Consider the following 68,317-nt stretch of genomic DNA (forward strand, 5'->3'; position numbering starts at 1 on the left):
GGCTGGTAAATGGTGTGCCTCACACCGGGAGTCACATACAACTTTATTGTTCTGCCTTTTTACGTGGAAAAGATAAAAGTGGGCTGCAAGCCCTTTCCCTGCTGGCGCTGCTCGAGCAAATGCAAAGGGATTTCAGCAGCTCTGCTGGGGTTGCAGCGAGCCTCAAGTGGCAGGTCCAGCTGGGAGGGAAGGTACTGGAGGCAAGTCCAGGTGAGGTGAGGTGCTGCTCTCTCCTCCACAACCACTGCAGCCTGAGAAGCTCTCCCTGCAAAAGCCAGGGCCCATTCCCTGATGAGCAGGTAGCAAAGCATCAATAAGATGAATCCTTCTCTCCTGGCAAAATACAAGGGAGTGGCTTTGTCCCTGCAGCTGGTGGAGCCGGGGCACAGTCAATAAAACACACACTTAGAGGGCCCCAGGCAGGCTCTGAGCCCTGAGCTGCTCCAGGAACACGGTTCCTTTTCAAAAGCTTTGTGAAGGCCCTTTGCTTTGGTCACACCTTCAAGAAGTTGCCTGATTTCTCTACCTTTTGTTTCAAGTGAGCGGCGAAGTGGCTCCCACCAGTGTGAATGATGGGTGGGAGCTGCATATTTGAAAAGGAACTTTGTATATTTTAGTTAGAAAACATTGTTTGTTGGTTTGTTTCTCAAGAGCCCCACAGACCCGTCTCCACCCGATCCGTGTTTCTCTCCCCTGTAACTCCTTCGGGGATGCTCTCGCTTCCCCCGGCAGGAAGGCACCAGGAAGGTACCTCACAACAATTACAGCTGAACTATTTGCAGCACCGCCTGCTGGGGAGGCTGTCACCGGTGTGTCACTTCCCAGCGCTCACGGGCTGAGCTAAATCCATCAGCAACATTCCCCAGTGGTAACTGCTGACGAGGCCCCTGCGGAGACCAAGCCAATCATCTGCCAGAACTCAAAACCTCGGAGTCGTTTCAGGAAAGTAAAAATAATGTTTCAGGCCTCTACTCGAAACCCCCCAGAACCACCCAAAACAAAGCAGCTGCCAACAGAGAAGCACCTGGGTGACAGGATGGGCCAGGGCAGAGCTGCAAAGGAGGAGCAAGAATTGCAGGTGATGAGTTCACCAAAGGCGTGGCAGAGCAAAGCCAAACGGATCCGGTGCCTCTCCCAGGCTCTCTGGTGCTCCTTTCCCTCTCCTCACCTTTCCATCCCTGATGCTCTAAGCTGACCCTACCAGAAAATGTGCTGTTTTCTAGATATTTGGTTTCCAGTTACAACTCAGAATGTCTTTGACGTGTCACCTGCAAACAATCTTTCAGGGAGTTTTAAGTATCTGGAAAATCTAAATATTTTAACAGTGACTTAAAATTCATTTGGGCTGAACACAAAGATGACACATAGTGACATTTTAAAGACCTCAGGGTTAACACTACTAATTAACAGCATTAAACAGTCATCACTCAGTCAATTCTATGATCACAGAGCAAATGTTACAAATGTGAAGCTAATGGAGAACATAAATTCCACCTTTAAACAAAAACCCAAAACAGGGATCTGGTTTTAAATATTTTTGGCAGCAAAAGTATTTTTACTATGATTACAAGCAAACGAGCCCAAATCCTGAGAACTGGGACAGCCACCTTCCCTTGTCAGACAGCCAAACCTGTAGTCTTTTTATCTGCTGCCCCTTGATAAATGGCAAGGATTCCCTCTCCTCCCCCACCCTCTCCTAAGAGCAGTTGCTGACTGTGCAGCCTGGGAATACAGACAATAATCTACTTTCCAGACTCCACAGGGAACATTTTGAAGTCAGTAAAACCAAGGATTTTAAATCTTAATTTAATCCTTTACCACGTTAAAATATTATACCTTTTTTGTCTTAATTTTTTTGAGTTTATCAAGATGTAGTTTAGCAAACTAACATTTAAACGACCTGAAACCCAGTTTTCCTAAGAGCCAACTCTGTAAATACAATTTACTTCAATGATAGGGTTTGGACCTCGATGATCCTGGTGGGTCCCTTCCAACTCAGGATATCCTGATTCTATGAATTTTTAGGAGCTCGCTGACACAGAATCTCTTGAGGTACCTCTTGATCAACACAGGTGCATCCCAATACATTTTTATGTGTGATATGAAACTGTGACTCCCTGTCATTGCCTGGTATTAAATAAACCAACAAGCCTATGTGAGTCTCCAAGCAAGACAGCAGCAGCCCAGACACTACTGTGTTGTAGGCAGAGGAATTTTAAATCAGAAGATGTTTCCTACTAGGTACAAGTGGCCAAAGATTTAACACAGAGGGTGACTCTGTGACACAGCGACCAGCACCGACACCTCAGCCAAGGCGCTGGATGTTCAATCATGGAGCGGTTTGGGTTGGGCGGGACCTTTGGGTTGGGCGGGACCTTAACGCCCACCCACCCAGTCCCACCCCCTGCCATTCGGGTGAGGCGATCCCGGTGACCTGGCGGTGCTTCACGCAGGAATTCGGGGAGGTTCTGAAGCCCAACTCCCCCGCTCAGGGTCAGCTGCGACACCCCAGCAGGTGCTCAGGGGCTTTTTACAGTCGCAGCTGCACCTCGTGGTCACCCCTTGTGGCAATTTGATTTGCCCATAAACACGGAGTGATTAACTGCACGGAAACAGACACCATTCAAGGACAGAACAACTTTCAGGAGCAGAATAGATTAATTAAAGCTTCAAATAAAGACAATTTTTTTCCCTAGGCAGTTCAAATTTTCTGTTTTTGTAACAGGGAAAAACGATTTGTTGCCCCCTGGAGAAGATAAAGTTCTGTTTAATGTTAACAAATAAATAAACAAGGAGACCTTGCTTGAGTGTGCTGAGATGAACAAGGAGCCCACAGAACTTCACAAACTAAACCACTGTGCTGACCTATGAAACCAGAAGATGTGTGATGTGTTTAAACATAATTTGTGATTAAATCCCATCCAGTTCCAACCCCCTGCCATGGGCAGGGACACCTTCCACTATCCCAGGTTGCTCGAAGCTCCATCCAACCCGGCCTTCTAACCAACACTTCCAGGGATGGGGCAGCCATAGCTTCTCTGGGCAGCCTGTGCCAGGGCCTCACCACCCTCACAGGGAAGAATTTCTTCCTAATATCTAATCTAAACCTCCTTTCAGTTTGAAGCCATTGCTCCCTGTCCTGTCATTACATGCCCTTGTAAATAGTCTTTCCCCATCTTTGCTGTAAGTTCCCTTCAGGTGCTGGAAGAGTGAAATTTTTCCCCCGAGCCTTCTCGTTTCCAGGCTGGACAATCCCAGTTCCCTCAGCCTTTCCCCACAGGAGAGGTGCTCTATCCTTCCGATCAACTTGGTGGCATCCTCTGGAGCTGGCGTTCACCAGGTGGAGTCCAAGCTCAGACATCTCCTTGAGCACATTTTTTCACAAGCCGCCGCCAGTCCAATACGCCACTTCAGCCTTTAACTCAACACAAAAACTTTACCGCCCGGAAGTTTACCGACCAATTAACAACCCGACGACGGGCTAAACGCTTCGCTTCCGGCACGGCGCGTTTCCTGGCGTTGTTTAGAGCTGCTGCTCGGTGTCACTTGTGCGATGTCTGAGGCGAGACGCGCTCCTCGCAGCCTGGCTGGGAGCGAACTCTCTGTACCCCGGGGGGGGGGGGTCACCTCAGCGCTGACACTGCATCCACCGCACTGCCCTGAGCCGCTCCCCGGCCCCGGGCGTAACAGACCCGGAGGGACCGCTCCCAGGCCCCAGGGGTGGCCCAGCCCGATCGCAGAACCCGGAGGAGCCGCCGAGGCCTCCCGAGGCCCGGCGCCCCCTCAGGCCTTGCCGTCGCCATGGCAACGCCGCCCCTGAGGCCCCCGCGCCGGGCTGCCCGCCGCGCTGCCTGACCCACCGCACCCCCGCCATCCCCGCTCCCCGGGTTAACTCCCCACGCGCCGCCGACGAGGAAGCGCTTCTCGATCCCACTGGGAACACCGGGAGCAGCGGCGGGCACAGAGCGGGGGCTGCCCGCGGCGCCGCCTGACTGAAAAAAAAAGACAACAACAACCCTCCGGAGGTTCGGCGGAGGTTCCGGGGCGGGGTGTCCGCGGCGCTGCCTGCGCGGAGCGGCGCGAGGTCCCGGCGTGCCCGCGGCGGTGCCTGTGTGGAAGTGCGGCCGGGGCCGCCCAGGGCCGGGGCCGGCGCTGGCGGGGGGCCCGGGGGGCCCGGCCGGGGGGCGGCGGGACGGGCAGCACGACCAGGAGGAGGAAGAGGAGGAGGAGGAACAGCAGGAGCAGCAGCAGCGGGAGCGCGGCCCGGACGCGATGGACCAGTGCGTGACGGTGGAGAGGGAGCTGGAGAAGGTGCTGCAGAAGTTCTCGGGATACGGGCAGCTCTGCGAGCGCAGCCTGGAGGAGCTGATCCAGTACGCGGGAGGGCTGCGCAGGGAGATCCTGCAGACAGAGAGTACGTGGAGAGACCCCTCCCCCGCACCCCTCCTTCCCTCCCCTGCGCCTCCCCCGGGGGGGAACCCCCAAAATTTTGGGTGTTCTGGCCCCAAAACTTCGGGCTCTGTGGGGTGGGGACACTTCCAGGGAGAGCCCCTGCCCCGAGGGTTCTGTGCTGCGGAGGTTGAGTCAGGACCACCCCACGGAGATTTGGGGCTTTTCTGACATGGAAAAGTTAAAAAGTGGGAGTGGGGGAGGTTTGGGTTGGGTATTGGGAAAAGGCTCTTCACCCAGAGGGTGGTTGGGTGCTGGAACAGGCTCCCCAGGGAAGTGGTCACAGCACCAAGTCATCCAGAGTTCAAGAAGGATTGGGATGATACTCTCAGGCACACGGTGTGACTCCTGGGGATGGTCCTGTGCAGGGCTAAGGGTTGGGCTCGAGGATTCTTGGGGGTTCCTTCCAGCTCAGCATATTCTGTGTGATTCTGTGATGGGTCTCGGCCCTTCCAGGCCTTCCCTGCCTTGTCTGTGCTGCCCAAGAGGTTCATTTGTTCCCGGTCAGCAGGTCTGGCGTGACCCTAGTGAGGGTGTTCATAACCCTTGATGTTGGGTGACAAAGGGGTTGGTCACCCCGGGGGAAACACAGGGCCGGCCTGACCTGTTTGCTTTTTTTTTCCCCTCACTCGTATTTGTTTTATTTTCTCTTTTCTTTCTCTTTTCCTATGTCCCCTAAGTTGTGTTCCTTTGCTTGGGGGGGAGGGTTTGGCGGTGTTTAGGGTAAAGCCACAGCACACGGCAGGGAGTAAATACCGGCCCTGTCCTCGTGTCAGCTGGTGTTGGGCACTTGCTGGGGCTGTAAACACAGGACATGTAAAGGTTGTGAAATCCCAGAGGTGGAGGCAGTGCCGTGTTTTGTTGATGGAGTGGGAGGGAGTGGAGAGGCAGCTGAAGTGATTTACCCAGGACCACGCAGGAAGCCGAGGATTAAAAATAGGAACTTACAGGCTCCTGAGCCCAAACTTGAGAGCAAATGTGCTGCTGCTCTGCTTTTTGCTTTTGTTTGGTTCAAAGGAAACGTGTTTGCTGTGGTTCTTGTGCAAATACAGGTGCAAAGCTCAGTCAGGAGTGTGGATAATTCCAGGAACTCCAGTAGGAGTGTGCTGGAGCTGCTCTGTGTGTACACAGCAGTTTCTATGGACAGCAAACATGGAATTCTGATTCCAAGGCATTTGTTTGGGATGAAAAAAAGTTTGGTCTTTCTGACATTGTTTTGAACTGTGTTTCAAACTGTTGTTGGTGCTGTTTGAAACAGTCTGGGCTTGAGCATTGAGGACAGTCAATAAAATGTGTGTCTTCACAACCTGACCTGGCCTGGAATGCTCATGGTGTGACCCTCGCACTTGTGTTGGCCTTTGTTGGGCTGTAAAGGTTTGTCTGGGAGAATCCCATTGCAGGTCCAGAGCCTTTACTCACGTTGTGATAAAATTAAAAGGTTCCAGTGTGTGATTCCTTCTGGGTCCTTGTTGGGTTTTCCATCCAGGCTTGGATTAGCAGTTTTTGGGGCTGTCCAGTGAAGGCCCTGGAAATACTTTCAGCACTTACCAAGTGATGATGCTGTCCCAGAGAGCACATTGCAAACTGAGCTTTCTTTTAGTAGAATGAAGCCAATATGTTATTAGTGCACCCTTAAACATCTGGGGACTCTTCAATTTTGGCACCTGAGGGTGAGCTGGCTTCGTAGGTGGCAAAATTCTTCTTGGTATTTTTTTTTTCCTTTAACACGTTATTTATAACTTTCTAACAAGAACAGGTATTTGCAGCTTTTATACACTGTGTCCTGAGGATTTTTGAAAATTGGTAGTGTTGAAAACAGCCAGATATCTCAATGTGGAGCTCTAATTTAGGGGTATGGAGTGCAGAAATATGCTTTAGTACGCAATTTTAAAGGAAAAAAGGAAGAGAAATGAAAACCCTCACTGCTGAAGAAGAAGTTAATGCTGTAGGACAAGATCTGAGAGCAAAGATGCATGAAAAGACCTTAAATAGGCAGTGGATATAAAAAGGAAGTGGGTGGGGACAAAGAAACCATTAGAATCTGCTTTAACCTCTAAACTGTGGGGTTCCCTCCCCCCTCCAGCCCCTTAAAATGTCTTTTTTCATGTTAAAGCCTGAGGACAGACCAGCCCTATCTGTGCTCAGTCCTGTGAGTGGGAAGGCAAAGTTTGTTTTTCTTCTCCCTTCCCCTCATACATCTGTCTTTCTGGAGCCGCCAAGGCAGGGCTGCACGTTCCTGGATGGTATAAATGTGTCTGGCTGAGTAAACTTGGCTTTGGACTCTGCTTTGTGCCCAATGTCTGCTGGCCAGTGTATTTATTTCTTTTTTTAATTGTGACTGTACGTGCAGGGCTGTGGTGTCCTGTGAACCCCGAAATACCAGGAGGGCTGGTTCCAGGCTTTCTCCTGCTGATTTTTTACAAGCAGCTCATAGTTTGGTTGAGGCTGGAAGAGAGGGGTGCAGAGGGGAAACCTTTTACAGCTCTGATGACTTTTCCTGTGTAGACATTTTCATTGATTTACAGGAGTTAGTTTCTGCTGCAATAAGTGTCAGGGGCCAGTAATTCACTTATTTGCTTGGCGTAAAAGCAGTGAGTTGTTTGGGTTTTAGCTTAATGGCTCTTCTTGCAAAAAAACTCCAGAAGTGTATTTTAGCTTCTCTGTTCATTGCAGAATGAGCGTTTCCATTTTGCCTGTTGTGTAATCTCTGGCTGATCATTTTGTGGTGGCAAAAACCACGAGATAGTTAAAGATCCTTCATGTGATTTTACATGTCTGTCATAAAAATGAAACAGCAACTGAGAAATAGGGATTATTCTTAAAATAATTTGAGGAGGTGAACTCCATGTAATAGTTGAGTGAATTTTTCATTTTTAATTTGGGATGCACAGAGTCACAGAATTGACTGTTTCAATCCTTATTACTCCTCACTCATCCACTAGAAAAAAAATAGCCATTTGACGGGGAGGTGATCCTTGGCTTCATGGGACTGGAGGGAGTTAAAGCTTTTTTCTTTCTTAAAAGCTGTGGCTGTTGCAAAAACGCTGCTGAAGCTTCCTCAGCTGGGGATTGTGGGGCTGGACAGGAGCTGTTTGCTTGGTTAGAGGTGAGGTGAGATAGTTCAATGTGCAACAACAGAGGGGAAGGTATCTAGAAAAAGTGTCTGTGGAATCATTATCCATCCCTTGTGATCACAGTTTTTTCTGGATTTCCTTTGCTGTCTCCAGAAACTGTGCTCTTAATACGCTGCTGAAACAAAAAAATGTGTTAAAATATGAAATCAAAACCGAACAAACTTAAAAAGCGAACACATTTTCCATAAAATCCTCCTTCTAAAGAGATATTTAGATGACTTTGGTTTTTGCACATGAGGGCTTCGGGCCCAGAATACCGGGGAGGCATTTCTGGGCTTCTCTCCCACTAAAAGTAGCCTTCCTGCAGCTGAAGGCTGCTATGTCTGTGTTGCTAAAGGAAAAAACTCTTCATTTAGAATGAACTTTGTGGAAGGAGAGACCTTCAGAGGTAAAATTCTCTTTGTATTTTTGAATCAAAAGCAGAAAGAAAGGACTGGGGTAAAGCACTGAAAAATGATTTTTTTTTTTTCCCTGAGCAATGTTTGATGCAAAGCACAGAGGGTGTAAACTGTGAAGTGCTGTGATGGGGCTTGTAAACCTTCCCTGTTCATTATTTTGTTCACAGAATGGGTTGTCGGACATCAGCTAAAAATGTCACAGTTCCTAGAGAATAAATCTCATAACAATGTCCACTGGTCCTTCATGGGCTGCTTCTTATCTGTAGAGGGGAACTGGAGGCTGGTTGGCTGAACTTCCAGAGGTGTTTCCACGAGTCAGGAAGCAGCAGTTTGATACAGCTCAAGCACAGAGTCCAGTAGAAGTGGGTGGTTTGTGGGGTGGGAATTAACTGGACTCTCATCAATCCACATTTTGCTTTCACCTTGTTGTAGTTAAAGGTGATATTCTCATGTACCTTCAGGGTCTGTCTGAAAGAGAACTGATCCTGTAGTAGCTTCAGCAGCTTTCTGTTATTCTGTTATTCCCTGAGACATTTGTGGATTGGGTGTTTCTTTGAGATGTTTATTCGTATACTGTGACTGAGACACATGAGAACTTTGCATTAATTTTTTAAACTGTTGCCCTTGTTCACTGTTACTGTACACCCAGCTGGATTCCTAATTCCCCAGGTGAGTTTTCACAACAGGTGAATTCCTGTCTTTCTGCCTCCTTTTACACTGATCTTGCTTTGCAAATACTCCCTGGATTGCATTTCTTTCTTTTAATACCACTTTTTGTCTTTATATGTGGCATATTAAGAGATTGGATGTTACCATTTGTCTGTAGCAAAGTGAGTAATTTTCCTCTCTTTTGTCTAGATCAAGATGGAGACTTGTCAGGGACGATTTCACTTGTTATGACACAGTGTTGTAAAAGAATAAAAGACACAGTCCAAAAACTGGCCTCCGATCATAAGGACATTCACAGCAGTGTATCCCGAGTTGGAAAAGCCATTGATAAGGTATTTATTTTGTGGTTTGATTGTATTATAGCATTAGTTCTGTGGTGTATGCTCTGCTTTAGAAAATCTGGATTTGTGCTACAGTCAATCTTAACTAAATCATCCTGAGAACTACAGAAGCAGAGGTGATTCAGGGGGCTGTACAGTACTTGCTTTCAGAACTCACTGCAGACAGAGTATTCCTTCTGGGGCAGCTCAGATCTCCTAATTTCTGAGAGAACACTCCCTATTGATACTACAAGACTTAGTATGTTTTGTGTTTTATTGGTTTAGCAGGATGTTTGTTTCGGTATCTGTCTCGGTAAGAAATACTGTGGTTTATATATATAATGTTTATTTAATTGTCCGTAGCAGGTAACTCAGAAGTGGCATTTTGTTCTGGAAAGGAGGACAAGTGGCTGCCCTTTACCTGGAAGTGTTCAAGGCCAAGTTGGACTGGGCTTGGGCCAACCTGGTCTAGTGGGAGGTGTCCCTGCCCGTGGCAGGGAGTTGGAATGAGGTGATCTTTAAAGTTCCTTCCAACCCAAACCATTCTGTGATTCTGTAAGATAAGAGAATTTTTTAAGAAAGGCAGTTTGTGCATATTTCAGGGGTGTTGTTAGTTTTGGGGCTTAATTTTATAACACAGCCTTAATGTGAGTAGAGTAGATTCAACATCTTGTAGTCAGCGTGTCTGTGCCATAACAAATAGGGCAGCTTATCTTTGGAGCTTTGCATATGAGATGTTCTGAGATGAATTGCAGGTTCAAGAATAACTGGGATCTGAATATTTTTGTAGGTAGATATTTGAAATGATTCTTTGAAATGATACTACAGTGGTGCTATATGTATACTTTCAGGACATGCTTTTCTCTGTCTGTGTTCTTTTCTGTATTCAGGGAGTCTTGTGCTTTAGAGGCTCTCTGTATTCAGGGAGTCTTTTTTGGACATTCTTGTGATGGTTTCACATCAGAACATGCCTCTGTTGACAGGATCTAAACATTTGGTTTGAGGTACACCTTATAATCTTATTAAGGATGGTCCTGTAAATGAATCTTTTCACCTGGACAAAGACATTTGCAGCGTTACCCGATACTGATTTATCCTTTGGGAATCTCATTTAAGCTTTGTTAGTAATGATAATCTGTTAAAGCACAATGTTACAATAGTGTGATGAAGGAACAAAGTACTTAATGCTGTGTTATTGGGCAGATTGTCCATGAAACTGTTGTATTTTTTGTTTATATGTATGGCTGACCATCATGGAGAGCTCAAACTTTGTAGTAATAGCTTTAATCCACACGTCACTTATCCAAAGCTTAAGGATGCATCTGTCTCAAATCCTTGCTGCTGTACCTAAACCAATTAACTAGAGTAAAATTCCATCCTTATTACCAGCTTGAAGCCTGAAATAAATCTATGTAATCTTGTCCTAAGTTTTAAACTTTCCTATTCTGCTTTAGCAAGTGGACTTTGTACAAATACGCTCTAGAGTTTGGCCAGACCTTCTTCATTTAAATCCTCTGAGGTAGAACAGCCTCAGGTCATATATAGAGGGTGTGAATGTTCAGTGGAAATTGGTGATGGTATTTCTTACAAGCCAAAAAAACCCCAACACTTGCAAGCTTAAAGAAGTTTAGGCTTGAGTCTAATCTCCAAATTGCTGTTTTAGTTTTCATGGAAATAGAGTTTTTCCAGTATTATTTCTGTCCTGCTGTTTAAGTTTATTTACTATTTACATTTGAAAAGGGATAGATGTAAATAAAAATCATTTTTTAAGTTTCGAGTGTGTGGTTTTGTGAAACAATAGAAAGGATCTGAATAATTCTTTCCTGCTCTGAGCCTGTTGAGTGTCAGAAGGGCTGCTTAAAAAATAAGCTCAACTTGCTGTATTCAGTGTGCTTCTTCCTCTGGATTTTCAATCTCAGTGTCTGTGGTGTTTGCATCAAAAGATTGGAAGCAGTGGGAACTGCAGGAGTCCCCAGTTCTACTTGTAATGAAGGATGTAGTTTTATGAAGTTTAGAGCACAAGTTAGGATTGTCTCCTTAAATATGAACTTCGTTGAGCTTTTCTTTTTAGTGCAAGCAGTTTGGATATTGTTAGTTTTCTCCAACTGCTAATAAGGGAAGTACTTTAGAATGTGTATTGTCCTCTTTCTCCGATGAATATGTGAAATGTTTAAATCCAGGTGGAATTCAGCGTTTCCCTGAACAGTGACATTTGAAGGAAAGCTTCCATATGTAGTTAATGCAGTTTCCCTGTGCTGCTGGAAAATATGTTTGAAGCCTGCCAGCAAAGTCTTTGTTGGCACCTGAGTCCCATAACCTACTGGAATTGCCCTCCCCCATCCCTTCACCATAATATGCTTAAGCTTAAACCAATAGAAGTAATTAAGTGTAATTGATGTAGTGAATTGATTCTCAACACATTTCTGGACAAAATACTGCTGCTTCCAAAATAAAACACTCATTAGAATATAAAGAAGCACAGCCCTCGCCTTGATTCATGAGATTTGACTTTTGTTTCAAACTTATTTTATAGACAGATTAACATCTCCAGAACACTGCTTGTGGTCTCCCTAGCTGTGCATGCTCAGGCACAGATAAATATAACTCATTATTTTGTTGCCTGGTTTGAGATTGGGAAACATGGTAATACTGGTGCCAATTTTATGTGACACAGCCAAATGACAGCTGTTGTTGCGTGTGGAATCAACAAACTTCCTCCTTAGCAAGCCTGGATTGTGGAAGAACTTGCTGTATTGTCTGCTCATGGCAATTTCAGGTTCAATTTCTTTTTTCCCTGTATTGAGGCAGGGTTATACCTAGATATAAAGTTTAGTGTGGTCAGGTTTTAAGTTATTGTAGTAATTGCTTGTGAACTTGGATGGGCCCTAGATTTGTCTGTCTGCAGAGTTCACTCTGAGAACAGAAGCCCTTAAGCAAAATGAAGTTCAAATTTGGCATCAAATACATTGAAGTCTGAAATGCCAAAGCTTTGTGTGTTACTTTTTAGTTAGTAGTTCCTGGAAACTTTATCTAATAAGCTAAACCTTTTTTCATAGTAGCTCTACATGGATCACATGTTTCTGATCCATGAAAGGTTGCCCCCTCTTCCAGAGAGCATTTTCTCCTTTGAAAGCAATTGTTTGCATCCAGTTTTTTTGTATTGTATGAGCATTTGCTCTGCTTCCAGAACTAACTGCTGTTCAGCAAGTTATCAGGTACCTCACTCATCAGCGTCTCTGTAAATCATTCTGGAATGATTTGAATTCATCTCAAAGCTTTTTGATGGGCTGGTAAATGTTTTCCCTCTAGCAGCAATCTGAGTAGTGGTTAAATGCCTTCATTTAGGAATAAGAGGAGTAAATGGCAGCTCCTTTCATTTTTTTCCTCCAGAATTTTAAGCCTGTTAAAAGGCCAACATTTTAAGTAGTGCTTTGGGAAGGCAAACTTTCACCTAAGTTAATGTTTGTTTCATGTAAAAACTTGTATATGAACAAACTAAAAACCTTTACTGAACTTCATATAACTGTGAAGAATGAGCTAAATGAATGCAAAGTCTTGGCAAGTTGTGCTTTATTTTATGTGCAGACAGATTTAACAGAGAAGGTAAACAAATATTTTATTTGTATTTTGGATCAGAATTCGGAAGGGAGGAATGGACAAAGTAATCTCAACTGAGGAATAAAACTGTACTAAATCATCATCCTTCTTCATATTGTGTTGTTTCAAACAACATAGAGGGTTGTTATGTTGGTTAAAATGGTCCGTCTTGTGTTTGTGTGCATCTTGAAGTCCTCACATTCTAGCAGTTATTAGTTGTGTGTTGTTCCATTGGTGTTTCATTGGTGTATTTAGCACATAAGATTTCTACATTTTGGCCCTAGACTTATTAGTTAGGCTCTTAAAAAAAGGTTTGTTTCTCAGGAATATTAGCTGACACTTAGGTTATTTTGCGCTTTTCAGGTTTTAAGCTTTCCGGAGTTTTTAACTTACAGAATTTATTTTAACTTTTGAAATCTTATTAAACCCCACGTGCTGTCAGTTAGCATACTGTTAGCATTTAGAAAACAAAACTGAGGGGTGTGCAGTCACCAGCAGATCATCCGTGCGTGGCAGTTATGAAATACAGAAGCCAAAGGCAAGTGGTAATTTGTTCTGACATGTGACAGTCACTCACTGTAATATGTGCAGTCAGTTCCTGAAGCTCCTCAGGGCCCAGAGGTGGCAGAGCTGTGGAATCCCACATATAATACACACCTCAGGAACTGTTTAAAACAAAACACAAAAGTTATTGGAATGAGAACCTGATCAAGACTGGCTTGATCAGAGAGTGACTGAGGGGAAGTGAAAAAACTTGAGGTCCTCAGGTTGTACCATGTGACTTGAATCTGCATCACGTCCAGGTTGATACAACTCATTACCACCTTCTATGAGAATTAAAAGTCTAATTTATGATGGGGTTTTGAAAAGGTTCACAGCAAGATTTGTTGTTTCAAAAGAAAATGAGTATTTTGTGAGGGCACTGAGCTAATTAGCTCCACCACCTGTGCCCCCAAGCAGCGAGGAGGATGTGACAATGTTTGAGGCGTGGGTTCAGCTTTAATGTTTGGTAACTGCCCAGAAGAATAAGGTTTCTGCTTACAGGGTTATACAGCCTAAAGTCAATTACTTTTAGATTATTGATGATCTCCACCCTGGAAACTAAGTACCAAAATTAAACCTGTGTGTTCTGAATACTGCCCCTGATATTCCTTTAGTGTGTTGTTGATGGATTTTTTACCTTCTGGTGGTGTTTGGACACTGATACCAGGAATCAGCAATGGTGGTGAGCTTGTAAGGATTCAAATAGTTGGCACGAATAAGAACAGTATTATTAAATCTTTAAGATGCTTAAGTTTTTCAGGATACAGCTTAAAGATGAGCAGCATGGCAAGGAGCTTACAGGTTAAGATACCCAAGTGAAAATATTGTTAAATGTGAGACTTGAATCAGTGGTGATAATTCAAATGCTCATCTTGCTCCACCGTCTCAGAGAGATGGAAGAGATAATTTGCTGCACTTAACATTTTACTGAAAGTTTGCTGAGAGACCTGAAGGGAGTGGTGGCTTTGGAGCCCTGTGTGCAGGGATGAGAAGACTGCCCCTTTCTCAGGGTGGCACAGAGCAACATCAGAGATGTGAAGGTGCTGATGAAGGAAATACTTAAGTGGTGAGTAAAAGGAGGGTGCAGTGTGAGGCTGAGCTGTGCACAGGAAGGCAGCTCGTGCCAGCTGTGTGTTATCTGCTGTGACAGAACCCGGTGTTTGTGCGAGATCGGCGTTCCCGTGATGTGCAGGGCTGTGGATCCTCACTGAGCTGCAGCTGAACACTGCTGTTTTCACTGAACTCCTGATTTCCGGAGTTCCTTCTTGGGAGAGAGCCCTCGAGAGAGAGAGCCATAGAGAGCCATCAGGCAGCAAACAAGGAGCTACTTTTAGGCTTTTTATTTTGCAGCAGCTTTGTTTTAGGCAATGGAGGAGGATTTTTATTAAAGTTAACCTGCCTGCCCTCATCATAGACCATGTTAGCAGTTAAAATCCTGGTTTATATCTTGAATTGGAACAAATGTTTCTCTCCTGCTGCCAAGAGGCACAGTGCCAAGCAGTGCCAAGTGTTACCAAAGAGTCACCGTGACAATATCTTTAGTTATTCCTGGAATATGTCCATAGGCCACTGGCCTAAAAATACACAGCAGTAGGATCATCTGGGTTAGAGCTGTAAAAGATCTCTTGGACTTTCAAAGCTCATCCTGTTGCTGGGATGTTGAGGTCTTCAGAGATTTGAATTTCATTGTTGTTTGGGGGTGGGGAGAATGACATTTTCCTTTTTCAGCATTGTCTATCTCCTCTCTCCCCAGTTATGTAAAATAATCTTGAGTTAAAACTTTACTTCCAGTTTGGTGTGCTGCAGTGACAGTGATGCACTGATAACGCTTTCTTGATTCTGGTGTACACTATTCTGTTTTCTGTTCCCTGTACATTTTCACTTTTCACATACGGAAAAAGTTTTTTCTGCAGATACTTCATTCAGAAATTCACCATGGGCTTGAAAGCCATGTTTAGTTAGTTAACTAGGTTTCTGACTTTCTAGCTAGACTTGTAATTTACCAGTGTAATTCCTTACAGTGAATAGTATTCAGACTTGAAACAAGGAAGCCAAAGGATTTGTTCTTCCATACACAGGAGATAATGAAGCAGTTGACAGATACATTTCACTTTGGAGGTAATTGAGGGCCAACTGAGTAAAAGGCAGAAGGCATCAGGGTGGAGAGACAGGTGTCCTGCATAGTTAAGGAAAAATGATGTGGGGTGATTTGTTCCAGCCCATTAACTGATAATTTTGTGTGTTTCAGAACTTTGACTCGGACATCAGCAGTGTGGGCATAGATGGGTGCTGGCAGGCTGACAGCCAGAGGATCCTCAACGAGGTGATGGTGGAGCACTTCTTCCGGCAGGGAATGCTGGATGTAGCTGAGGAACTTTGTCAGGTAAGGATAAGTGTGGGTGTTGAAGGTTATCAACTGTGGAGAAGATGCTTTGTGTTACCTTCCTTATTTGAATGTTCTAGGTCAATATTTAAACTGTCAGAAAACCAACAGATCAATCCCACTGTGTTTTTCATGCTTTCACTAAAAACTGCCTTTTTTTTTTTTTCCAGGAATCTGGTCTATCAATAGATCAAAGTCAAAAAGAACCATTTGTGGAGTTAAATCGAATATTGGAAGCATTAAAAGTTAGAGTTCTGAGACCTGCACTAGAGTGAGTCTACTCATTTTTTTCCTTCCCCCCCATTTTTTTTAATGCTTTTAACAAAAGGGACACCTGTTAGTAAGATTTTTCTCCTGAACAAAACAATTCAGTTAATGCAAGTCTGTGGATAAAGATGACTGCTCAGACCAAAACCAAGTCTGGGAATTGGTAATGTCTGGGATCTGTCAGTCAGCCTTAGACCAGGATATTTTCTCGACCTCAGTAGACTTTACAGCCTTTAGACATGTAGGCTCATGCTAAAAGCAACAGTGAGGAGGGAAAGGTGATAAATGTCTCAAGGGCTGCTGCTTTATGATTTACAGTAGTGGATACATAACTGCATGCCATTTCAGAATAGCTTTTAACTTAAAAATAAGAAAGCCCCAGAAAAACCCTCAGCCTAATTTTTAAGTTTTCATAAGCCTGGGTTGGTCTCAGAAGTAAGCTAAAAAACAACCACAAAACACAAAAACCCAAACCAACCAACCAAAACTAAACCAACTCTGAAGCGACCTTTTAAAAACAGAAACCGTGAAACAAAAGCAAATTCAAAATTTCCATGTTTAATTCCTGAGCATAATTCACATACTTAGGATGTCTTTTTTGCATTATTCAGTTAAGTACATTTTTGTATTAACAAACATTTTCTTTTCCCTTTAACATGAACCAGCAGAGGTGTGTCAATTCAGTGCTTATTGGCATTTAGGTGCAGGGACACTCTGACACTCAAAGTTCATCAGCTAAATCCTGCATTATGCCTCTGAGTCATGCAAAGTTTGACCTAAATAGTTGGCCTTCGAATAGAGTTGCACAGGTGGAAAGGTGGGGTGGTTTATTGCAGTTGAATTGGCTAAATTGAAGGGAAGCAACACTGCTGTTACAACTGAAACAGGATTTACTGTCAGCTACACCATGTATTTCTTATAGTTCAAATAGTAACAGAGCTGTTGTGAAGGATAATCCCCGAGGAACAGTAATTTGCTGTTCTATCTGTTCCCTTGAAGTCCCTCAATTCATTTTAGCTCGAGTTTGCAGGGCTTTATGCCTTACCCATTGCTTCTTAGTTGTATCTTGTAGTTTCTGCAATGAGTTAAATATTTTTCAAACAAAGGAGAAGGCATGGTTGTCCTTCAAAGGAATTCTTATTCCAGCTGAATGGGCAGACAATAGGGTGTATTGTCAGCATAGTTTTTGTGCTGGTCTCCCTCCCCCACCCTGTCTTATTTCTGTGTATAATGTTTATTCTGTTTAAACTGGACAGTGCAAAAGCTGTCTGCTTCTCTTTGCTGCTTCTGGGCACAAAGGGGCCTTATTTGTAGTGATGTTTATGTGAAAACCATAGGGAGCATGATCCACATGTGACAAAATGTCATGGTCTGGTGTAGAAGATAACCCATGTCTTAAATGCCCAGTTACTCCACAGAACTGCTGATGCCAGTGAAGGGATTTCCCATATTATTTCCTAGCAGAGGTGAGTGTTCAGGAGGAGGGATGGAAACCAATCCTGGATGGATGATCTCCATATGATAGGAGCTTGGAGAGTGGCATTGTGCTCTTTGGGCTAAAACTGGCATCAGTAAATACATCTCCAGGAATGCATAAAGGAGCCCATGGCAGGGTCAGACTGCTGACAGTGGTGTTGAAGCAGAAAGGTGTCACACAAAGATGATTAATTACAGTCCCATGAACCAGGAAGGGGAGTATAACAGGGTTTGTTATCCATGCAAAATCGTGGAAGGTTGGGATTAAAACAACAACCAGTCTCTCGGGCTCTGCCAGTGCTCTGTGCCTGTGCTTGGTTTAACTCAGTGTTGAAAACAAAACAAACACAAGTGGCTCCTGGTCACTGCCATGGGAAGGGAGTTGTCAGATTAATGACTTTTCCAATAGACTTTCAAACCCTTGCTGAGGTGATAGAGAGAAATTAGTATTTGTGTCTCAGAAAAAAAACAGACCCCAACTGTACTTTTTTTTTTTTCAGATTTTCTTTTAATACAAATTCCAACACTTAAAAATATGTCACTTCAGATTTAAACAGAATATGACTGGCCATAACTTTTTTGTTTTCCCTTGTGGGCTGTGCAGCTTGACTTTTGTAGATGCCCAGTCTGGCCCTGCACCATTAAACTGTGTCATCTCTGCACCTCTTCAGGATCCCATTAGTTTCCAGTGACTTTTCTCACTGTAATTTGGTGATGGGGAGGAGAAATACATGTGTGTTTTTTTTTTTTCTGAATGGATTCTGGCCCTTTGGAGGTCAGGTTGGATCTCCATGTGAAGGTCTGGTGGGAATGACTTCCAGGTTCCAAGCTTTTGTTTGTAATTTTGTCTTCACCTCTGTCTGTAAACAGGAGGGTACACAGGTCACTCAGAAGTGAAAACACTTAGAGTATCATTTTGAGAGGAGGTAAGAAGACAGGTGATGTGATTACCAACAGTTTTGGACAGTGGTAGAGAGTGTGTAGGTTGGATGTTTTAAACCTCACTTGCTGGTTTTTTGTTTTTCTGTTGGAAGTAGGAACAGCGTGTCCCAGACCAAACACCTCAGGCCTTGCTTCTGTGGTTGCTTTCTTTTGATACAAATCTGTGCTGCCACTCAAAGAACTAAAAATGGAAAGGCTGCCTAAAAGCTCATTTGGAAAAATAGTCTCGGCCTCAGCAAGATGAAGTACTCTGTCATGTGGGTGTGAATATTGGCAGGGAGAGGACGGAGGCTCTTTTGATGCAGTAGAGAAGCTGCTTATTAGTCTGTGGTTGTTAACTTCAGGCTCTTGTTTTTGTAGCCTGGATTGAACTTTATTGCCACTATACCTGGTTGAAGCTGGGCACACTGATCATAAAAATACAGTTAAAAAAAAACCCCAAAAACTTAAAAAACCACCCCAAACCTCACTCACAACCCTTGGTTAGTGAGTGTGCTCTTCCCTCCTGGTGGAGATGACAGTGCTGACAGTCTTATGGGGCTGCTCATCTGAAACTGCTTGAAATTAGGGACAGTAGGGCTTGTTCTTAGTTCAAAGGCTTCATTTTTCACTGTCTCCTACTGAAAGATTCCTGGGTCTTTACAAAGCCTTGTCAGTGAAGTCAGACCACTGACACTTCCACCACAACAAATTGAAAGTGGATACTTGCTCATTAATGCTCTACCTCCTTGCTTTGAAAGCTTTACCAATACTGTAAGGATGCTTAATTTTCTTATTTTAGTATTGATTGAAGAAAACAGAAGCCTCACATACCCTTTTTGTTTTGTTTTTTTTTTTTTTTTTTTTTGAGGAACAGAGACTTCCTCAGTTCGTTACTGAAAAGTGAAAAGCTTTTTTCTTAATGGGGCCCCCACAGCGAAAATAGTAGAACTAATTAACACTAATGAGAAACAGATGTACTGTAGAACATTGAAATTTGAGGTTCTTAAGAGAGAGATTGGATTGATTTAGGCCTGACTAAATTGAATTAAGGAAAAAAAATCTGAAACAACACCCAAAGAACCTCCCAAAAAAACAAGAAAGAGATGGATGAATTCTAAATAATAAAAAAACTTCTTATGAAATGCTTTGAAAATTCCAATTCATTTTACTCAATGTGTGTTTAAGAATTCTTTCATGTTATTTAGGAACCAAACATTAGTGTTGTCATGGTGAATGAAACACAGCAAGTGAGAAATATTCTTATTGTCCAAGTTGAAAATAACACAGAAAGCAAAGTTTATCTAGGGTAAAGTATGATATTTAGGCTGACTTCCCTTCTATTGTAAGGTCTTGGTAGTGTCTATGAGGTCCCATAGATGCAATTCTTCTCTCCAGGGCACACATATAAACACAGTGGCTTGTAGAACATGTTTGTTGAATGAGGACATAGGAAAATGTTCTTGAAAGGCTTGGTCAAACTTCTTCAGTGTGCAGCTGAAGAACTGTCAGTAATTGTTAAAATTAAGATCAAGTGTTACTAATTTATATACAGTAGATTCTAGCTATTTCCACCTTTTGTTGTACCTAATTTAGTCCTGTCTTCCAGCCAGTGAGTGTTGAATTTTGCAGAGTTTAACCTCTACAGCAGCACCAGAAGTACCACAGTCCATATGTTGTGCACCCTGTGTAGCTCCTTTACTTGTAAAAGGTCCTGCCATTTTCTCTGCTCTGTAGAGACTCTCAAAAGTTCAGGGAACAGTCATACTTCCCTTGAAATAGAGGGTAGATAATTATGATAATTTCATAGGGTGTAGGCTGACACTTAATTACTCTTGTGTCACGTCCCATTGTGCCTCCTCGTTTCTTCCAGGTGGGCGGTATCCAACAGAGAAATGCTCATGGCACAGAACAGTTCGTTGGAATTTAAGCTGCACAGATTATATTTCATTAGTTTATTGATGGGGGGAACAGCAAATCAAAGAGAAGCACTTCAGTACGCGAAAAACTTCCAGCCATTCGCCCTAAATCATCAGAAAGGTACATTTTTGGTCACATTAAGGGGATTTAAAGCACTGGGATATGGCACCTTGTAGTAAAATATTAATCATGTTCCAAATGTGCCTTACTCCATTACTATCAGTTTGTTAAAGGCTTTTTAACCTGAATCCTTACGATTTGAATTGTCTTTTTTTCTCTTTTTTTAAGAGGACACACATAAATGTGAATGTTTGCACATTTGCTTAACATTAAGGGTTTTGACTCTTTAAATAAGTGTGTATATTACATCTGTGATAGGTCTGTGCCAGGGTAAAGTGTTAAAAATGCACAGAAATGTTCTTGGAATAGTCATCTGCTACTTTCTGCTGCGTGGGGTAATACAAAGAAGTGAAACTTTTGAAAAATGGGGAACATGTGAGTTAAATGAATGATCTCAATCTGAATCCAATAAAGCCTATTTTTTTAGGGTAGTGTGTGTGTGTCAGAAAGCTTACAAAAAACTAAACCTGTTTACAGCAGATTCCCAGGCAGCACACCCTGCCTGTGGTGGGGCAGACAACTCCCCAGTCAGTCCATAGTGGAATGGAGTGTCCTGTAGAGGTGAGGGGGTGTGTCATTGATTCTGCCTGTTTTCCTTGTGAAAGAACTGCAGACACGAGCTTTTATTTGTTGCATAAAGCATCTCCCTGCTCCTGGTCCCTCCCAGACATTCAGGTGTTGATGGGCAGCCTGGTGTACCTGCGGCAAGGCATCGAGAACTCCCCGTACGTTCACCTGTTGGATGCAAACCAGTGGGCTGACATCTGTGACATCTTCACAAGGGATGCCTGTGCTCTCCTGGGCCTCTCAGTGGAATCACCTCTCAGTGTTAGGTAATGCTGCTTTTCCTTTGCTTTTGGAGCCAGGTTTGTTATGGTTTGGTTTCTGTTTCTTATTGAGGACCAAAGAAATGGCCTTTGGGAAGTAGTCTCATCTAGCTTGCATTAAATAAAGAATATAATTACATTTAGCTCTAACCAGGTTTGCAAAGGTTAGAAATCAGAGGTTCCTGTGTGTTGAGCTTTACCATGCACCACTGCAGCTCAAGAATAAGTGTTCCTGAATGGAATTTGGCTTCTGAAGTTTAGACACAAGTGTGAAAGATGAGGATGGCAATCAGCCAGTTACTCTCAGCAAAATTGTGACAACTGTCCCTGCTGTTTAACTGAAAAAAAACCAAACCCTAGAACTGTGGCCATGATTCTGTCAGCATTTGATAATTTTGGTTTTTAATCCACACATTACTGGTCTTCTTAGAAGAATGCTTAAGAGTTACGTTGTAATTTCAGCTGCTAAAATTTCTGAATTGTTTGCTGGACCTCATTTGCAAAGAAAGAGGCACTTCTAAGCTCGGCAGCTAACCTGACAAACTGCAAATCTGTAGGAGGCAGTTGGAAATGTGAAGGAAACCCAACCTAATCTCATTTGAGCTCCAAAGATAAAACAGATTAGCTGCTATTTAGCCTTTGCATGTCAATATCCCCAATATACCCACCTGATGTTCTCATTTTTATTTCAGACATTAAATAGAAAATAAATGATATATATCTTTCAAGGCTAGATTTGGTACTTAGCAGAAGCTTCACTACCTCCTCTTTTGGGGGGGGATTTTTTTTTCCTGTTTCTATTTACTGTTGTTAGACTTCTGTGCTTAGTTTAGAACTCGTAAATTGTCAAGCCTTCTGTTTGCATCTCAGTCACAAAATACAACAGAAAGAACAAAAGGAGCACTTCAGATTGTCTTTCTACAATAGACTTACAAGTTTCATTTTGAGGTTTTTATAGATATCCAAAGCTTATATCTCTGTTTTATGGCTTTCATCTTTCTCCTGTTTCATTCAAATTAACAACAATCCTTTTCATTTTTGTTGCTCGTGCACTGATGCTGCAATGCAGTTTTCAGTGCAAATGACCAAGAGATTTTCAGTGAAGTGGAAAATCCCTGTTACTGATGTTTGGAGGGGTTGGACATTTGCTTTGCTCCTGATGTGGAATTGATTGCTCTGAAATGTATTTACTGTATAGGTGGTATCAATACTCTTGTCATAAATAAGACTGTTCTAAATGGGTGTGAACTTTGAGTGCTACAGATCCTTTAGGAATTAAACCAGCGTGAAGTGAAATCCCTGCTATAAAATACATTCTTTCTAGAACATGAGCAATGGGCACTTTTTTAAGGCTGATTGGTTTCTCCAATATTTATCTAATCCTATACAGGCTCATGGTCTGAGTCTATGTGTGGAGACAGTGGGATAACTCTTGTAGTATGGAGGTTGTGGTTCAGGGTCTTGAAGGACTACAGGACACCATTTGAATTTACTGTTTACTTGAATTGTTACACTTTTAAAGGGCTCTTGGGAGATGTTTTCTTACAGAACCATTAAAGCAGTAATGCTTGTCTTTCTAGAAATACTATCTGTCTGAACTTTTTCACAGGGTTAATACAAATTACAGTCAGGGCTGAAGTAACCAAAAAGCAAAGTGTAAGGATTGAAATGGCCAGTTGGCGAGGATATGATTTTTAAAAAAATTTTTTTTGTAGCTTAGGCAAGAGATCCACAGGTTTCAGGCATATCCTTCCCAAGTAAATCAGCCAGAATGTTCCTGCAGAAATACAGAAACAATTATCTGGAAGGACAGAGCGGAGACGAAGGGCATGACTTCCGCAGACAATAAAACTTACACAAATAGTAAAATAATCTGCCAAACAAACAGAGCAGGCTAATACCAATGTCAAATCATCTGCTGCTGGTGATTTCCAGGCCTGTACTAGTGTCAGTTAGACTTAAATCCATCAAATCATCTGTTAATTTTTTGGAAACTCAGCGTCATATTTTCTTTTGTAACATGCTGAAATATTTCCAAATGATGTGGTAAGTTCCAGTAATGGGCGACTCCCAGAGGAGGCTGCACTGTTGGGACACAGACTCTGGGCAGTTTTATACTGCTGTTCTTGTCACAGGGCATGCTTTCCCTCCTTCACTTACCTTCCTAGGGCTCTTCTACGTTTCTTTTCTTGATTTAAGGTGAAGGTGGAAAGACATGTTTCTTTACATGGTAATTAGGTATAATTAAAGGATTTTATGGGTTGTGTGTACGTGTGGGTTACATGGAAGCTCTTAGGCTGCACGTGCTCTTCCATAGCTGAGAGCAACCACTTGTGTGAGCTGAAGTGGTGTCTTTCTCCTGTACAGGTCAAAGTCAAAGTAGGTGCTAGAGAAAAATCAATTTATTACAATACTCAGAGGGGGGGATTAACTGTTGTTTTCTGTCCAAAATGTAGTAGCTGAGGGCCTCAGCCTAAAATACAGGATAACTGATAACCCGCCCCAGAGCCCTTGCTTGTCTCTATTTCTGAGCTCCTTCCAGGTATAACGAGATCTGAATGAAATAGTACAAAACTCTTGTGTCCTAGTTAACCTTTGAAGCAGAAATGTGAAAAATGCTCGTTTCCTAGCAGGTACTTTATGTTAACATTTCCCTTTTCTGCAGTTTTTCAGCAGGTTGTGTAGCATTACCAGCTCTAATTAATATCAAGGCAGTTATTGAACAAAGGCAGTGCACGGGCGTTTGGAACCAGAAGGACGAACTCCCGGTGAGTTGATGCTGAGCTGTCCCAGGACAGATTTCTGATGGCAAATGCTGTTTTCATGTTTCTTTTGTGCTGAATGTTATGGGATGTTATACATGGCCTCCACCTCCAGCAGCCTGGGGGTTTGCAGGGCCCTGGGGCTCACAGACACCCACACACACAAACACAAAGGACACTGACACGACCAGACCAGCTGCACAGGCTGCCACAGACACAGCTCTGCCTTCAGCAGCACCCACACACAAGGATTGCATAAAACGTAAGTACAGATAGCCAAGGTCCCTTCCTCCTCTTTGGCTGGTAAAGATTGAAATCCACTAGTGAAAGCAGAAATGCACCACTCCAGATTCAAAAGCAGGTATGTGTTCACGGGCACTCAAATATTGGCATCGCCCTTCTGGCCTGTTTTATACCTCTTTCTGGCCATTCCTTCCCTATCCCCTTGCCCTGCACTTTCTTCCTACAATTTGTATAGTTCTGCTGACCCCCTGTCCTCTGAGACCCTCAGGTTTGCATTGATATCTCTTGCAAAGTCCAGGTTTGGTTGCAGTTTATTGATGACCTCTTAGTTAGTGTGGCTGTCAAGGTTGTTTCTTGTTATTGTCTCTATTCTCTCTCTTTGTCAGGTTTGTACCTCTGGGTATTGTTTTATGCTCCCCCTTTCACTTGTTATCCCCTTTCACATTGAAAGGGTCTTTGATCAAATAACCTTAAAGAAACAGGCGCTCTCTCCTTCTACTTATTCTGTTTCTGTATAACTGGAAAGAAAATGGATCCCACAGGGAAACATTAACTTCCCCTACCTAGGCTTGAGCTTAGTCCAGGGCTTGCTTTGCACTGGCTCTTTATCAGGCAGACAGGAGATGAAAGAATTAGTGCTGCATCTGGGGACACAGGAGTTGGGATCCAGTGCATTATGCTTCCAGCACATCTCATTTATATCAGTTGAAATGAAGTTCAGTTGTTATGAAACCCCAGTTTCCCTTTATAGCTCTTACCAAGCGTGTGCAGCTCTCCAGTGACCTGCTCCTGATTTGGAAAGGAAACCTATTTAGTGCAAACTGGGCATGAACTGAGTTACCCTCTTCGACTGCAGCTGGAAGAGATTCATTTATAGTGTAAGGATGTGTGTTGAGTTTCTCCCAGCTGTGTTTTCTGTAATGCTGAGAATGTAACCTCCAAGTGTGACAAATTCCTGCCCTGCTGTCCAGATAGGAATGATTACCTAGGAAGAATTTGGAAAAAGATTGCTGTCTGATGTAGAGCAGTTAATAATACACGTGTGTCTCCTTGCATTTTCTGAACTGGAGGATGTGTTCTGCTGAGGCAGTAGGGGTGTGGAAAGCCTTATTTTCATTGTGCAAAGGCAGAGATTAAGTAGCATGAAAAGGTCACATTGTCAGGTTTGGTTGAAGGTTAAACCTTTTGGAACAGAGGACTGGTCAGAGCCAGCAGCTTTAGGTACACAGGCAGTTATTTTTGCAGTTCCCAGTTAATTGCTGAAGCCACAGACCTGTTTTTCTCTGTTACATGCCCCTTCCTGAAATAATTTTGTTCTTGGGGCAAGAGTTGTGCTGCACCAGTGTCTTCTGTGTTGGTACTGAAAATTAGTGATTCTAACCCACTTCATTAGTCACAAGACATGAAGGCGTTGGAAGAGTCTTTCAAGAAGCTGTAGAACATTAACGTAGTCAATCCAAGGATTTTTCTCTTTTTTTCTTTCTCCCTTAAATAAAGTCTGTCATCTAAACCACTTTGTATTTCCTAGCCAGTGATTTCCAGAAAGTCTTGCTGGGTCACAGCTCAGTTTTCCTGCCAGGGCATAGATTTGCACCGACATATGCACTTGTCCCTTGGCAGAATACTCTGCTTTGTTGCTTCTGCCCATGCCCAACATAAATCACCATTTTAAGATCACAGTTAAGTATTTTTGGCTGGGAAATTGTCAGGCATCCACACAATGGGTTTTGCTGCCTTCACAGCCAAATTGAGAAATCTGTTAAGTAAGGGCCATGACCTGAAGGGATAATTATCTGGAAATGCAGTTTCCCAAGATAAATTTTTCTGTTGATTTCTTTCACAGATTGAAGTGGACCTTGGTAAAAAGTGCTGGTATCATTCAATATTTGCCTGTCCCATCCTTCGTCAGCAAACAACAGATAATAATCCACCTATGAAATTAGTCTGTGGTCATATTATATCAAGAGACGCTTTGAATAAAATGTTTAATGGCAGCAAGTAAGTACCATTCTTTTATTTCAAGCAACATACAGACAAAGGCCAATCTTAAGACTAGAATACTGTGCTTTGGGAAAACTGAGTCCATAATTACATAATCAGTGGAAGGTTGTTAATCTTGGAGAATGGTTTAAAATCCAGATAAACCAGGTTGATGCACTGGAGAAAAGCATAATAAATCCTCTGGCGTTGTGAAAAGCAAGTTTATGTGAAGGAATTTAATGAGCAGAGTAATTTTTCAAGTTATAAGTCCCATTGTGTTGTCTTAAATTCAGAATGGAGGCCTTTACACACAGAGTTTTTCCTTGGGAGCAAGGTTAGTAATGCATGAAACATCCCTTAGAAATAAAATCAAACCTCTGGGGAAATACAGCTTAGTAATTGAGCAGGTAGGGGAATTATCACTGTGAAAATACTCCTCAGGTATGTGTGGTGTGCCTGCAGGCTTTTGGGAAGCAGAAAATGGGAGAGAGAAAGCTATACAGATTTTCTTGAGGAAGAACTGGTGGTTGTTTGGATGGAATAGATGCAGCTTCCGTGGAGGCTGTCAGCTTAATTTAGAGCTGTAAGTTGTTTTGGGAAATTCAGTGTGAAAATAAGTGAGGCCATGAATGAAAATGCCGACTGATGTTTGTGTTCTGTGCCCTGTTAGAGAAGCCTGAAGGGATGCCTTTCTGGGTGACTTTAGCCATTTTAAGCCAGTAAACTTGCTGCTCTGTCATTCCTGTGCCCCATCACTCATTCCTGATACTTTCATTGATCAGCTTTAGTGACAGCACAGCTCTGACAATATTAACTCAGGGTGAGGGTGGAAAAGGTAAAAGGCCCAAATGTGAGAGATGGGGGGGAAAATGGACCAGTGCTAGAAGAGACATTATAAGCAAGTAGGATTGTATCACTGGAGACCTCAGCAGGGAGGCCAGGCTGAGGTCTTCAGTCATAACCTGCAGGAGCTGATATAAATGGGTTGTAAAATCACAGCATTTTGAGAACCAGACAGTAAAATGCACTGGGTGCTGAGGGAAGCCACCAGCTGATCTAAAATTACTGCAGGGCCAGGCTGGATGGGGCTCTGAGCAACCTGGTCTAGTGGAATGTGTCCCTGCCCATGGCAAGGGGGGTGGAACTGGACAGTCTTTAAGTCCCTTCCAACCCAAACCGTTCCATGACTCTAAAATACAACAAGAGAATCCAGAAGTAGAAATAATAGCTACGAAGAAATTCCTCTTCATGATTAATCTAATAATTCAGAGGCATGTGGGTGGAAGGTGAGAAAGACTAGAAAGAAAAACATCATAAGGTCTCTCTCAGCTAAAAGTGACTTTCAGTGGAGTCAAGTAAAGTGTTGTGGCTTAAGAATGCATTTGTTTCATGCTACAGTGGTAAAACTTGATACCTTTAATGCTCAGTTGTCACACATTGCCCCGATTCTAACACGTTATTTTTGTCCCCAGATTAAAATGCCCCTATTGTCCAATGGAACAGAGCCCTGGAGATGCCAAACAGATATTTTTCTGAAGAAAAGTTTCATTATGCAGTTTGTAAGTGACACTCTGGATTTCAGGTGCATTTCAGGAGAATTAAAACACATTTGTTCCCTTTTATGCAGCAGACTGAGGACTCCTGTGTTTGTATAAGCTAATGCTACAGAAACTTTGCCAACATTTAGTATATACATACCAAGTGGAAATGCTACAGAAATATTATTACCATAGGGCTTTACTATACTCTTGGTCTCCATACCTGATCAAGTTACTACACCAGCAGTTGTCATTCAATGCAGGTTTTTGTACTTATAATTATATGGTGACTTTTTACTTTTTAAAGGCAGAAATTGATCACCCCCATTTGTTTAATATTCTTCCTGCTATTATTCTATCATTTTATTGATAACTGTCATCTTAGAGAATGTTTGTGGACAAAGTTTTATTTCCTGTAATGTGTACATAATTAAAGGTAAATACTTCAGAAAAAAAAGGTTTGATAAATTGAATAGTCGTTATAAAACTAATTTGTATTTTTTTTGCTGAAAATGCTGTGATATATTCTGAGTTTTTCTTTCAAACATTTTTTCAACTTTTACATAGAATTCAAAGTAAATGTGCATATATATAAAGTATATAAAATATAGCCCCAAGGGGCTACCTGTTAAAATCCATCACTAATTTATAAGGGTGATGTGTGGCTAAACTACTACTGGGGCAGAGAGGGAATAGGAAATCCTGTTCCTTTGGTTTCACGATGGAGAAGTGTTTGTGTAAGAGAAAATTCAATAAATTCTGAAGTGGAAATGCTTTTAGTCGATGACATTTGCTCTCTGGCCTTTGTAGTCATGTTCTTTGAACTTTGTATTCAGGATTAGGCTATAAATGTCATGTTGCTGTATAGTTTAATAGTCCTTATAGTGTGCTATTTATAAACAGTTATCAAAACCAAATAAATTGTAGAAGTATTCATTGTTAAATGGGGGGAAAGCATGTTCTGATGCAACCTACTGATCACAACTCTGCACTTGGCAGAACTGGGCCCTACATCATATATTAGGAGGTAGCAAGTTTTCTGTAGCTTGAGAACACTTTGCTTCTAGCCTTGTTTTTGTAGTAGAATATTACTGCCATTGCCACTTTTTCTGCTGAATTTGTCATATTGTTGACTAGGTAAATTTGTACTCATAACGGAGACGTAGATCATGGCAGTTAAATCTTTTTTAGTGTGCATATATTTGTATTTATTGCACTGTCCTATAGTAGGGCAAGCAGCCATAAGGCATGCAAAGCTACATGTAAAATTATATTTCTGTATTGTGTAGTTAAAAAAAAAACAAAACAACCAACCAACCCCAAGCTTCCGTGGTTGAACACTGACACACTGGTTGAATGCACTAGCACAAATGCACTACAGAGAAGACCGTCTTTGGGAAATCTACACCTTTTGAATTTGTCTGTCACCTGACTGGAGACACTGAGTCGGACTCTTATCGGATCAGTGACAATGGACAAACCTACAGAGACATTAAAAAGAGGAGCGAGTCAAGGCACACAAATTTTAAACTTCAGATGTGTTTGATAACGTGAAAAATACAGGTGTGTGATTTCTTTTTTTCTCTGCAAAATTTACATTGTATTCACACTGAGTTCAAAACAGCCGCGTTACCAAGTGGTAAAATCAACAATAAACGGGTGAGGATATTATTTTCCATGTAGGTTTCCTAGTCTTCCTGGAATTGCTTTTAATCTTTTCTGTTGACTGCAATTGCTTAATGCTTTGGATTTATAGAAATGGCATATGAAGTATATAAAAAATAAACAACAACAACAGAAAAACAACCAATAATAACAACCTCCTCCCCAAAATCGGCCTGAAATATGAGTGCTGCATCTTCCTCTGTTACATTGCTGGTATTTTGGCAGTGGTGTGAACACCAGTCAGCGTTGATAGCTTAGAGTCCAAGAATGGCACAGTTATTAAATGGAAATAGGGTACAAATTCACCTTAGGTATTAAATATCACCTGAACTAGTGCATGCTACAGATCCATAGCTAATTCAAAAGCTCAGCTGTTTTTACCACATGATTGCAATTCTCTTCCTATCTGCCTGTATGTTACAGAGTCAAAAATCCTTGCCTGCAGTTGTGTAGTTCCACCAAGAGATGGTGCTCACCGTTCAGTATTGGGAGCTTGTGTGCTCATCATAACGGGATGCTGTGCTGGGTGGGCATTTGGGAAACAGCTCTGCAGTTTGGTTGGCACAGGTTCCCAGTTTGCCCTGTGAGGTGATGGGGGTTCTGTCCTGCTACTGCCTGATACGATTCTGATAACTGGAGAAAGTGCTTGCAGAGGAAAAGTGAATAATACTCTGAGGTTTTTATTCTTTGTAAAATATGGTGGTGTGCATATATTGTCCCTAATAGGGTTTGGGAATATCCATAGTAAAAAAGTATTTATTTTTAGAGCCACAGTGGTACCTGAGGTCTGTCTCCATTACACTTTTGGACCAGATTGTGAAATCTTAACTAGTCTCTGCGTGCAGCAAGTGCCTTTTAGTGAGTGTGTTGTGGGAGGGAAGTAAAGAGACTCAGCAGATTTCTGTCTGTATCCAAATCACCATTCCACTCCTGTGACTCTGCTTGGCTTGCTGCTGGTGCTTCCTCCCTTCTTTGCAAACTGTGCCAGAACTTCTCTGCAGCAACAAGAGCACAGTTAGTTGTGCAGATGGGCCTTAAGCCAAGAAGTTTTTGACCATGGTTGTAGGAACATTTTAGTTTAGCTTATGGGCACTCTGAAAGTAATGGATATTTATAAACTTGATTTTCGTAGTGGCGGCTTGTTAGTTGTGTTAGTTCTATGCCTGTTAATAGGCTGAGTTTTAGTTTTTAGAAATGCCCTGAAATAGGAAATCTATTTTGTAATATGTTCTTGTGGGATTTCAAGTCTGAGTTGTGTTATAAAACATAATCAAACCTTAAAAATGGATAGTAGGAAATGAAAATAGTGCCTTTTTGATCTCCAAAGGTAGTGCTCATTTTTGTGGCACTATGGCTGTCATTAGCACAGAGCTCATGTCCTCAGCTCCTGTTAGTACTCTCGATGTTCAGCTGCTCTGTGAAGTATTTTTTAATTAAGTCTTTTCCTGCAGTGACCTCGTCACTGCACATTGCAGCTACATATGGCTGAACAAACGATCTTCCCTCCTGAAATCAATCTTCCTCTGTGGAAACACTGTATTGATTTCAGTCTCCTATTTGTAAGTCAGGTTAATTAACGTGTGGAGAAGCTGCTGTGAAAACTGTGTGTTACCATTAACAAGTCAGAGCTTTTGATCCCTGTTCCTGTTGCTTTGATTCTTTCTTCTTGACACTTTACAGGATGGCTACTGCTAAAATTCGAGGTTGAAGTTATTTATCACTCAGAGCCAACTTGCCCAGTTTAATGCAGTAAGTTTGGGTTAGGTTTTCTTTGCAAGGTTTGTTTGCCCACTGCAAGATACAATTTTTCTTTCTGTGCTTATCACTTCAGAGGTTGATTCGTCTCTTGAGTGGGGAGGGATATCACGCTCCTTAATCCATCCCAACTCATGCTGTTTTCTTTTTGCGGAGACTGCAGTGTAGGGAACGAGACTTCTGAGAACAAGAGAAAAAAAGTGTGTGGCAGCAATGATTTACAGTGAGTAAAGCTGTAATGTGGTGTTACATCACTATTCTGAATTTAATTCAAGTCCTAATATATAAAAAGGAAGAGTGGTTTACAAAAATGTGACTTAATCTTCCTTTATGACTTCAAATTTGCAATAAATTAGGAGTCCTATAGAGAAATAGGGAAAATGGAGTTGTTTACAGCCTCCTACAAGCCCTTACTGAGTCGTGCTGTGCCTGTATGTAGGAACTGCTATTTTGGCTCACACTCACTTGAAATTTTTTCAGGACCTGCTATGTCTGTGTATTCAAATGCAAAAACCCTGGAAGTGTTGTCCAGTTCCTATTCCACTGTAGAACTAACAGTTTTTCACTTTCCAGGGCATTATTTTGCAAGAGCACAATCCCAGTGCAGGCTGGGACAGAGACTCAGTGCTGAAGCTGGTGGGTGCTGTGACCTGGACTGCAGTGAGCAAACCTTACCTGAGTTCAGCTTTTGAAATGGAGATCCCCTTTTCTCCTGCATTTCCTCTTGTTTGCAGCCTCGGTGATGCTGCTGCTGTTGGTTTCTTCCTTCTTACTACGTGTCAAGTTATGGCTGTGACTTTTCCTTTACTTTGGCTAATGAAACAAAGGCGTGGGGAAGGTGCAAATAGTGTCTCAGTTCAAGTCTTAAGCATCATCCATGAGACATTTGGTTGTAGGGAGAGGAAATAAATATACAAACACAATCCCCCCCAGTCCCCTCCAGAACCAAGTGCAAATTCAGTATTTTCCAAGGTTTCTGATTTACACAGGAGGTTTCCAGGAATGTGGAGCACAAACAGATGTGATCGATCTCCCGTGACAAAAATTTACATGTATTCAATTTAGTCAACACAGCTCAGGATGAGAATCCACTGATGGATAGCTCATGCTGACCCTACATGTCAAACAGATTTGATGTCAGATGAATCAGAAGGAAGAAACCTATTTACAGGAAGGTCATGTTGCACTGTCTCTTTACTGTTCTTCCAGGATTTGTGTACTGGTTTTACTTGCCTAATTCGCTTTTCTGTCCTGAATCTGCAGAAACAGCAGCAGGGGTGTGGTTTCTGGGAGTGGCTTCCAAGCGTTTGTACAACATGCAAGTGCTTAATCTGAGGAGTCTGGGTGGAGCTCAGGTGCCTTCCCTGTGCCAGGTCATCTGTCAAATACAGACATGGACAGATGAAGTGACTTCAACTGACCAGTCCAGTTACTGGCTCTTCTGGGGTCATCTTGGCTGTATTATGTATCTGGAACTTATTTAACTCATCAAAATCCTTTATCACCCAGAAAATATTACTGGGCAAGTGAAGCACTGGAAGGGGTAGAAGCAGGGGTCTATAGACACATTCTGGATGCTCTGTGTTGTGGGGGCATCTGATGCCTCCCTCATCTTCATAAGTTTTCACTTGACTTTGGGGGCTGGGTGGCTCTTTAGGGAGGATGTGGAGAGGCTTAGGTTGGATGTTAGAAGAAGGTTCTACACCAGAGGGAGGTCAGGCACTGGAACAGGCTCTGCAGGGTGGTGGTCACAGCACCAAGCCTGCCAGAGTTCAAGAAGAATTGGGATGATACTCTCAGGCACATGCTGTGACTCTTGGGAATGGTCCTGTGCAGGGCTAAGGCTTGGACTGGAGGATCCTTGGGGGTCTCTTCCAACTCAGAATCACTGTGTGATTCTGTGGCCTTGGATAAAGAGACGATGCTTGGCATCTGTGGCAAAATGCAGGGGAAAAGAAAATTCCTGAAGAAATTCAGTTCTTGTTCAGAATTTGGGCTCATTTACAGTTATCAATTCCTGATGGTGCCTCAAGGATTTTTCCTCGATAACTTCCCTAGAGATCCTGACTGATGCTGCTTATGCCTGAGGTAGGATCAGGCACCCCAGCCTGCTGTCCCCCATCCCTCTGGGGGTCCATAGCAGCTCCCTCTTCTCAGAAGTCACGCACAAGCCTCATCCTTTGTCTGCAGGCCCCAGGTTGCATTTCTTGGCAGGGATTCTGCATCCTTCACTTGAGCACACTCAGTAGATCTGATGCTGATGGCAGAGCCAAGAATATTTTCGTACCCAGCGAGACACAGATGGTTCATGGCATAGATCCATGTGTATAATTTATCTCCAAACACAGGAGTTGCTGGCACACACCTGGGTTCTTCATTTGCTGGATTGTTCTCTTTGCAATTCTTCTTTGGTCAATTCTTCTTTGCAATTGCTTAGGAAGAGCCGTTTCGTGCAAGGAAGGTGGTCTGTGAGCTGAACTGCCCCATCCCCAGGGGTATGATTTATGTTTTCTTTGCTTTTACAACTTGTGGTTCTCTTCTCTAACCACAGGAGCTTCCGCCCTGCCAAGAAAACCCCTTGTATGTGTCACCGGAGGGGGCCGTTGCTGCTGCCTCTGGGTGACCACTGCCACATGGGGATGGGTGATGCTTCCTGGAGCTTTGCACATATGGGCTTTCCTGTTGATTATTCTTCAGTGTAAGGTGGGGGGTTTTCTGTGTGTGTGGGTGGGGTTTTTTCCTAATTTTTTTACTTTTTTTTTTCATTACTCCTTCACAAAGAAAGCCCCTTTTTCCTGGGTCTGTCAGAAAGGAGGTGCTGCTGACTTTGGTGCCATTGCTGTTGGGGCTGCTACTCAGAGCTGAGTTATGGAAAATGGTTTAGGAACTGGGTTTATTTATTTGGGTATCACACCACGTTGGTGAGTGAGGAAAGGTGCTGTTAGGCTGCCGAGAGGTGTGAGGCTCTCTGGTGCTGTGTGACCTGTGCCCTGTGGAGGGTTGGTTGGAGGATCAGTGTGAAGATGCACTGAGGGAGGCAGGAGCCATCTCAGAGCCTCCTGGGTTTGGCATTGGGCTGAAAAGAGACCAGCTGCGTTCTTGTGATTGTGAACTACAGGTCAAAAATCAATAGATTCAACTGTGCAGCTGCATACAGGGGGTTAATCACCACTGTAAGTGTTGAAATTCTTTTCCTAGATGTTGATTTCCTGTTCAAATGGAGACTTTCCAAATAACAACAAACAAATCCCCCTAAAACAAACAACAAAAACGCCAAACCCAAAGATACTGTGCTTCCAGTTCTTCCACATTCATCTGCAGTGTCAGGAGGGCTTTGGCTGCATCCATCTTGCTGCAGGACTGTGATCTTAGTGCAGCAATGCACAGTGGAGCATCACTGTTAATACCATCAGCTAATAATGCCCAAATACGTGTATTTTACATGGCTTAGGTTTTATTTTGATCTGTTTGTCCTACATTAAGATTCCATGCAGTAGTGAGAATTTTGTTGTACGTGTGTTCATCTTATTGGAGCAGTTTTTGATTTTAAATACCCATATCCCATTTTTCCCTACAGGATTGACCTCTGTAGGCTCTCTTAGAAATACAGCCAACTCAAAATATTTGATCTGTGGATACTGAAAGAATAATGGAAGTATAACATAGTTTACAGGGAGTACAGAAATACAGAAAAATGCTACTGCTCAGTTTTCTGTTCAGCGTTTATACATGTAATTTTGTTTTGTGTCACAGTCCACATTCAACTCCACTCAATAGAGAAAACACATTTTCAAGGAAATTCTTCCCAGGCATAATATGGGGCTTTTTGGTGGGGAAACAGCCCCGATGCCTGCAGTCAGATCATTGCACCTTCTTGCTATAAAACCATTTGAAAGAGCTGAAGTGGGAAGGGAAGGTCACTGTGGAAATGTGGAGGCAATTTGTTGGAAGATATGCAGACAGTGATTTTAACAGTGGTCCTTGTCTTGCCTTGCCTGTGTCCTGGTTCTCTAATGCCTCCCAAAACAGATCACTGGAACATCCATGGCCCTGAGGGACAGGGCTGTGGTTTCAGGCCAGAGGTGGATCTAGAGGGGGTTCTGGTGAGTCTTACGTTGACACAGCATGATGGTGATCATCAGGAGCTGGAGGATCAGGAGGCAGAGGCCTGTCAAGGGGGCCCAGATGAAGATGTGACAGAAGGAATTCAGCTCTTCCTGCATTGTTGTCTCTGTAGGAATAGAGAAGGGGAAAGATCCATCAGGTGCTCGGGGCTGGTGTTGGAGCCAGTTGTGGTGGAGCCAAGGGAGCTGCCAAGTGCCTTGCCTGGCATTCCACGAGGCTGGTGGTGAGGCAGAGGGCTTCCCCTGTGCCTGCTGGGATGTTCTTCCTTAGTGCTGCTGCTTCCAGCATTTTCCTGGGCACTCGAGGGAGGGCATGTAGCCAAATATTTTCTTGTGTCTCCTGAAGAGGGTAAAACCTGCTGGAGCTCGCAAGGCTCTTCCCCCTCTCCCCCTTTTCCAAGTATGCCCAGGTGTGAAACGTACTCCTGGTTTGTACCTCATCCTGGGCCTTTCCTACTTGGGATGAAACTATGTGGTGTTTAATGTTTCCAAATCTGCTGAAGTGCTGTGGATTTTCACTCTCCTCCCATCCCAAAATGCTTGCAAGATCCCCCTCAGTATCAGTGGATGCAACCCCAACTCCTCCCCTCTCCCTCCATTTATCCAGGCTACCTGGATCCAAGGTCTTGAGGCAGGGGTCCTTTTCAGTGATGCCACGCTGGGTGGTGGGTCCTGGTGTGCTTGGTGCCACTGTGGTGGTGACTGTGAATGAAAATGGATTAATGCAGCATGTGGGGAAACACAATAAAACAGGTCTCTCCTGACCTTCTGTTCTCCCGTCCCTGCCCAGGGCACAGCTGTTCCTGTGCACAGCATAGGGCTCAGCTCTGGAGGGACTTCATAGAGCACATTTTGGATGAGGACTCCCCAAGGGAGGGTTTCCTAAGAGCTAGTAAGGAACTATAGCCTCCTTATGTCTTGCTGTCTGCCACCATCCTCAGAAAGACTGAACACTGAGTTTTGGGACCAATGTGTGGTGAGGAAGGAGAGAGAGGTGGTGGACTTTGCTTTAGTCTTCTGATTTCAGAGGCATGGATGAAATTAAGAAGTGGGGATAGGGAGTTGGTGCTGGGTCTGCCTAATCATCTTTGCCTTTGGGCAGGAGCAATCCCATGGAGACAGCAAGCTGGGAGTCTCTGGCAGGACGAGTGTGTTGGTCACAAGCTGCCTTGGGCAAGCAAGCAGGGAAATGGGGTTTGTGGGAGAGACGGCTGGGTAAAAACGGCACAGGCAGGAGGTGCTGGGGATTTTGGCAGAGCTAAAAGAGGTTGAGTGGTGGAGGTTTTGCTGACCTGGGAAGAAGGCAGGCAGGCCATGGCTGAAGTACAACATTTGGTTGATGTTCGTGAGGCAGAAATAGTTCCCTTCATCCTCCTGTGTGAAAGACTTCACTACCAACCGATAGATAGTGTTGTCTTTGCTGGCCTCAAAGTGTGTGGATGTTCTCTGATTCCCCTTGAAGGTGTCCCCTCGGGACAGGAAAGAGATGAAGACAACGAAGTGAAGGGTCCCATTCTTGTCCTGGCGGACCCAGGATACTCCACTATCACTGTCAGTCTGACACTCCAGTTCCAGCCGCTGTCCCCCCTGGAGCTGGGTGATGGTGTCACGAAACCTGACCTTCATCTCATACATCTGGCCATGGATTCCAGGGCAGCCTGGAGGAGAGAAATCCTTGTGGAACCACTTGGGAAGAGCCAATGGTCCCTTTGGGAAAAAACTCCTGCTCTGTCCATGGGATGGAAATACAAATGCAAAGGAGGACCATGGTGTCTGGATGACTGGAAGGTTTTGTTGGACTCCTTGCTGGGATTGTGCATGGAGGGTGCTCAGCAATCAGCCATGTGGGCTTTACAGATGGTTGCTGCCCTTCCAGCTGCCTTCTCAGGGATATTATCCCTTCCCAGCTTGTCTGAAGTGACTCCCTAAACCCAGTTACTGCTAAGTCCCCTTTTTTCCTGACCTTCTTCTGCTCTCTCGAACCCCTGGTCCCACCAAGCTCCCTTCCCAGTGCTCATGGCTGCCCTGTGCCGGCTGAGGTGATGCCACCTTTCCCTCCGCAATTTCTGAGCACACCTCAAAGTCAGACTTTTTGGTTTGCTCTTTTTCCCCCTTCAACTATTTATCCCAATTTGTTGGATTCAGTGGAAGGATTTTTCCTTGCTTCTCCCAGTGAAGGAGCTGCACCACCCTGTGTCCATACTCACAGAGTCCCAGTGCGAGCAGGAGGAGCAGGGCAGGAGACCCGTCCATCTTCTGCTGGGGGTTTCTGTCCTTGGAGACGGTGCAGTGCAGCTGAGATGATCTTTGTCACTTGACTTTGGAGGCTGCATCTCACTTTGAGGAGGATGTGATGTCATCAAGACCCTCTTGGGTAAAGAGACGGTGCTCGGCATCTGTTGCAAAATGCAGAGGAAAAGAAAATTCCTGAAAAAGTTCAGTTCTAGTCCTCAATTGGGGTCATATTTCCTTATCAGTTCTTAATTGTGCCTCAAGGATTTTGCTTTGATATCTTCCCTAGAGACCCAGAGTGCTGCTGCTCATGCCTGAGGTAGGATCAGCCACCCCAGCCTGCTGTCCCCCATCCCTCTGGGGGTCCACAGCAGCTCCAGCTCCACAGAAGTCACAGACAAGCCTTGTGCTTTGGCTGAAGGCTCCAGGTTGTGTTTCTTGCCAGGGATTCTGCCTCCTTCTCTTGAACACACTCAGGGAGTCTCGTGTGGATGGCAGAGTCCAGAGTATTATCTTACCCAGTGAGTCACAGGTGTTTCATGGCATAGATCCATGTGTATCATTTATCTCAGAGTACACACATTCCTGACACACAGCCGGGTTCTTCAGGTGCTCTATTGTTCTCTCTTCAATTGCTCAGGAAAAGCTGCTTTGTGCAAGGCAGGTGGTCAGCTGAGCTGAACACACTGAGAGTGCCCAATGCCCAGGTGGATGATTTGCTTTTTCTTTGTTTTAACATCTTGTAACAACTTCTCTAACCACAGGGGCTTCCGCCCTGCCAAAACCCCCTTGTCTGCTTCACCAGAGAGGGCCCTTGCTGCTGCCTCTGAGTGACCACTTGCACATGAGTGATGCTTCCTGGAGCTTTGCACATACAGACTTTCCTGTTGTTATTTTTCTGTGTGTTTTTTCTTTCTTTCTTTTTTTTTTTTTTTAAACTCCTCCTTTGCAAAGAAAGCCCCTTTTTCCTGAGTATGTGAGAAAGCTCGTGCTGCTGATTTCAATGCCATTTGTTCTTGGGGCTGCTACTCAGAGCTGAGTTATGGAAAGTGGTTTAGGAACTGGGTTTATTTATTTGGGTATCACACCACGTAGGTGAGTGAGGAAAGGTGCTGTTAGCTGAGATGTGTGACGTTCTCTGGTGCTGTGTGCCCTGTGCCCTGTGGAGAGTGGGTTGGATGATCAGTGTGAAGATGCATTGAGGGAGGCAGGAGCCATCCCAGAGCCTCCTGGGTTTGGCATCGGGCTGGAAAGAGAGCAGCTGTGTTTCTGAACTACTGATCAAAAATCAGTAGATTCCACCATGCAGTGGTTTTTGAGCTTATAACTCAGTGGTGTAATTCTTTTCCTAGATGCTGATTTTTTTGTGCAAATGAAGACTACTGAAATAACAACAATTGAACCCCACAAAACAAACAAAATCACCCCCCAAACCCAAAGATATCCTGCTTCCAGTTTATCCCTACATTCATCTGCAGTGTCAGGAGGGTTTTGGCTGCATTGCTCTTGTTGCAGGAGTGTGATCTTAGTGCACCAATGCACAGTGGAGCATCACTATCAGTAATGTCAGTTAATAATGCCCAAATATGTGTATTTTACATGGCTTAGAGTTTTGTTTTGCTCTGTTTATCCCACATTAGGATTCCATGCAGTAGTGAGGACTTTGCTATACATTTGTTCCTCTTGTTGAAATGCTTTTTGATTTAAACACCCATGTCCTGTTTTTCCTTACAGAATTAACATCTATAGGCTCTCATAGCAGTAGGTCTAGCAATAAATGTTCATTCTGTGGATCATGAAAGAATAAATTAATTTGAAAGTATAACAAAGTTTACAGGGAGTACAGAAATACAGAAAAACACTGCTGCTTGGTATTCATTTAATTTTGTTGTGTGTCACAGTTCACATTCAACTCCACTCAATAAAAAAAACACATTTTCAAGGAAATGCTTCCCAGGGATAACATGTGGCCTTCTGCTGGAGAAACAACCCCTGATGCCTGCAGTCAGATCATTGCACCTTCTTGCTACAAATCCATTTGAAAGAGCTGAAGTGGGAAGGGAAGGTCACTGTGGAAATGTGGAGGCAATTTGTTGGAAGATATGCAGACAGTGATTTTAACAGCGGTCCTTGTCTTGCCTTGCCTGTGTCCTGGTTCTCTGATGCCTCCCAAAACAGATCACTGGAGCATCTGTGGCCCTGAGGGACAGGGCTGTGGTTTCAGGCCAGAGGTGGATCTAGAGGGGGTTCTGGTGAGTCTTACGTTGACACAGCATGATGGTGATCATCAGGAGCTGGAGGATCAGGAGGCAGAGGCCTGTCAAGGGGATCCAGATGAAGATGTGACAGAAGGAATTCAGCTCTTCCTGCAATTTTCTCTCTGCAGGAATAGAGAAGGGGAAAGATCCATCAGGTGCTCAGGGCTGGTGTTGGGGCCAGTTCTGCTGGAGCCAAGGGAGCTGCCAAGTGCCCTGCCTGGTGTTCCACGAGGCTGGTGGTGAGGCAGAGGGCTTCCCCTGTGCCTGCTGGGATGTTCTTCCTTAGTGCTGCTGCTCTCAGCATTTTCCTGGACACTTGGTGGAGGACACGTAGCCAAAAGTTTTCACATGTCTCCTGCCAAGGGTAAAATTCCTCTCCCCCCACTTCCCTGTGTGCCCAGGCATAAGACACGCTCATGCTTTTTTCCTCATCCTTAGCCTTTCCTACTTGGGATGAAAAATTGAAGTTTAATCTTTCTAGCTCTGGTAAATCTCTATGGATTTTCACTCTCTCCCCATTCTAAAATGCTTCCAGGATCCCCCTGTGTATCAGTGGGCCAGATCCCAGCTCTTTCCCTCTCCTTCCCTACATCCAGGGTACCTGGATCTGGAGTCTTGATGCAGGGGTCCTTTTCCGTGATGCTGTGCTGGGTGATGAGTCCTGGTGTGGTGATGACTGTAAATGAAAATTCAACATGTAAGCAAATACAGTGAAACAGATCTCTCCTGCCCTTTCTGCTCTCCCAGCCCTGCCAGGGTTTGTCTGCTCCTGTTCACAGCAGAGAGCTCAGATCCATGTGGAATTCATAGAGCCCCTTTTGGATGGTGACTCCCCCAAGGAGGGTCTCCCAAGAGCCGGTAAGGAACGGCAGAGTCCTTATTTCTTTCTGTCTGCCACCCTCCTCAGAAAGCCTGAGCACCCTGATGTTGCTAGGGCTTCTGGGAGCAATGTTTAGGGGAAAGGATGGGGTAGTGGTGGATTTTGCTTTCATCTTCTCCTGTCAGAGCCATGGATGGCATGGAGAAGTGAGGATGGGTCTCCCCGATCATCTTTGCCTTTGGGCAGGAGCAATACCATGAGGAGAGATGGCAACCAGGGAACCTTCAGCAGGAGCAGTGGGTTGGTCACAAGATGTTTTGGGGTTTGTGGGAGAGAAGACTCCTTAAAAAAGGCACAGGCAGGAGGGCTTTTTGGCAGAGCTGAGCAAGGTTGGGTGGAGATGTTGCTCACCTGGGAAGAAGGCAGGCAGACCAGGGCTGAAGTACAGCATTTGGTTGATATTCATGAGGCAGAAATAATTCCCCTCATCCTGCTGTGTGAAAGACTTCACTACCAACCGATAGATAGTGTTGTCTTTGCTGGCCTTGAAGCGTGTGGATGTTCTCTGATTCCCCTTGAAGGTGATCTTGGATAGGGAAGAGATGAAGACAATGAAGTGAAGGGTCCCACTCTTGTCCTGGTGGACCCAGAACATGCCACTGTCCTTCTTGTCAGTCTGACACTCCAGTTCCAGCCGCTGTCCCACCCGGAGCTGGGTGATGCTGTTGTGAAACCTGATCTTCATCTCATACATCTGGCCATGGATTCTGGGACAGCCTGGAGGAGAGAAATCCTTGCTGGAACTGCTTGGGAAGAGCCAATGGTCCCTCTGGGAAAAATCTCCTGCTCTGTCCACGGGATGGAAGTACAAATGCAAAGGGAGAACCATGGCGTCTGGATGACTGGAAGGTTTTGTTGGAGTCCTTGCTGGGATTGTGCATGGAGGGTGCTCAGCAATCAGCCATGTAGGCTTGAAAGATGGGTGTTGCCATTCCAGCTGCCTTCTCAGGGATGTTATCCCTTCCCAGATTATCTGAAGTGACTCCCTAAAGCACTGACTGCTAAACCGTCTTTATTGCCCCCTTCTCCCTCCCCTCCATAACCAGTTGTCTGACCAGGCTCCCTTCCTGGTGCTTGTGGTGCTGCAGCCACCCCTCTGGCTGCCCTACACTGGCTGAGGAGATCCCGCCTTTCCCTCCACAATTACTGAGCACATCTCAAAGTCGACCTTTTTATTTGCTATTTCCCACGCTTTGACTATTTAGCCCAATTTCTTGTATTCAGTGGAAGGTTTTTCCTTGCCCCTCTGGGTGATAAAGGGGCTGCACCAGCCTGTGTCCATACTCACAGAGTCCCAGAGCGAGCAGGAGGAGCAGGGCAGGAGACCCGTCCATCTTCTGCTGGGGGTGTCTGTCCTTGGAGACAGTGCAGTGCAGCTGAGACGATGTTTCTATCTCAACTTGGGAGGCTGGGTCACACTTTGGGGAGGATGTGATGTCATCAGGACCCTCTTGGGTAAAGAGGGGATGCTCGGCATCTGCGGCAAAATGGAGAGGAAAAAAATCCTGAAGAAATTCAGTTCTAGTGTGCAGTTTGGCTCATTTTTCCTGATCATTTCTAAATGGTGCCTTAAGGATTTTGCTTTCATGTCTTCCCTGGAGATCCCGAGTGCTGCTGCTCACGCCTGAGGTAGGATCAGACATCCCAGCCTGCTGTCCCCCATCCCTCTGGGGGTCCACAGCAGCTCCAGCTCCACAGAAGTCACAGACAAGCCTCGTGCTTTGGCTGAAGGTCCTCGGTTGGATTTCTTGGTAGGGATTCTGCCTCCTTCTCTTGAACACACTCAGGAGGTCTCGTGTGGATGGCAGAGCCCAGAGCATTTTCTTACCCAGTGAGTCACAGGTGTTTCATGGCATAGATCCATGTGTATCATTTATCTCAGAGTACCCATGTTCCTGACACGCAGCCGGGTTCTTTGGGTGCTTGATTGTTCTCTTTGCAATTCCTTTTTGGTCAATTCTTCTTTGCATTTGGTCTGAAGAGCTGCTTTGTGCAAGGCAGGTGGTCAGTCAGCTGAGCACACTGAGAGTGTTCAATGCCCAAGGGTATGATTTCCTTTTAATTTTAACAACTTGTGTTTCTCCCCTGTAACCACAGGGGCTTCCGCCCTGCCCCAAAACCCCTTGTCTGCTTCACCAGAGGTGCTGCCTCTGGGTGACCATTTGCACATGGGGATGGGTGATGCTTCCTGGAGCTTGCAGATCTGAATAAACAGAATTTACTGCAGTCAATCAACATGTCCCTAAATAACCAACATGTTAAAAGTCCCTTTATTGTTAACCAAAACAATCGACAGAGACTATTTTTGTTACCCCTCATCCATTTCTTTTAGAAACAAACAAATCCCACCTTCCTTGCTTGGGCCAAACTCCTGCTGAAATCTGCGGTATTGGGGATAAGAGCAGAATGGGAATAGCATGAATGAAACAAAACATTACGCACAGAACTGTAAAAAGACAAGAAGTAAGGCCCTTTAATTCATATTTACTTTTTCAGTCCAGCCTTGTAATAGTTTAGATAAAACAGTACAAATCCTAGGAGAGAGGTGGCACCACAGACAGAGGATGTGTTAAGTGAGAGCATTTATTTCCAAGTCACTTTGTAGTGAATTCAAAGCCTGGCTGCATTTTAGAAAGAAGTAGCACATGCCCTTGAGTAGAGATTTATTCCTTATTCCTTATCTGCTTGTCACTGATGCCTATCAGCATCAGGATTGACCTGATTCCTTTGCCTGAACCTCGTCACTGGGAACAGAGGGCATTGGGCCTTAGGAATTGATTTGAAAAGCTCCAGTTCTGGAAGGAGCTGTGCTTTAGGGTGCAGTTTCCAGAAACAGTGCTGCTTGTTGTCTGAGTGTCTGTGCTCCATCTTGTCTTTTCCAGTTTGCCAGGGCAGAGTGCATGAGGTGCAGTCACAGTGTAGAGAACGTAGGAGATGGGTTTGTGTGCTGACAGCTCCTGGGAGACGATCCAGAAGCCCAAAGGTGTGGATGCTGCAAGATGTCAGTTTTTTGTGCCTGGTTTGGTGTGGGGCTTCCCCTGCACAGGCCTGGAGAGAGAAAAGGGTTTGATTTACTTTGATGGGAAAGGAAGAGAAAGGCAATTAATGTGTGATGAGCTGATGATCTTGTTTAGCCTTGGTCTGCAGCCAGGGACCTGCAAGAGGAGGCTGCAAAATGTTCTGAAATCATCTTTGTGCTAGTGAAGGATCTGCTGACATTTCAGGTAGTGACAGCCAGCAGAAGGATGTTTTTAAGATACACTGATGATGAGTTCTTACACTAATTAAGAAAAAAGGGAGAGGGTTCAATTTACCTCTGACTTCTGCTCACTCCTGTCCTCTCATCAAGCCTTTCTCCACATTCAGAAATGAATAAATAAGGAAGACCTCGGGGGTTTTTTTTGGAGTTGGACAAGCTCTTATCAATTCCTAGAGACTTTTTCTTATTGCAACCTGTCTCCTGCAGAGGAGTTTGAAAGGAGGCTTTCTAGACAGGCAGAGTGCACCCAAAATGATAGAAATTACTGGTCTCCAGGACCTGAGAGTTTTATGCTGATCTAACAAATTGGAGATTTGGCACCCTTCTTTACTGAAGATTAATTTGTGGTGGAAAATGAATCATTCTGCTTCCAGCAAGAATCCCAGGCCAGATCCTTAGGTGCTCTTTCATGCAGTGAATTGCACTATTAACTTCTAAAGAGCTTCATTTCAATAATTGGGAGTTGCTCAGAGCAGCAGAAATTTCCTCTCTAAATAAAAACTGAAATATGCTACAATTTCTTAAACCATGTCATGTTAGTGCAGCTGAAGGAAAGCTGTCCTTGAGGATGTGATTTCCTGAGGTCCTTGTAACCCAACCGCTCCTTTGGTGCAAAACTGAAGAGCTGGGCAGATGTTTTTTCTCTGTAGGGACAGAACATCCCTGTCCAGGGCTGGCAACAGGGTTTGAGATAAGTGAAGAATGCAAACATCATCCTAAACAAGGCAGCATGGAGAGCTTTTCATTATCATTTCTCCCTCGGAAAGGCAGACAAGGATCAGAAGAGTGCTAGCTATAATAAATATCCATTGTAAAACTGACAGACTGTTCCCTTTTTCAGATGGGTAAAAAAATTGCATTCTATCTTAAAAAAAATAAAAAATTGTAGGGATCTACTACTGTAGGGGAGGGTGGTCTTTCTGTGAGCAATTGTATTAATTTAGACAACTGAAAGACAATTATCTTTCTTACTATAAGCCCCATGGATGTATAACAAAGAACATGAATTTATCTGATTTAAAAGATGCTCTGCTTTGCAAAGAATGAGGCTCCAGAGCTGTGAACATGTTGTCCAAGACTTTCTTGGCAACCCAGCTTTTCCAAGCACTAGCCCAGCACTGGCTGCCTGGAGCAGTAGCAATGATTTCTTGGTGGCTCTCTGGCCACAAGCCCCAGGGTGCCCAAGGCTTGCAAAGCTGCAGAAGTGGTTTCCTGCAGAGCAGGGAAGGTGAAGAAACCTGCTGCAGGGAGGTCTTTTTGCAGAAGGATAATGCACGTGGGCAAAAGCATTTCTTTTTCCAAACTGGCAAATTGCAATTCTCCTTGTGATGGTGTTTTCCTCGTGGCTCAGGATGATGGGTGGGTTGGGGTGGCAGGAGAGAAAGCATAAAAGAAAGATCTTCGTGTGCCCTAGAAACTGGGTTGCCTCTAAATCTATTTCTGTCTGCAGTCCTGTTTCTCAGGAAAGTCATCCAAGTTTGCAGCAGTCTCTCTGCTGCTGTTCCTTAGTGCCTGTAGGGGAAATGGAGGCCTGAAGCCGTGGTGATTTTTTTGGTCTGCCACAAGCACCACCTGTCTTTATGTTTTAAAGGGCCCAGTGATTTGAATTAATTAATCATAAAAAAAACCCCAAACAAAACTGCAAACAAATCCAAAAACACAGGACAAGAGAATCTTCTGTCTCATTTTTGCCTTTAAGTAATTTCACAGACCCCTCCCATCCCCCGGCTGTTGGATGAAGAATTTTTAGGTTGCTTTTGGGCACCTTCCTGCTTTGTTGCCTGAGGGTGCCGAGTTTAAGAGAAAATTGCCAATGCCTGTCACTTACTAACCTTTTACATCTGCACCTTCGTCTTCTGGTTTCTAAAATAAGAAAGAAAATGTTTTAGTTCAAAGGTACCAAGTCACAGCTCAGTAAAGAAACACTGCAACAAGGTGAGTCTGGTGTTCCCCAGCAGCTGATATCTTTTAAATTAACCACGGATAAACCTGGTTTATTTTTAAGCAAATCCCTGCCAGGGAGGGGTGCTGCAGCTCATGTTACCTCAATATTCCACTTAAACATTTTGATGAATTAAAATGTGAGGTGAGTAGCAGTAGCAGGGTCAGCCTGGGAACCCCGTGGGTGAATTATTTCTGTTGACTTTGGCACATTGCTGAAAATCCCTCAGCAGTAATTGTTTCTACAAGAGGTGAGTGGCAATGGTGCCACTCCATGTGCAACCAAGTTGAACAATGCTCTTCCCCATTTTAGCATCTCTGTTGTTACTTTGGGATGTGTTCAGCAAAATTCAGTGTTCTGCCATTAATTTTAGCCCAAGGTATTAATCTGTCCTTGAGGTCTTAGGCTGCTGCAGAAATTAACTGCAGCTGATGGCTTTTCACTGATCATTTTACATCAGTGTTAAAAGGCAGAAATAAATCACTGAGGGGTGTTTGTAGGTTAAGTGCGTTGCAGGTCACCAGGGAATGCCACTGTATGTGGAGGGCTTTTGACTCCTGATGACTTCAGAGGGAATTTGGACCAAGTTCAGGCACTCTGCTGCGTCATCAGCTACTTCCCCTGAGGAGAATGATTTTTGGCTGTGTGTCCTTAATGCTTTTTCATGTATTCCTTCCTATCTCTGCAGAGTGTGGAGATTAGTATTTTTCAGGGCTGAAGGATGATGACAAATGGTACTTTTCTAGCTGGGTCAGCTGGTAAATTCATCTGGCATCAGGTCCAGGCCGCAGGGTCAGGGAGGATCTAGTTAGGTTAATTCAGCAGCAGAACTGCTGGTGTTCAGGCAAATGAGCAGAGCTGGATTAATGAAGTCATAACTTCTGGCGGTACTGGAGAGTTGAACTGATTTCAGTGAGCTAAACTGAGTTAAATCCATTTGCACTCACTGCTTGCTCAGGGTAGTTCAACTTCATTTCAAGCACGAAATTTCACCAAAGGACTTTTGCTGACCTGCATTCCTGCTTAAACCGTGGCAGTCTCTGAACCTGTGTAATGAAGTTACTTTTTTGGTTACAGCTCAAGCTGCTACTGGGAGTCTCAGCACATGCTGGAGCATATTTACCCTGATGTGTCAGAATGTTTCAGGCCCTGGTACATTAATCTCTGACACACCAATTTAAAGATAGTAGAGCCAAGACAGTTCATACAGTAAGTTCTGTCTGTTTCTAATCAATTTTTCTTCCTTGAAGGTCTTTTTCAACCTAAACACATTTCTGATTCTATGATTCTAAGTTGTTAATTATTTTTCAGCCTAAGCCTACTGATGAGGAAAATACAGACAGTGATTCTAACAGTAGTCCTTCTCTTGCACTGACTGTGTCCTGGTTATCTCACACCTCACAAAGCAGGCAGAACATCCATCCCTCTGAGGGACAGGGCTGTGGTTTGAGGCTGGAAGTGCATCTATAGGGATTGTGGTGAGTCTTACTTGGGCACTGCAGGATGGTGATGGCCAGGGCGATGAGGAGCAGGAGGCAGGCACCTGCCAAGGGAACCCAGATGACACCATCACAGAAGGAATTCAGGTCCTTCTCTGTGCTGGACTCTGAAGGAAAAGAGAAGGGTAAAGGCCAAAAAAGCACAGAAACATTAAGTTTGTAAATGACCTCCAAGATCATTGAGTCCAACCTTTGAGCATGAATGGAGAAGGGGAAAGGTCCAGCAGGTGCTCGGGGCTGGTGTCAGGGCCAGTTCTGGTGGAGCTAAGGGAGCTGCCAAGGGCCCTGCCTGGCGTTCCATGAGGCTGGTGGTGAGGCAGGGGGCTTCCTCTGGGCTGCCCCTCTCACCATTTTCCTGAGACTTGAGGGAGGACATGTAGCCAAAAATTTTCTCTTTCCCCTGATGAGGCTAAAACCACCCTCAGCCCCCAAGGCTCTGCCCTCCCTCCCCCTCTTCTGGGCAGGCCCAGGCATGAGACATGCTCATGCTTTTTACCTCATCCTAAGCCTTTCCTGCGTGGGATGGAACACTGGAGTTTAATCCTTCCAACTCTGATAAAGCTCTGTGGATTTTCACTCTCCTCCCACCCCAAAATGCCTGCAGGTTTCAGTGGTATCAGTGGGCCAGAACCCAGCTGTTCCCCTCTCCCTCCCTGCACCCAGGCTACCTGGATCCTGAGTCTTGACGTTGGAGTCCTTTCCGGTGATACCACGTTGAGTGGTGGGTCCCGGTGTGGTGATGACTAAAAGTGAAAATGGATGAATTCAGCAAGTAGGGAAATGCAGTAAAACAGGTCTCTCCGGCCCTTCAGTTCTCCCACCCCTGCCCAGGTTATAGTTTTTCCTGTACACATATTAGGGCTTCATAGAGCACCTTTTGAATGGGGATTCCCCCAGGGAGGGTATCCCAAGAGCCAGTGAGGAGCTGTAGGCTTCTTATGTCTTGCTGTCTGCCACCATCCTCAGAAAGACCGAACACTGAGTTTTAGGACCTATGTGAGATGAGGAAGGAGAGGGTAGTGCTGGACTTTGCTTTAGTCTTCTCCCTTCAGAGCCATGGATGGGATTGAAAAGTGGGGATGGGGAACTGATGCTGGGTCTGCCTAATCATCTTTGCCTTTGGGCAGGAGCAATACCATGAGGAGAGATGGCAAGCAGGGAGCGTCTGGCAGAAGGACCAGTGGGTTGGTCCCAAGAGGCCTTGGGGAAGCAGGCAGGGAAATAGGGTTTGTGGAAGAGACAGCTGGGTAAAAAAGGCACAGGCAGGAGGTGCTGGGGATTTTGGCAGAGCTGACAGAGGTTGGGTGTAGGTGTTGCTGACCTGGGAAGAAGGCAGGCAGGCCAGGGCTGAAGTACAGCCTTCGGTTGATGTTTGCAAGGCAGAAATAGTTCCCTTCATCCTGCTGAGTGAAAGACTTCACTACCAACCGATAGATAGTGTTATCTTTGCTGGCCTCGAAGCGTGTGGGTGTTCCCTGATTCCCCATGAAGGTGACTCGGGACAGGAAAGAGATGAAAACGATGAAGTGAAGGGTCCCATTCTTGTCCTGGCGGACCCAGGATACTCCATAATCCCTGTCAGTCTGACACTCCAGTTCCAGCCGCTGTCCCACCCGGAGTTGGGTGATGGTGTCACGAAACCTGATCTTCATCTCATACATCTGGCCATGGATTCCGGGACAGCCTGGAGGAGAGAAATCCTTGCTGGAACCTCTTCGGAAGAGTCAATGGCCCCTCTGAGCAAACCTGGTTTCCTGTTCTCAGATTGTGAGGTCAAATGCAAAGGAGGACCATGGTGTCTGGATGACTGGAAGGTTTTGTTGGAATCCTTGCTGGGATTGTGCATGGAGGGTGCTCATCAATCCGCCATGTGGGTTTTACAGATGGTTGCTGCCATTCCAGCTGCCTTCTCAGGGATGTTACCCCTTCCCAGCTTATCTGAAGGGACTCCCTAAAGCACTGACTGCTAAACCGTCTTTATTGCCCCCTTCTCCCTCCCCTCCATAACCAGTTGTCTGACCAGGCTCCCTTCCTGGTGCTTGTGTTGCTGCAGCCACCCCTCTGGCTGCCCTGTGCTGGCTGAGGTGATGCCGCCTTTCCCTCCACAGTTACTGAGCACATCTCAAAGTCGACCTTTTTATTTGCTATTTCCCACGCTTTGACTATTTAACCCAATTTCTTGTATTCAGTGGAAGGTTTTTCCTTGCCCCTCTGGGTGATAAAGGGGCTGCACCACCCTGTGCCCATACTCACAGAGTCCCAGAGCGAGCAGGAGGAGCAGGGCAGGAGACCCGTCCATCTTCTGCTGGGGGTGTCTGTCCTTGGAGACGGTGCAGTGCAGCTGAGACGATGTTTCTATCTCAACTTGGGAGGCTGGGTCACACTTTGGGGAGGATGTGATGTCATCGGGACCCTCTTGGGTAAAGAGGGGATGCTCGGCATCTGCGGCAAAATGGAGAGGAAAAAAATCCTGAAGAAATTCAGTTCTAGTGTGCAGTTTGGCTCATTTTTCCTGATCATTTCTAAATGGTGCCTCAAGAATTTTGCTTTGATGTCTTCCCTGGAGATCCCGAGTGCTGCTGCTCACGCCTGAGGTAGGATCAGACATCCCAGCCTGCTGTCCCCCATCCCTCTGGGGGTCCACAGCAGCTCCAGCTCCACAGAAGTCACAGACAAGCCTTGTGCTTTGGCTGAAGGTCCCCGGTTGGATTTCTTGGCAGGGATTCTGCCTCCTTCTCTTGAACACACTCAGGGAGTCTCGTGTGGATGGCAGAGCCCAGAGCATTTTCTTACCCAGTGAGTCACAGATGTTTCATGGCATAGATCCATGTGTATCATTTATCTCAGAGTACACATGTTCCTGACACACAGCCGGGTTCTTTGGGTGCTCGATTGTTCTCTTTGCAATTCCTTTTTGGTCATTTCTTCTTTGCATTTGGTCTGAAGAGCTGCTTTGTGCAAGGCAGGTGGTCAGTCAGCTGAGCACACTGAGAGTGTTCAATGCCCAAGGGTATGATTTCCTTTTAATTTTGTTTTAACAACTTGTGTTTCTCCTCTGTAACCACAGAGGCTTCCACCCTGCCCAAAAACCTGTTGTCTGCTTCACCAGAGAGGGCCCTGGTGCTGCCTCTGGGTGACCACTTGCACATGGGGATGGGTGATGCTTCCTGGAGCTCTGCACGTACAGTAACAACAGTTTCATCAGACTGTGAGGGGCTGGGCTGGTATTTGATGTACGTCTTTCTTCCTTGCTTTCCTGATAATTGTTTTTGTGTGTGGTTTGTTTTTTATGAGTCCTTTGAAAAAGAAGCTCCTTCTTTTTCCTTAGTCTGTCAGAAAGCAGGTGCTGTTGGCTTCGATGTCATTTGCAATTGGGGCTGGTACTCAGAGCTGAGTTATGGAAAATGATTTTGGAACTGGGTGTGCTGAATTGGGCATCAAAGCGTGTTGGTGAGTGAGGAAAGGTGCTGTCAGGCTGCTGGTGAGTGTGAAGTTCACACTTTCATGAGGCTGTGGTAGTTGTGATGCGTACCTTAAATAGAGCAGGTTTTGACAAAATAAAAAGAAAATAAATTTCATCAATTAAATACCATTACAAGGATCTGGATCTCAAAATCCCATCAAGCAAATGTGAACATCAGACTTGAGCTCAATGTCACCTGTTAGTGCTCCAGCCACCTCCGGATGAGACATCAAGTGATGCTACTTGTATCACCTCTGTCTGGTTCTCTACTCGTAAATGGAAAACTTAACAGGCCCCCTTGAGCCTTAGGTGTAAATCCGAGGTGCAGAGCTGGCTGCAGCTGACCTGAACTGGAAGATGAACCAATCATGGAATGGTGTGGAAGAAAGAGCTGGTGAGGGCAAGTCAGTGTTGCTTTGGAGAGCTGTGCTGGGTCAGTGCCTCTGCTGGAGGGTTCCTTGGTGGAGTTGGTGTGGTGGTTTCGAGCAAACGTCTCTTGGATGTGTCTGCCCATGAGGTGTTGCTCATTTTTGGGGCATTCTGAGGCATTCTGGGGCAACATGGGTCTCAGGGCAGTGACTTAAAAAAATAAATGTTTATTTTGGTGCATGCCCCAAGCTGCCTGTTCTGGTTCCCTCAGCCTTCTGACCTTCTGCAGGGGTGGTTGTGCTGGTTGTGTAGCAAAGGCAGAATCACAGCAGTTCAGTGCAGTGTATTGGGTGTATTTCTATCACCTACTTAAATTGCAGGGGTTCAGAAATAGAAAAGCTCATGTAAGAAGATACAGATGGGCAAGTTTTACCCCTGAGTATCTTAGGATGCACAGCAGTCCATGAACATGTAGTATCTCTCAGAAAATCCACAGGTGGAGAGCTGGAAATGCTTTTAAATTGAATTCCTTTAAGGATTCCTGCTAACTCAGGGTACCTGTTACAGTGGGACGGAGGAATAATATTTCTACTGACACTTTATATGGAGTTTGCAGCCAGGCTGAATCTGCAGTTTGGGTGTTACATCCCTTTGGTCATTGACAGATTAAAGAACCAAAATCAGAGACCACCAAAATATGTGTGTTTCTGCAAAGGCAGAAACAATGATAAAGAATTGAAGGTGATGCCTGGCTGTTGTTCAGCAAGTAAGGAGACGAAAGGTGCTGACAGAGTTCAGTGAATGGTCCTGTATTTTTCATAACTTGCTGATACCCAGCAAACAGCCAGGCCCTCAGAGTGAAACCCACCCTCTGAAGAGGGAATGTGCCATACAGGCAGTGCTATTGCAATTGCAGGGACAGTCCTTTCCTTGCAGTGCTGAGAGTGCTGGGAGCTGTCTGGATTCATGGATTTGTGATTGCAGGCTCCAGTTATGTTCAGAGATGAGATTTCAATTTTGGTTTCTTTTATTAAGGTGTCTGTCTGTGCCACCAGAGCTTGAATCAGTAGATAGTGGGGGCAGAGGCAGTGGTGTGATGGTTGGTATTAGTCTGGGTTGGGGATACATGGATGAATGGTAGGTCCTGAAGGTTGTGCTGAGCAGGATGTACCCTTGGGTGCTGAGTGACCTGTGCCCTGCAGAGTGTGGGTTGGAGGATCAGTGTGAAGATATGTAGAGGGAGGCAGGAGCCATCCCAGAGCTTAATTCTTTTCTAGATGTTGATTTTCAGTGCAAATGAAGGCTACTGGAAAAAGTAACAAGAAACAACTCCCCCCAATCCCTCGCCCTGAAACAAACAAAAAAACCTCAAACCCCAAGATATTCTACTTCCAGTTCCTCATCTGTTGGAAGAGGATTTTGTGTGGGAGTCAGTACCAGACCAGAAGGAGCATTGCCTGACAGCCTGGGTTATAGGAAGGTGGCGTGATGCAGACCTAAGCTCTTGTGTTGTGTGAAAAAACAGGATGAAGTGACTGAGAACAGCAAGGAAAGAACTGTAGGTTATGGTACCAGTGAGGTAGGGATGTTCCTACCTCTTGGAAACTGTCTTGCAGAAACACTTTGAGTTATGGCTTTTTAAATGAAAACTTTGAGCTCAAACTAATTCAGTAAGAGACTCTGGGACAACCCAATAATAAAATTGATCTCATAGGAGAGAGCGACAAGGTATGAGCTGTTTGTCTGTATGTTAGACCCTTGCTACTTCCTAGCTGAGCACCTGGGGTTTGAGTGGGCCCCCCTTAATAGGTTGAATGTGTCTTAGTGCTTCATGTTATCTGTGAATTCACAGACATTTCCATGTTGAGGCTTTTCTGTGATTTTTTTTCTTTATAGTGTGTGTAGATCCTTGTAGTTCTCATTCAGTATCGGCCTGCTATTGTTTAGATATACTTATCCAGCCTCTAATTTATTTTTTTTTTAATTAAACATTACACTCAAGTAAGTTTGGAAGAACTTCTCTCTCAATTTCCCTCCTTCCCAGCTTGTTTGCAGAGGAGGAGACTATCAAAGAGTTCCTTTCCTTCTGCTTTTCCCAGGTTTTTATCAGCCCCGTGACAAGAATACCAGAGTACCCTGAGAATCTTTATCTCATCCGCCTTCATAGCCCTTCCTGGGATGGAGGAGTGTTCCTGAGCCCATCAGCAAATCCCCGGGAAGATCTCTTGAGATGATTTTAGGCTATGGTAAGCTGGAAGCTGAACTCTGGCATCCTAAGTCTTAGGCTGTTGTATAAATCACTGGTTTTTCCCTCATCCAAAACTTTCTCAAACTCTCATTTGTTATTTTCATGAAGGATTTTAGCATTTCTGAGGCTGGGAACTAAAGCAAGAAATACACTTCATTGAATCTGACTAGAATAATTTTATTTTCTGTCTCAGTTCTTGATTTGCAAGTATAACAAGGAAATATTTACATCAAATACAGATTGGAAAAACCAGAACTTAACCATAGTCAATCAACATGTCCCCAAAAAAATCAACATCTTAAATGTCCCACTTAACCAAAACAAGTGACAAACATCTCTTTTTTCTTTCAGAAAGAAAGCAAATCCCACCTTCCTTGCTCAGGCCAAATTCCTGCTGAAATCTGTAGAAGTGGGGGTAGCAGCAGAAGAGGGATAGCATGAGGGAAAACCTTAGCCCCCAGGACTGTAAAAACCTAAAAAATAAGGTCCTTTAATCGATATTTACCTTCTCAGTGCAGCCTTGTATTACAGTAGATGAAACAGGAAAAACCCTAGGAGAGACATGGCACCACAGACAGAGGATGTGTGGAGAGCATTTGTTTCTAAGTCACTGGGTAGCAAAGTCAGGCCCTGGCTGCATTTTAGAAAGAAGTAACACACACTGGAGCAAAGGTCCAAGTTGTATCCTTATTTCTCATCATTTTATCACTGATGCCTGTCAGCATCAGGATTGACCTGGTTCCTTTTTCTGAACCCTGTCACTGGGAACAGAGAGGGCGTTTGGCCTTGGGAATTGATTTGAAAAGCTCCAGTTCTGGAAGGAGCTGTGCTTTAGGGTGCAGTTCCCAGAAACAGTGCTGCTTGTTGTCTGGGTGTCTGTGCTCCATCTTGTCTTTTCCAGTTTGCCAGGGCAGAGTGCATGAGGTGCAGTCACAGTGTAGAGAACGTAGGAGATGGGTTTGTGTGCTGACAGTTCCCGGGAGACGATCCAGAAGCCCAAAGGTGTGGATGCTGCAAGGTGTCAGTTTTTTGTGCCTGGTTTGGTGTGGGGCTTCCCCAGCACAGGCCTGGAGAGAGAAAAGGGTTTGATTTACTTTGATGGGAAAGGAAGAGAAAGGCAATTAATGTGTGATGAGCTGATGATCTTGTTTAGCCTTGGTCTGCAGCCAGGGACCTGCAAGAGGAGGCTGCAAAGTGCTCCGAAATCTTCTCTGTGCTAATGAAGGATCTGCTGACATTTCAGGTAGTGACAGCCAGCAGAAGGATGTTTTTAAGATACACTGATGACCAATTCTTACACTAATTAAGAAAAAGGGGCTTTTTAAATTTGTCTCTGAGTTCTGTTGTAACCCAACCACTCTATCTATACAAAACTAAAGAGCTCTGCAGGTGTTTTTTCTCTGTAGGAACCGAACATCCTGGCAACAGGGATTGAGATAAGTGAAGAATGCAAACATTGTCCTAAGCAAGGCTGCCTGAAGAGCTCTTTGTTATCATTTCTCCCTTGGAAAGGCAGACAAGAATCAGAAGAGCACTGGCTATAAAAAATATCCGCCATAACAATGACAGGCTGTTCCCTTTTTCAGACAGGTAAAAAAAATGCCTTCTGTCTTAAAAAAGATTACCTTTCTTACTATAAGCCCCATGGATGTGTAACAAAGAACCTGAATTGATCTGATTTAAAAGATGCTCTGATTTGCAAAGAATGAGGCTCCAGAGCTGTGAACATGCTGTCCAAAACTTTCTTGGCAACCCAGCTTTTCCAAGCACTAGCCCAGCACTGGCTGCCTGGAGCAGTAGTGGGGATTTCTTGGTGGGTCCCTTGCCACAAGCCCCAGGATGCCCAAGGCTTGCAAAACTGCAGAAGTGGTTTCCTGCAGAGCAGGGAAGGTGAAGAAACCTGCTGCAAGGAGGTCTTTTTGCAGAAGGATAATGCACGTGGGCAAAAGCATTTCTTTTTCCAAACTGGCAAATTGCAATTCTCCTTGTGATGGTGTTTTCCTCGTGGCTCAGGATGATGGGTGGGTTGGGGTGGCAGGAGGGAAAGCATAAAAAAAATGTTCCTGAGTGCATAGAAACTGGGTTACTTTTAAGTCTGTTCCTGTCTGCAGTGCTGTTTCTCAGGAAAGTCATCCAAGTTTGCAGCAGCCTCCCTGCTGCTGTTCCTTAGTGCCTGTAGGGGAAATGGAGGCTTGACGCCATGGTGATGTTGGTCCAAAATGGTTCAGAGGGGGATTTGGGATGCAATAACTTGCATCTAATCCTTGGGCACACCTGAATGTCCAGTGATGAAATCAAATGAATGGTTTGGGGAGGGTAAGGAATGAAATACAGTCACCCCCAGGCTCAAGTTTGGAGTGGTGCATTGGGAGCACAGAAATGTGGTTAGTTATGAGCATTATGTGATGTGCAAAGTTTTTGGGCTACCACAAGCCCCTCCTGTCTTTCTGGCTTGTGTCTACTGCAGTGTCAGGGCTCCGTGATTTGAATTACATAAAAATAAAAAAAAAAGCAAACAAAACCATGGGAGAAGAGAACTGTCTTTGTTTTGCCTTTTAGTCATTACACAGACCCCTCCCATCAGGTGAAGAATTTTTAGGTTGCTTTTGGGCCCCCGCCTGCTGCTCTATCACCTGAAACTGATATGTTGCCAAATTTAAGAGAAAAACACCAATGCCTGTCACTTACTAACCTTTTACACCTGCATCTTCGTCTTCTGGTTCCTAAAATAAGAAAGAAAATAAGTAAGGAAATGTTTTAGTTCAAAGCTACCAAGTCACAGCTCAGTAAACAAACACTGCTGTGAGGTAGGGCTGATGTTCCCCAGCAGCTGATATCTTTGAGACTAATGATGGATAAACCAGGCTTATTTTGTAGGAAATCCATGCCAGGCAGTGGTGCTGCAGCTCATGTTCCCACAGTAATGCACTTGAATATTTTGATGAATTAAAATGTGAGGTGAGTAGCAGTAGCAGGGTCAGCCTGGGAACCCTGAGGGTGAATTATTTCTGCTGGCTGTCCCCAGGGACTTTGACACATTGCTGAAAATCCCTCAGCAGCATCTACAGGGGGTGGTGGTGAGTCTTACGTTGACAGAGCGTGATGGTGACGGCCAGGGCGATGAGGAGCAGGAGGCAGACACCTGCCAAGGGAACCCAGATGAGAAGATCACAGAAGAAATTCAGCTCATTCTCTGTACTGGTCTCTGCAGGAATGGAGAAGAGGAAAGGTTCATGAGGTGCTCACAGCTGGTCTTAAGGCCAGTTCTGCTGGAGCCAAGGGAGATGCCAAGGGCCCTGCCTGGCGTTCCACGAGGCTGGTGGTGAGGCAGAGGGCTTCCCCTGGGCCTGCAGGGATGTTCTTCATTAGTGCTGCTGCTCTCAGCATTTTCCTGGGCACTTGAAGGAGGACACATCGCCACACATTTTCTTGTGTTTCCTGATGAGGGTAAAACCAGCCCTAGCCCCCAAGGCTCTTCCCTTCCACCCCCTCAGCCCAGCATGCCCAGGCATGCTCATACTCTTAACCTTATCCTAAGCCTTTCCTAGCTGGGATGAAACGTTAGAGTTTAATCCTCCCAACTCTGATAAAGCTCCGTGGATTTTCAGTCTCTTCCTGTCCCAAAATGCCTGCACCATCCCCCTCAGTATCAGTGGACCAGAGCCCAGCTCTTCCCCTCTCCCTCCCTCCCTCCATCCAGATTACCTGGATCTGATGTCTCCAGGAAGGGATCCTTTTTGGTGATGTCATGCTGGGTGGTGGGTCTTGTTGTGGTGGGTGCCACTGTGGTGGTGACTATGAGTGAAAACAGATGAATTCAGCATGTAGGCAAATACAATAAAAAAAGCTCTCTCCTGCCCTTCTGCTCTCCTACCCCTGCCAGGGTATGGATGCTTCGGTATTCAGCTCCATGGGGACTTCACAGATCCAATTTTAGATTGGGACTCCTCCAAGGAGGGTCTCCCAGGAGCCAGTAAGGAGCTGTAGCCTCCTTATTTCTTGCTGTCTGCCACCATCCTCATAAGCACCCTGAGTTTTGGGACCTATGTGAGGTGAGGAAGGAGGGGTAGTGCTGGACTTTGCTTTGATGTTATCTCTTCAGAGCCATGTGTAGGATGGAGAAGTGGGGATGGGGAAGTGATGCTGGGTCTGCCCAATCACCTTTGCCTTTGGGCAGGAGCAATACCATGAGGAGAGATGGCAAGCAGGGAACCTTCAGCAGGAGCAGTGGGTTGGTCACAAGATGTTTTGGGGTTTGTAGGAGAGAAGACTGCTTAAACAAGGCACAGGCAGGAGGGCTTTTTGGCAGAGCTAAGCAAGGTTGGGTGGAGATGTTGCTGACCTGGGAAGAAGGCAGGCTGGCCAGGGCTGAAGTACAGCATTTGGTTGATATTCATGAGGCAGAAATAATTCCCCTCATCCTGCTGTGTGAAAGACTTCACTACCAACCGATAGATAGTGTTGTCTTTGCTGGCCTCAAAGCGTGTGGATGTTCTCTGATTCCCCTTGAAGGTGATCTTGGATAGGGAAGAGATGAAAACAATGAAGTGAAGGGTCCCACTCTTGTCCTGGTGGACCCAGAACATGCCACTGTCCTTCTTGTCAGTCTGACACTCCAGTTCCAGCCGCTGTCCCACCCGGAGCTGGGTGATGCCGTTGCGAAACCTGATCTTCATCTCATACATCTGGCCATGGATTCCGGGACAGCCTGGAGGAGAGAAATCCTTGCTGGAACTGCTTGGGAAGAGCCAATGATCCCTCTGGGAAAAATCTCCTGCTCTGTCCATGGGATGGAAATACAAATGCAAAGGGAGAAAGAACCATGGTGTCTGGATGACTGGAAGGTTTTGTTGGAGTCCTTGCTGGGATTGTGCATGGAGGGTGCTCAGCAATCAGCCATGTAGGCTTGCAAGATGGGTGCTGCCCTTCCAGCTGCCTTCTCAGGGACGTTACCCCTTCCCAGATTATCTGAAATGAATCTCTAAAAGCACTGATTGCTAAGCCCCCTTTTTCCCCCTTTCTCCTTCCCCTCCAGAACCACTTGTATGACCAGGCTCCTTTCCCGGTGCTCATGCTGCTGCAGCCACCCCTCCGTCTCCCCTTCGCTGGCTGAGGGGATGCCGCCTTTCCCTCCGCAATTACTGACCACATCTCAACGTCAGCTTTTTTGGTTTACTCCCACCCCCCACCCCCCTTTTAACTGCTTAGCCCAATTTCTTGGATTTGGTGGAAGAAGGGCCCATGCCCTTCCTGATAAAGGGGCTGCACCACCCTGTCCCCATACTCACAGAGTCCCAGAGCGAGCAGGAGGAGCAGGGCAGGAGACCCGTCCATCTTCTGCTGGGGGTGTCTGTCCTTGAAGACGGTGCAGTGCTGCTGAGATGATCGTTCTCTCTTGACTTTGGAGGCTGCATCTCACTTTGGGGAGGATGTGATGTCATCAAGACCCTCTTGGGCAAAGAGACGGTGCTCGGCATCTGCGGCAAAATGCAGCGCAAAAAAAGATTTCTGAAGAAATTAAATTCTAGGTTGAAATTTGGGCTCTTTTATCCTTGTCTGTTCTTACTCAAGGCTTTTGCCTCCATGAATTCCCTAGAGATCCAGAGTGCTGCTGCTCGTGCCTGAGGTAGGATCAGGTGCTCCAGCCTGCTGTCCCCCAGCCCTCTGGGGGTCTACAGCAGCTCCAGCTCCACAGAAGTCACGGACAAGTCCCATCCTTTGGCTGAAGGCCTCAGGTTGTGTTTCTTGTGAGGGATTCTGCATCCTTCCCTTAAGCACACTCAGAGGGTCTCATGTGGATGGCAGAGCCCAGAGTATTCTCATACCCAGCAACTGAGACACAGGTGTTTCATGGCATATATATACATATCATTTATCTCCAAGCACACGTGTTGCTGGCACACAGATGGTTTCTTCAGGTGTTTAATTGTTCTCTTTGCAATTCTTTGGTCAATTCATCTCTGCAATTGCTCAGCAAAAGCCACTTTGAGCAAGGCAGGTGGTCTGTCAGCTGAACATACCAAGAGCGCCCTGGGGTATGCTTTGCTTTTTCTTTGTTTTAACAACTTGTGGTTCTCTTCTCTAACCACAGGGTCTTCCGCCCTGCCAAGAAAACTCTTGTATGCATCAACAGAGAGGGCCCTTCCTGCTGCCTCTGGGTGACCACTGGCACATGGGGATGGGTGATGCTTCCTGGAGCTCTGCACATACAGTAAGAATAGTTTCACCAGACTGCGAGCGGCTGGGCTGGTGTTGGATTTATTTCTTTCTTCCAGGCTATCCTGTTGCTTGGGGATTTTTTTGTGTGAGGTTTGGTTTTTCTATTACCCCTTTGCAAAGAAAGCCTTTTAATCCGGTGTCTGTCAGACAACAGGTGCTGCTGACTTTGATGATGTTGCTGTTGGGACGGCTACTCAGAGCTGAGCTATGGACAATGGTTTAGGAACTGGGTTTATTTCACTGGGCTTCAAAGCCTGCTGAGTGAAGAAAGCTGCTGTTAGCCTGCTGAGATGTGTGAAATTCATACTTTCATGAGGCTGTGGTAGTTGTGGTGTCTACTTGAAATAGTAGATTTTGACAAAATAAAGGGTGAACAGGTTTCATACATTAAATAACGTTACAAGGATCTGGATCTCAAAATCCTGTCAAGCAAATATGAACATCAGACTTGAGCCAAATGACAACTTTTAGTGCTCCAGCCACCTCTGGATGAAACATCAAGTGATGCTACTTGCACAGGCTCATTCTGGTTCAGTGGGCAGTTTATTTACCTGATTCTAGCTACAGTTCATCCTCTCTTTATAATGGGATAAGCTGTTCTTGGGAAGTGCCCATCCTCACAGGCTGATGGAGGAATGTCAACAAGGAACTGAACTAGGGGCCTGCCTTGTAGTTGACTAGAGTTGAGTCTCATGCTTTTTCTCTTGCTCAGCTGAAGTGAGCTGGTTCCTGCCATTCATTGGGATTGTTGTTTGAGTCCTCCCCTCTCCATCACTATTACAACTCAGTGGCAGAAAATTGTATTTCAAAAGCATTTTCAAAAGCACAACCTTCTGGAGACCAAAATAGGAAAATTCCTCATTCCCCATTTTTTAGTTTGGTTCAAATGGAAGTGAATGTGTTGGTAAATGAGTATGGGTCAAAAATTTGTCAAGACTAGGTTCTCACTCTGCTGTAGAGCATGGATTCTTCACTACAGTATGTAGTGCATGTCCTCGGAGGTGTGGTGATGGATGTGCTGGGAGAATTTGTACAATGAAAGGATCCTCCAGGAAGGGCTACTTCCTTTCTCAGTAGGGATATCTCACTTCTTTCTTGTCTCTGATAAATGATGAATTTTACTATGAATCAATCCATGGTACTAAACTGGCGCCCAGGGATTCCCCTCCTGTGCATAGAGGAGACCTTGGTCCTTGCTGCTCACAGTTTGAGCTGGTTTCCATGCAAGGCCACCATTTCCTTTGTCACATTCATGCTTTGCATCACAGCTCAGAGGCTTTCTTTTTCTCTTCATACACTTATTAGCTGAAGCACTTTGTGGCTCACCAGTACACAGAAGATATCAACAGTCCCTCCCTGCCTCTTCTGACGCTTTCCCATTGTGCTGGGCAAGGGTGATGTTGGGGACTCACAGCAGATGGCTTTGGGGGAAGCTGCTCCTTTCTGCCACCTGCAACACTCTGGTAATGAATATACCCTTTAAAGGCAAGGCAAAAGCTCACTGTCAGTGGAGAGATATAGCTGCAAGAGGGCTGTCACACATCTACAATGCTGTTTCTATTTCACACGGGAACAAATAAGAAAAATTAAAGCAGTTGCAGTGGCAATTATTTGATTAAGGAAGGCTCCAGGACACAAGCAGGGCCTCCAGAAAAAAGTTCTACTTTAAAATCAACATTTGTAGAAATAATTTAGGTCAGTTCACGTAAGTGTAACACTGATGACCAATTCCAAAACTTGAAGGAGAAGGTGGTTAATCAGATTAATTAAGAAATCTCCTTGTCTTTAGCAATCCCTGCCTTGGCTGTTTGTTCTCTAGACAGTATTTTACAATAGATTGTTTACTGAGGACCTAAACCAAATCAGTGAACACCAGCATTAATAACATGTTTTATTAAAAATTTGTGTTTTAATGCCTCAGTTATCATATGACTAAGGAAGAAGAAAAAAACACTCGGACAACCAGTTACTTCTGCAGAGCATCATATAAAAGAAGTCAGGAGAACAGACAGGTTGATTAGACAGTAAAGGATAAATTCTTTTTTCTCCCAAACTTACCAATAAGTTTCATTTTACTCATAGCTAAGGTTGCAGGGCTCTGAGAACTCCAACCTAAGGTGCTTGTGACCAAGGTTTATCTTTATATACTAAGGCCAGCCTAGGTCTTTGTTTAATTAATGTCAAATAATTAGCAGAAGAAGAAAGGAACAAGGAGAAAAGAGAGAAAATCATGCAGGGAAAAGACAGAGCAAGAGGGATCCATCTGATTTTGAACCAGGCTTGGCAGGAGACGAATTTAGGATTCCTTCTCTGTGCTTGCTTACACCCATTTGACAGAGAGGGCATGGGAAATGAGAGGGAGCTGGAGGAGATGCTGAGGTTTGGATATGTTTGACTTCTTAGTCATTTGGTGGAACGATCTCAGGGACTTTTCAAGGGGTAAGAAACTCTTCAGTTTCTTGGTGTCAGTAATACCAGACATCGCGTGGTGTCCCTCAGGACATGGGAGTCGCGCTGCGGCGGCCGGTGAACACAGAAGGGCCCCAAAATGACTGTGCTCTGTCAGGTCCATTGTTCTGCTGCCCACGGTGTCTCCTCATAGTGCTCCCCAAGGATGTCCAATTGCCAAGCAATGATGCTGCATGTGCTGTTTGATTCCTGCAAGTGATCAGTGATGGTAACTCGGGAGGTGACACCGGACTGTGTTTGCTGCAGCACTGCTGACTCTTCCTGTTGTAAACCTTTGAAGGATTGCATTGAAACTTTCCATTCCTCTTTCACAAGGAGGAATGGAAAATTTTAATGAAGATTTCAAAATTTAGTTGCAAATCATGAGCTTTTTTTTTTTTTCCTTCAAACAGAGGAAAAAATAAAATGTTGAGACTCCAGCACACGGTCCTTCCGGTGTGAAGTGAAGCTGTGGTTTATGAGCAACTTGCTGCCCCCCTTTTTCTTTGCAAAGCTTTGCAGCACCAAAGGGGTTTGCAGAATGTCAAGTGAAACTGTCACACAATAGATACTCACACTCTGTGTTTCCACTGCAGCCATGTGTTTCCAATTCAGTGGTCAGTACTGCCCACTCTTCTGGGTACTCTGACATGTACACGTCACACAGCTTAAAATCCAGAAGGCAAACCACAAACATTCCCGTGCTCCCACCTCTTTGTGGTGTAGCCCTTTAACTGATCACTGGGCTGAAAATCTCCAGCTGGTACCTCAGCTGGAAGTGTGATAGAAAAAGTCCTGGATGTGTTATGAGTTTTCCTTGCAGAGGCTTCCCACACCTTCTCTTTTGATGCTGCAGAGCTCCTTTGTGCAGGCATTCGGTAAATCAGGAATTTGTGATGGCACCTTTTGGGGACTGGGTGACAATTTACTCTGCCAGTGCCCCAGCTGGAGTTAACAGTGGACAGGCTGGTTTTCTGCTGCTCCAATCTCCAAAATACCACAGAGATTCAGCCCAGAACTGCAAAAGACCTAAAGTTTTTCTAACTGTATATAGACTTCCCTTAAGAAAACAAAAATCATCTGTTTGAGTCCAGTGTATAATACTTTTGTCTTAACAGTTCCAGTAGTCTTTACTTGGTGAACTGGGCTCATCTTCTCCTTTCCAATTTCCAGAATTGAATTTCTGTTGGGTTCAAGACACTGTTTGATTGTTGTCCTCTGATTTCAGGCCCCTTCCAGGGTCTCATAGCCTTGGTGTTATCCCCACAGCCTTGGGAGCTGATTTCTCCTGTCACCATCAATCCAGAGTCTTGTAATGTCCTTCCTTGCTGCACACTAACCTTCTTCCCTGAAGACCTTGGGCTGGAAATCCTGGTGGAGATAACTCAGGGAGTTTCTGGGTACATCTGTGTGGTGCAGGAGGACTTTCCCAGAAAAGGGTTTTGCTGTGCATCTTTACTGTTAAAACCTTTGAGAAGGAAATTCAATTTCCATAGCAGAATGAAGGAAGGGTTCCCATTTCCTTTCTCCATGTCTCCTGCTGGCAGTGCAGGCACTATGGAAACACATGACTTGCTTGAGGTTACTTGCTTCGTCCATTCTGTGGTCCTGCTGGCTCATACAACTTATTTCTACTCAATTTTGCATTTATTTGAAAAGAAACCCCAACCCCTGCTGTTGAATTAGACCTGTAAGATGCAACTCTGAGCCATAACACCTTATTCAAAAGGGACAGAGGGGAGGAGGGATGGCTGCATCAAAGGGCAGCAGCTGGATCTTTCAGAGACTGGGCAATACAGGGGCAGGTGAAATTTGGAGTAGGTGATTGTGAAGTGATCCACTCAAGGAAAACCAGTCCTGGCTTTCCTATAAAATCAGGAGTCAAATTCAGGGGTGAAAATTTGGGTTAAGACAAGTACTACCGTGGGAACATCAACTCATTGCCCATCAGGAAAAGCAAATGGGATGTTACCAGGTAGGAATGAAATGGGGTATAAAACAGAGAACACAGACAGCTTTGTCATTGTATGGTCCAGTGGTCCAGTCCATGGCCAATGCATGGTCCAATGCAATGTATAAATCCTTGAATGCTGTGTCTTGGTATCACCCTTCATGTCACAGAGAGGACTCAAAAAAGAAGTAGTAGAACAAGAAAAGGTTCAGAGCAGGGCAAAATGTAGGATCAGAGGTCTCTGATGGGTTTTGCGTGGCAGACTAGGATTCTTTGGTCTGAAAAAAATTATTTAAGTGGCTAAACACTAAAGGTTTCCAGAACTGTGAGTGACTGGGAGAGAGTGGAGAGGGATTGATTATTCCCTGCCTTTTCCAATACAGACAGTAAGGGGCAGCAAATGATGAAGTCATTCTTCACCCAGTGATGTCCCCAACAAAGGACACTGGGGATGCAGAGCCTGGACAAGTGCTTGGAAGAGAAATTCACTGTGGGTTACTCAATAGACAGCAACAGGCTCAGGAAATCTATTTAGTTAAAAATAGACTGAATATTAAAGGAGAGCATCATATATGATTGTCTTGTCATTATTCCTCAGCTATTTGCTCATAGCCAATGTTGGAGACAGAAAAGTTGTCTGGATGAACCTTTGCTCTGAGCCAAACCAGTCATTTTTATATTCTTAACTGTGAGATCTCATTTCAATGTGTCATGTTAAGGAAGCCATTTGTTACAAATCTCCACATCCATTTCCTCTGAAACACTATTAATTTTTCAATTATCTCATTCTTTAATGCAGAACACTTACATCTCCCTTAGCTGTTGACCCTGCACAAGGACATTTATCTCGACAATGGATCCTGCAGTTCTCCACAGCTGTCCCAACATCTCTGTCCTCTGCACTGTGGATAGTGAGAGAAAAAGGGCAGGGTCCAACTCTTCCATGTGGTTACCACTGCATAGAGAAAGAAACTGTGTTCTGGGTGTGTTTACACGCAGGATACAGGAGATACACACACATGAACTGCCTGTGGCTTTCCAACCTGCGTGTCCAGTTCGTGTGAGCTGGAAGATGATGGGTTGGAGATGGTTTGAGCTTCATGTGGCTCCAGCCTTTCAGCACCTGGCCCTGTAGGGCCTGTGTCCACATCCCTCTGTGCTTGTGGTGGGACAGAGCTCTTTCCACAGCCCTTTGGGACTCTCCCTTCCTCACTTTACAGCCAGCAGGGGCAAAGGGGCTGTATCATCAGCTCTGCATGGCGTCTCCACCCATAAATGGCACCACTGAGGATGCTTATGGCCATCTTTAGTACATCACTCCCCTTCATCCCCCCACAGGGAGCACTGGAGCAATTCCATGGTTACCTGGGACCTCAAGCAAGACACCTTTGGGGTTGGGAGTAGACAGAGAAGGAAGGTGAGTTCTTCCTTTCTCTATTTTACACTCCAGAGCATCCTGGATTTCTCAACCTTGGAAGAGGAATAAGGACCGGGAAAGATGTTTGACCCTGGGCAACTACCTCAATTTGTGTGCCAGCTTCAGTAAAACAAGGAGAGACCCAGGTATGGGGACCAGGGGAATATAAAATCCCTGTCCCCAGGAATACTTAGTCTCAATTATTTTTGAAGAGATTGATAGGAAATATCCCAGCTTGAATTTTGCATTCAGTATTGATGTTAAGGCATAATGTTTTGAAGCCCCGCAGCTGGGTGTCAGTGCAGCCCTGCACCTCTCCCTGAGACATCAGTTAGCAAGTTGACCTCGTGCTTGTGCTGGACAAGGATTGCACCTTGAGCTTTGCTGAGGAACAGCAGCAGTTCTGCCTATGACCCTGCCCCCAGCAGCTCAGTAGCTCCTCCCTGGTGTACCTGCAGAGAGCTCAGATGTTGACAGAACAAGGGGAAATGGACTCAGGTTGAGCCAAGGGAGGTTCAGGTCGGATAGTAGGAAAAATTTCTTCACTGAAGGAGTGGTTAGGAATTGGAACGGGCTGCCCAGGGCAGTGGTGAAGTCACCATCACTGTTAGTGTTCCAGAAACAAGTAGACGTGGAACTTTGTGATGCAGCATTGAAGTATTCAGTTGAAGGTTGGACTCGATGATCTTGGGGTTTTTTTCCAACCTAAACGATTCTATTATTCTCTTGTGATATATAAATAATTGTGATTCGTGAACAAATGGGTGATTATATCAAAATAAAACAAATGGATTGTAAAACTTAATTATACCCCCATAAAGAAATAAAACAGACTCTTACAAGGTCAAGAGGCCTAAAACCTCCTTACTATCCTAAGAATAAAATATAGTAGAACCTTAAATCTTTAGGCGTCTGTTCGTCCAAGAATGCATGAATTATGACTGGTTGTAGAGATAACCCTTTCAGCTTTAGCTGTAAGAAACCCATATATTAAATACTTAGCAAAAACCTGTAGAACGTATATGTATATGATATAATTAATATGCATGAAGTAGCTAAGATAAATACTAAATGTACCCTGTAGTAGGGGTGTGCAGATTTGGGAAACTGGTCCCATTTCTGTCACCCAGCTGGCTGCTTGCTTTTACCATATAATAAACTATTATTCGAAACTTACAGAAACTCGAGACTTTGTTTATCACACTCTGATTGTATGATTGTATGATGCTATGATTCTCTGGCACGGTGGGACTCGGCTGTGGTTTCTGCCGTGGGCCATGCTGCTCTGGGGAAGAGCAGCGTGCATCCAGAATGCCGTGCCTGCCCCCGGGGGCAGCTGCCCACCACCGCGGTTTTGTGCTGCACTTCATGCTGCCTGCACAGCCTGCAGCCCCGGCTGTCGGCGCTGGGAGGGAGCAACAGGATATGTGGTGGGTGAAATCAGACGCGCAGCTCTGGGGACAGAGATGTCTCTTGAGCCACAGCTCTCCTCCCTGCTCAGCCCTGCGGGGACGGAGGGTGGGTGCACGCCGGGTGTCGGTGCCCGACCTCCTGGCTGGATGTTTTAACCACCAGCAGAGAAGAGGAGCAGAAAGACCGACGTGGCTCGCACGTAGGGCAGGGTAAGGCTCTCTGCATCGTGCTCACAGCGTGGAGGAAGGGGTGGGACGGGACATGGGGCTCACTGCAGCAGGAAGGGTGCCCGTGGTTGGCACCAGCTTGTGGGCTCATCACAGAATCACAGAATTGTTTAGGATGGAAAGGACCTTTAAGATCATTGAGTCCCAACCTTAACCCAGCAGTGCCAAGGCCACTGCTAAAACATGTCCCCAAGTGGCACATTTACACATCTTTTAAATTCCTCAACCACTGCCCTGGGCAGCTTGTTCCAGTGCCTGACAACACTTTTGCTGAAGAAATGTTTCCTAATATCCAAACTAAACTTCTCCTGGGACAACTTCAGGCTGTTTCCTCTTGTCCTCACTTTTCTTTGGAAGTGTCCATTGCTCCCCATGCTCTACACAGGGAAATCCAGAATTCTTTAGTGTTTCCTGGCAAAGCTCAAGCCCTTGAAAAAGTCAGTGCTGCAAAATTTCTCCTGCAGGCACTCAAGATTTCTGCAGGACCATTTTTTTTTCCTGCCTGATGCAGAAGCTCAGTCCAGGGCAAGACAAAATTTAGCTGTTTCTCATTGCCTGAGCCAAAAAAAGCCAAGGAGACAAACTCATAAGTGCCTGTGTCAGCTGGGCTGCCTCAGGGCTCCCAGCCCTCCAAGGAGCTTCTGGGAGAGATGGAGAGGGCTTTGCCATCTGAACAGGTTTCCTCTTCATACTGACTGCAAGCTGGGTGATTAATCTTCGGGGTTTGGAGATTTTACGCTACAAGAACTAAATAAGTTTGTTGTGTGAGATCCCTGTTGCAACAGCACATAGATATGTTGTACCTGGCAGAGAAAAACTTCTGAGCTGATGTCATCACTGGGACTTTTTTTTTGGAGTGCTTCTTATCTGGTTTTATTAGCTAGCTCAGAAAGTGCAAATAGTAATAATGATATTCTCTCTTTTGAAAGTGTGATGCAGCCCCCCTTCATGCACATGTATATCTTGAAGGCTAAATGAGAAGTCGAACTTCAGCAGAAAGAAAATGAACATCTAAGGGAGGAATATTAAGGCTCCTGTCATCTTGCAAACATTTAAAGCAGGGATGAGTTTTGTTTCATGAGAAAGAACCACTGGTGTATGAACTCAAATTTACCTTTCCCATAGCAAAGCAGTAGAGAAGCAAAATACACACTTTATGTAAATTTATTTTTAACTTGGTCTGATATGTGTTCCAGTTAAACAAATACTGGAATAAAAAATATTTGTTTATAATCCCACAGAAGCTGCAGATCTCACCCTGAGTGCACATACTATAGATGTATTGATATACACAAGTATTTATTATTTATTTCAGCAAATAATATATAATTTAATAACCAGAAATAATATTAAATATTAATATTAGAATAATATTAAAGAAAACATTTCTGATTTCTATAA

General features: G+C 44.8%; 5 protein-coding genes and 1 long non-coding RNA gene across 6 annotated transcripts in view; 2 read left to right on the forward strand and 4 right to left on the reverse strand.

Annotated features, from left to right (window-relative positions):
• The first annotated feature begins 4,097 nt into the window (after positions 1-4,097).
• On the forward strand, positions 4,098-29,218 carry RMND5A (required for meiotic nuclear division 5 homolog A). Its single transcript, XM_064653499.1, has 9 exons — positions 4,098-4,414; positions 8,840-8,982; positions 15,359-15,493; positions 15,664-15,764; positions 20,031-20,197; positions 20,865-21,030; positions 23,690-23,792; positions 25,873-26,027; positions 27,482-29,218. The coding sequence occupies exons 1-9, from the start codon at positions 4,273-4,275 to the stop codon at positions 27,543-27,545; spliced, it is 1,176 nt and encodes a 391-aa protein (XP_064509569.1). The 5' UTR covers positions 4,098-4,272; the 3' UTR covers positions 27,546-29,218.
• Positions 29,219-35,055: 5,837 nt separating this feature from the next.
• Positions 35,056-36,726, reverse strand: LOC135413774 (T-cell surface glycoprotein CD8 alpha chain-like). The gene is made up of 3 exons (XM_064653915.1): positions 36,384-36,726; positions 35,704-35,793; positions 35,056-35,198 (listed from the first exon to the last, which is right to left on the reverse strand). The coding sequence occupies exons 1-3, from the start codon at positions 36,724-36,726 to the stop codon at positions 35,056-35,058; spliced, it is 576 nt and encodes a 191-aa protein (XP_064509985.1).
• Positions 36,727-39,455: 2,729 nt separating this feature from the next.
• Positions 39,456-41,188, reverse strand: LOC135413775 (T-cell surface glycoprotein CD8 alpha chain-like). The gene is made up of 3 exons (XM_064653916.1): positions 40,813-41,188; positions 40,183-40,257; positions 39,456-39,703 (listed from the first exon to the last, which is right to left on the reverse strand). Exons 1-3 carry the CDS (start codon positions 41,153-41,155, stop codon positions 39,561-39,563), a joined length of 561 nt encoding a protein of 186 aa, XP_064509986.1. The 5' UTR covers positions 41,156-41,188; the 3' UTR covers positions 39,456-39,560.
• A 2,114-nt stretch (positions 41,189-43,302) lies between these two features.
• LOC135413776 (T-cell surface glycoprotein CD8 alpha chain-like) lies at positions 43,303-48,909 on the reverse strand. The gene is made up of 5 exons (XM_064653917.1): positions 48,483-48,909; positions 47,750-47,904; positions 47,152-47,398; positions 45,553-45,583; positions 43,303-43,509 (listed from the first exon to the last, which is right to left on the reverse strand). Exons 1-5 carry the CDS (start codon positions 48,820-48,822, stop codon positions 43,464-43,466), a joined length of 819 nt encoding a protein of 272 aa, XP_064509987.1. The 5' UTR covers positions 48,823-48,909; the 3' UTR covers positions 43,303-43,463.
• Positions 48,910-53,432: 4,523 nt separating this feature from the next.
• LOC135413591 (T-cell surface glycoprotein CD8 alpha chain-like) lies at positions 53,433-58,642 on the reverse strand. The gene is made up of 6 exons (XM_064653504.1): positions 58,530-58,642; positions 57,584-57,949; positions 56,947-57,036; positions 56,330-56,446; positions 55,934-55,964; positions 53,433-54,308 (listed from the first exon to the last, which is right to left on the reverse strand). The coding sequence occupies exons 1-6, from the start codon at positions 58,573-58,575 to the stop codon at positions 54,263-54,265; spliced, it is 696 nt and encodes a 231-aa protein (XP_064509574.1). The 5' UTR covers positions 58,576-58,642; the 3' UTR covers positions 53,433-54,262.
• A 7,903-nt stretch (positions 58,643-66,545) lies between these two features.
• The window catches only part of LOC135413595 (uncharacterized), a 3,381-nt gene continuing 1,609 nt past the window's right edge, over positions 66,546-68,317 (forward strand). The window contains exon 1 of the long non-coding RNA XR_010430305.1: positions 66,546-66,898. This is a non-coding gene — a long non-coding RNA (uncharacterized LOC135413595). The remainder of the gene's footprint in view (positions 66,899-68,317) is intronic.

This window comes from Pseudopipra pipra, chromosome 4 (assembly GCF_036250125.1).
Source record: "Pseudopipra pipra isolate bDixPip1 chromosome 4, bDixPip1.hap1, whole genome shotgun sequence".
Classification (NCBI taxonomy): Eukaryota; Metazoa; Chordata; class Aves; order Passeriformes; family Pipridae; genus Pseudopipra; species Pseudopipra pipra.

Excerpts from the sequence above, each read along its gene's own strand:
- RMND5A (XM_064653499.1), top strand. The coding sequence starts at position 4,273 with ATGGACCAGTGCGTGACGGTGGAGAGGGAGCTGGAGAAGGTGCTGCAG. Across the intron at positions 21,031-23,689 it reads GAATCACCTCTCAGTGTTAG|TTTTTCAGCAGGTTGTGTAG; the intron begins GTAATGCTGCTT and ends CCTTTTCTGCAG. Across the intron at positions 23,793-25,872 it reads ACCAGAAGGACGAACTCCCG|ATTGAAGTGGACCTTGGTAA; the intron begins GTGAGTTGATGC and ends TTTCTTTCACAG.
- LOC135413774 (XM_064653915.1), bottom strand. The coding sequence starts at position 36,726 with ATGTATGAGATGAAGGTCAGGTTTCGTGACACCATCACCCAGCTCCAG. Across the intron at positions 35,794-36,383 it reads CCTGCCTGCCTTCTTCCCAG|TCACCACCACAGTGGCACCA; the intron begins GTCAGCAAAACC and ends TTTCATTCACAG. Across the intron at positions 35,199-35,703 it reads CCTCAAGACCTTGGATCCAG|AGACAACAATGCAGGAAGAG; the intron begins GTAGCCTGGATA and ends CTATTCCTACAG.
- LOC135413775 (XM_064653916.1), bottom strand. The coding sequence starts at position 41,155 with ATGTATGAGATGAAGATCAGGTTTCACAACAGCATCACCCAGCTCCGG. Across the intron at positions 40,258-40,812 it reads TCTGCCTGCCTTCTTCCCAG|TCATCACCACACCAGGACTC; the intron begins GTGAGCAACATC and ends TTTCATTTACAG. Across the intron at positions 39,704-40,182 it reads CATCAAGACTCCAGATCCAG|AGAGAAAATTGCAGGAAGAG; the intron begins GTACCCTGGATG and ends CTATTCCTGCAG.
- LOC135413776 (XM_064653917.1), bottom strand. The coding sequence starts at position 48,822 with ATGTATGAGATGAAGATCAGGTTTCGTGACACCATCACCCAACTCCGG. Across the intron at positions 47,905-48,482 it reads CCTGCCTGCCTTCTTCCCAG|TCATCACCACACCGGGACCC; the intron begins GTCAGCAACACC and ends TTTCACTTTTAG. Across the intron at positions 43,510-45,552 it reads CGAAGGTGCAGATGTAAAAG|GCCTGTGCAGGGGAAGCCCC; the intron begins GTTAGTAAGTGA and ends TTCTCTCTCCAG.
- LOC135413591 (XM_064653504.1), bottom strand. The coding sequence starts at position 58,575 with ATGGACGGGTCTCCTGCCCTGCTCCTCCTGCTCGCTCTGGGACTCT. Across the intron at positions 57,950-58,529 it reads CCTGCTCGCTCTGGGACTCT|GCTGTCCCGGAATCCATGGC; the intron begins GTGAGTATGGGG and ends TCTCTCCTCCAG. Across the intron at positions 56,447-56,946 it reads CCTGGAGACATCAGATCCAG|AGACCAGTACAGAGAATGAG; the intron begins GTAATCTGGATG and ends CCATTCCTGCAG.